At 48.3% G+C, this 63,835-nt stretch overlaps 3 protein-coding genes across 3 annotated transcripts; 1 reads left to right on the top strand and 2 right to left on the bottom strand.

The window, feature by feature from the left end:
* Positions 1-7,304: 7,304 nt before the first annotated feature.
* On the bottom strand, positions 7,305-9,089 carry LOC137440986 (interferon lambda-3-like). Its single transcript, XM_068137773.1, has 5 exons — positions 8,656-9,089; positions 8,306-8,392; positions 7,988-8,131; positions 7,796-7,876; positions 7,305-7,706 (listed from the first exon to the last, which is right to left on the bottom strand). Exons 1-5 carry the CDS (start codon positions 8,815-8,817, stop codon positions 7,611-7,613), a joined length of 570 nt encoding a protein of 189 aa, XP_067993874.1. The 5' UTR covers positions 8,818-9,089; the 3' UTR covers positions 7,305-7,610.
* A 6,224-nt stretch (positions 9,090-15,313) lies between these two features.
* Positions 15,314-20,511, bottom strand: LOC137441126 (putative methyltransferase DDB_G0268948). The gene is made up of 7 exons (XM_068138017.1): positions 20,404-20,511; positions 19,465-19,590; positions 19,017-19,177; positions 18,317-18,530; positions 17,173-17,273; positions 16,293-16,430; positions 15,314-15,727 (listed from the first exon to the last, which is right to left on the bottom strand). The coding sequence occupies exons 2-7, from the start codon at positions 19,573-19,575 to the stop codon at positions 15,637-15,639; spliced, it is 816 nt and encodes a 271-aa protein (XP_067994118.1). The 5' UTR covers positions 19,576-19,590; positions 20,404-20,511; the 3' UTR covers positions 15,314-15,636.
* A 6,312-nt stretch (positions 20,512-26,823) lies between these two features.
* Positions 26,824-43,855, top strand: MREG (melanoregulin). Its single transcript, XM_068138016.1, has 5 exons — positions 26,824-26,956; positions 31,252-31,411; positions 40,511-40,601; positions 42,339-42,502; positions 42,884-43,855. Exons 1-5 carry the CDS (start codon positions 26,865-26,867, stop codon positions 43,016-43,018), a joined length of 642 nt encoding a protein of 213 aa, XP_067994117.1. The 5' UTR covers positions 26,824-26,864; the 3' UTR covers positions 43,019-43,855.
* Positions 43,856-63,835: the final 19,980 nt, after the last annotated feature.

The following is a 63,835-nucleotide window of genomic DNA, read 5'->3' as shown; positions in this document are numbered from 1 at the left end:
AGTCCCTAGGAAAAGCCACTACTGATGCTGCCTGGGTTTGTGAGTGATGGTTGTGGTGCCATGTGGTTTAGTTGACTCCTCTTAAATGTTCTCCAGATGAATTCCCCTTTCTGACCCCAGCTGCTTCTGCACCCTGGCAGGAGTCTGAGAGCCTCCGTGCTTCATCTGCCCTGTGAAGTAACCACCAGAGACACCTCACTAGGGCTGGATTTGGGTGTTACAAAGTCCTCAAGTTGAGTAAATTCCTTCAGGGAATTTTCAAGGCTGTCACAAAATGGCTTGTGTTGTGTCAAGGAGAAAATCTCACTCCCCAGCGCTCTTGGGTTTCCAGGGGACCATAATTTCATTGATGGTGAATGAACGAGCCCTGAAACTAATAAGAGAGAGAGATAAATATGAGATCAAATTGATTTTATTTCACTTTTCCTTGTGAAAAAGTGTGTGCTGGGCACAATGATAGAGTAGATTATGTTATTATATCTAGTGGGATAAGCAAAAATTTCAGTGGTGTCAGGAAGCTGCTGTGCTAAAATTAAATGACTCTTTGGGACATGTATGGCAAACCACACTTAGAACAATTGCTTTGAAGCTTGGTTGATACTTCATGGTCTGTTCTGAAATGCAGGGTGATCCCCTGGTTCAGGTGATCACTCACATCAGATGCGGCCATCACGTGTATGTGTGGCCACTGTTGCTGGCTGCCACCTGTTGCAAGAAGGGGCCGCTACACGATCAATGTGATCAGCGGAATCCAACTTTATTGAGCGTCAGACACATCTTATATACAGTTTACTATAACTATGCCTACTTGGTAACATACTATTGGTTACAGATTACATGTCAACCCCACCTCTTGCAGTTTTAACATCCTACTTCAGCTGGCCACACACGTCTTGTTTGGATATGCCCCCTACTTGTTTTACGACCCTCACGATTACACGACTACAGTGCCCTTGTGACATTTCATGATAATTCAGCTACATCCATCATGTTCTGTGGCATTCCTTATCTTGGCAGGGTGCCAGGCAGTCCTGCAGGTATCCCTTATCTTATCAGAAGGCCAGATGGTCCTGCAGGCCTCTTTCCTTTGCCCATTGTATCACAATTCCCCTGTTTTCTTTAACAACTACAAAAGATTCAGTAAAACGATCAAACTGTTTCATTACACATCTAAATATTATTCGTGCAGCTATAATAATAAGGATAACAATAAACAAAAAGCGCAATGCTTCCTTGGCCAACCCTTTCGCATTTTGATGAAAGGTCATATGTGCTTCTCGGGCCTTTACTGAGGCTGAGACTGGTACAGATAAGGATACCAATTTATCTGCTCGAGCATTTCCTTCTCCCAGGCCAACATCAAACTTATGACTTCTAATATGCAAAATACAATATGATGCTGACCCACATCTTATGGCTTGTTGTAACCTCAACATCAACTCATATAATCTTATTTGTTACATCTTTAATCAGGGCATCCTCTATCCGTTGTACAACCCCTGTAACATACATGGAATCTGACACTATTATTAAGAGGTTGGCTCATCCAATGCTGTAATTCCCACAACACTGCCAACAATTCCAAAGTTTGAAGTGAGTCTTGCGGTTCTACCTCTAACATCACATGTATCCACTGGCTAATGCTCTTATCTTGCCAAGTCACTGCAGCTTTTCGGGAATGCTTCCCTGCGTCTGTAAATACTGTCAGAGCACCCACAATTGGTTGCTCCTTATATTTGGTATACCAATCCACAATTGCTGCGACATCCAGCCTAGGATCTTATCTTGCAAAGGTGCAGTCTTAATGAGAGCACCTTCAAAAATTGTTTGAAAAATGGTATGTTGTGGTTGTAAGGATGGAAAGACCCATTCCAATACTCAGGACTGTACACTCTCCTGACCTCTTTTTTCCCCCGTTTTCTTTAAAGCTTGAGTCAAGGCCCCTGTAAGGTGTTTAGTTTCTGCTAAGGAAATGTACTGGGTCCTATTGATGCTCACCGTTGGCCTAATGCTGTTTCTTTTTATTTCAAATTTCTCCTAGCTAAAACTTCCATAATTCTTACATCCTCTCTAAGTTTTGTTAAATCATATTTAAAATCACATATAAATGAAAATTTGAGAACATAGTATGCTTTAACTATTCTTTCTTATAACATAATACCTGAATTCCCCTCTTTTGTTTTTATAACCTAACATTAAAATGTATTTTGTGCTATAATTGATTTTGACTTTTCCTATAACTATTTAAAATTACAACAAACTGATGAGTTAACATTTAAATCCATATAAACATTTTCTCTAATCATACAATCATTGAACAATTATGATATACAGCCCTAAGTGTTAAACAATTCTTTAAACTAACCATTATTATCAATCTGCAAATGTGTTACTCTCTATTCCAGTTCTTGAACATGCTTATGCATTGAGACTAAGTGATAAAGAAGGAATTTAGATCTTAATAGTTTCGATCTTTGCATTTCACTCCTCTTAATAACAAAAAATACTTGATTATGCCTAAACACATTACAAAAATTAAAACATAAATACAATCCTTAACACTGTTTTACAATCTGCTTTAGGGGTATGTTGCATTTTTATTTTCTCTAGGATGGTCAAAAATCATAAATTGTTTAATAATAGCAAGATTTCTTTAATCTGTAAAGGTAGATCTGGCCAGGCTCTAGCTTCACAGACAGAAAACTTGCAGGCAAACAGCAAGAGCAAAAGAACTTCATTGCTTTGCCCAATAGCATTTTTGCTCATCCTAGTAATACTAATCTCTTATTGGTACCATTATATATATATATATAATCCTTAAAAGCTATTACAAATACAAAATAAGACCAAAAAACTCATTCCATAATATACCTATAACAAACCCTTAACTTATGTTAATACCAAAGATCCTTAAAACCTTAAAAAAACTATGTTAAAATTAATCCATCAAATTGGTGTCTAAAAAGAATAAAATTGTTACATTAACTAAAAAACACTTTCCAAAATTAAAACCTGTTTATACATTCCTTAACTATATTACATGGAGCTCCTGTGAAATGCCTATAGGCACACAATTAAAAAGGTTCGAACCAAAAGAAAATCATACAATATAAACTCATTACAAAGTACTTACACCTTACTGCAATTACTATGTACCAAGTACCTGTAAATACCAAATGCTTACTTATTCATTATGCTTATTAGAAAAACTTAACAAAACTCTAAATAACAAATCTCTGAAAGACATTACAATCAGAAATGACAAAATGAGTACTGTTGCTTTAAATCAGAGCAGAGTAGTGCAACTGAAGCCGCTGCGGGGGAAAGGGGTGGGGGCTGCTGCCGTGACCGCTGCTCCGCTGCCGTCGTGGCCGCTGCTGGGCCGCTGCTACTGTCGGTGCTGTCGGTGTCGGTGGTGCGTCAGCCAGTACCGCCTTGGTTGGAGCCGTCGGTATCCGCGGGGGCCGGCAGGGCTCGCGGGAGGGATGCGGTCATAAGAACGCCGTAATCGCGAGCCTCCAAGCGCTCCATTTTTTCTAAGAGGGGCCGTAAAGCAAAGTCAGCACTGTTTGAATTCCTCGCTGCCGGTGTTGTCTTCCGAATCCGAGCCATCACTGGCGATGTCAGAGGAAGGTGTTGATAAAAGGGGTCGAACACACTGAGCTGCCTTTTTTCGGCTTTTTCCCCGCTGTGTGCAAACGGCAGTGGTGACGGCTGGTAAACGGTGTGGTCACCGCAAGATGTATCGGGGGCGGCCCCGGTCGATCGGTCGATAGTTCTCAAACACATCTTTCAGCTGCAACTCAGATACACCTGGGGCTGCATCTCGTCCTGACAAAGTTGCTCTAACTGCAGCAGCCATTCGCTGTTCCAGTTCATAGGTTTTAACACAGTTCATGCATTCTCGCCACGGCTTTTGCAGCTTGATAGTAACCCAGTCCCACAGTTTGTCAAAAGGCTTATCTCCTAACTTACACCATTCTCCTTCATCTCCCTTCTCGTGTAAATGCTCTGCAACCCTTCTCCAATAATCTCTGTTTCTTTGTCCTAAATCATCGTTAACCTCTTCCCTATTTACTTCCTTTGTCTCCACAACTTCTTCACCCTTCGGCAACTCAGAAGAGTGAAGTGACGGAGGAAATTCCTCCTCTGCATATTCTAACATGGGTACTAACTCCCTTTTAAAATCCAACTTACATCCTCGCTTTTCTAAAAAGCACTTAAATAAATCATACGCCGCCTGCCTATCCATTACTATCTATTATGCGGTAATATACCTGTGCGCACAGTCTACTCAGAGCAGTATCGGCTTACGGCGTCTTCGGTCTTCTGCTGCTTTCTCCGCCTCTCTGTGGGTCGGTAAACACAGCACCAGTACTGCTATCCTGGACCGGAATACTTCTTGCTTTTCACGCTCTCGAACCCTGAATAGTCCTCGTCGGAACGGCACGGCTTCCTTCTTCACCGTGACTCCTTTCGGAGATTTGCAGAACACTCCTTTTTGGGTTCAGGACCCACTCTGTGGGGTCCCTGTTCAAGGCGCCGTTGCCCGCATTCTCCACCATTTGTTGCAAGAAGGGGCCGCTACACGATCAATGTGATCAGCGGAATCCAACTTTATTGAGCATCAGACACATCTTATATACAGTTTACTATAACTATGCCTACTTGGTAACATACTATTGGTTACAGATTACATGTCAACCCCACCTCTTGCAGTTTTAACATCCTACTTCAGCTGGCCACACACGTCTTGTTTGGATAAGCCCCCTACTTGTTTTACGACCCTCACGATTACACGACTACAGTGCCCTGGTGACACTTCGTGATAATTCAGCTACATCCATCATGTTCTGTGGCATTCCTTATCTTGGCAGGGTGCCAGGCAGTCCTGCAGGTATCCCTTATCTTATCAGAAGGCCAGATGGTCCTGCAGGCCTCTTTCCTTTGCCCATTGTATCACAGCCACCCCCTGGTGACCTGTCACCAAAGAACCATCACCCTGACCTGAGGAAATAGAGATTGAATGAAGTTTGGACCTGATCATGGGTCCTTCTTCTCCTCTCCTTGCTGGGTGCCCACATTTCCTAGCTTTTATCTCATCCTGACCTCCAGTTTGGTGGTTAAATCATTCAGAGACCTTCTGAGAGCTCCTGGGAGGGGCAAACCTCCTACACCAGGATGTGAGCATCTGTTGGCAGCACAAATATTGGAAATAATAAAACATAACTTGTTGATAAGAATCCACATTTAAACTAAGAATCCACTGCAACTGGGTGAAGGCCCAGCTGTCCCAGTTTGTGATGGAAGCCAAGAGGAATGACTGGGGCCAGGTGTGGGCTCAGGAATTCCTTTTGTGGCATTTAAGTATTCCAAGCCAAAAGCAACTTCTCCCAGCAGAATTTGATTTTTCACAGCAGAAGATGACTTTTCCTGGCAGAAAACACCAAGTCTGAAAGGTCCATCATGAAAATCTTGTGCAGCTGCAAAGCCTACTTAGTGATGCAGCTGTAGCTCCACCCCCACACTTCACACAACAGCAAACGGAGGTGTGAATACCAGCCCTTTTGGAAACCAACAAGAATTCAACAACAAGGCCCTAGGGACACGTTGATGGGTTTTGTCCTCCTTGCCCTCCCCAGAAGGGATGCCTTTTGGTGAGCTGCACCTGGGCTATGATATACCTTAGTGTACTTTGTCCCGGGTAGTTACACAGGTATATGTGGTTTGACCTTGTTTTGCCTGAAAAACTTTAAATAGAATAGAATTAACCAGGTTGGAAGAGACCTTTGAGATCATCAAGTCCAACCTATCATCCAACACCATCTAATCAACTAACCCATGGCACCAAGCACCCCATCAAGTCTCTTCCTAAACACCTACAGTAAGGATGACACCACCACCTCCCTGGGCAGCCCATTCCAATGGCTAATAACTCTTTCTATGAAGAACTTCTTCCTAAACATCCAGCCTAAACCTCCTCTGGTGCAGCTTGAGACTGTGTCCTCTTGTTCTGGTGCTGGGTGCCTGGGAGAAGGGACCAACCCCCTCCTGGGTACAACCTCCCTTCAGGTAGTTGTAGAGAGCAATAAGGTCTCCCCTGAGCCTCCTCTTCTCCAGGCTAAGCAACCCCAGCTCCCTCAGCCTCTCCTCATAGGGCTTATGCTCCAAACCCCTTCCCAGCTTTGTTGCCCTCCTCCGGACACATTCCAGCAGCTCAACATCTTTCCTAAACTAAGGGGCCCAGAACTGGACACAGGACTCAAGGTGTGGCCTAACCAGTGCTGAGTACAGTGGCAGAATGACCTCCTTGCTCCTGCTGGCCACACTGTTCCTGATCCAGGCCAGGATACCATTTGCCTCCTTGGCCACCTGGGCACACTGCTGGCTTATGTTCAGCCTACTATTGACCAGTAAAATAAAAGGAACAACAGGAGCAGTAAAGATAGTTACAAGTGCATTTTCTGCAGGCTGTAGAGCAATTTCTGCAGTTAAGTCCCTATCACTGGCAATGGCAATCCTGTAGAAGTGTCAAAAAAAGAAGTGTTATTGGTGTGTTTGGTTGCTGAAATGCAAGCAGACCTGCAGCTAACTGGGCTGCTTGTGCATCTAGTGACTGACAACCACAGGAAATTGTGATGTTGTCTGTGCATCCCACTACTCCCTTTGGAGGCAAGCAGACCTACAGCAAACCAGGCTGTTAGTGTGTCTAGTACTGGCCCCACAGCAACCCATCCTAATTGGGATCCCTATGAAGAAATAAGTCCAGCCACCCCTAACCCCTCTGATCACTGAGGACTTGGCTAGAACACCATGGGGTTCATCTCTTATTAAGTTTACCCCCCCAGTTTCACACAAAAGCATCGTGTTAGGCTGTGGGCTCCTCCAGGCTTCATTCCCTGGTTTGCACCACCTAAGACAGATGGCCAGCGGGCTCCTTTCCCTGATCAGGCAGGGACAGCCCTAGCCCTGACAGCATCCCTCTGTCCTTGGGAGGGTGGTCATGGTGCACCCCTAAACAGCTGGAGATGAGCATGAGTGCCTAAGTTCTTCATTTTCAGATCCTCAGAATTCGTCCCCCTCACCCCCACAATGCCTCACTTTTCCAAAGGGACAATGTTACAGCAAAGAGTAGTGAAGACATACGATGGCAGCTGGTCACTTTATGGCATCCCGTTTATTTTTCATATTATACAGCATGTAAAAAAATAGTGCACACAGACAAATGTACATAACAAAATCTGTAATAAATAACAGGATAAAAAATAGATTTCATTTTAAAAAAGAGTGGTTCAAAACCCAGCAAACCAAAGACTTTCCATAAATATAAATAAATAAATAAGAATATAAATATACTCCAGGGTGGGCTTTTCTGTACCTCCCCCTAAGCCATACACCATAAAGCCCAATAATTTAAAAGACTGTGAAGGAGAAACTGCTCCCTGAGCTAAAAAAACCCCAAACCAACCAACCAAAACCAAAACAAAACCCCAGGCTTAAATAGGAAATACAGCCTAGGGGTGCAATAAAAGTAATTCTTCCTGGTCCTCAGGGCACCCCTTGGGTTGGTGAGTGGCCCATGAAGTTCTGGCCATGCTGTGGGCAGGGGCTTAAGTGCACTGGTCCCGGAGAGCTGCACACTGCAAGTCCTTCAGGATGTGGAAGATGTGGAGGATGGCAGAGGCCTCCAGGCAGCCCGTGGTCTCCTGTGGTGAGGAGAAGGGACAGGTTAGCAGCTGGAATGGGGTGCAGCGGCTGATACCCCAAACCCCCTCACCCCACTGGCCTGACTTACTGTTTTCCTGGCTGTCTCCAGCTTTTGCAGCTGGTGCCTCAGTTTCCTGGAGGGCTGATGTGAAGGTGCCTCTGTGGCCATCTGCAAGGAAGACAGCCACATGAGTACTGGCGATGCTCTACAGCGCTGCTGCTGCCAGCACTGGGGCTGCTGAGCCGGCATGGGGCCAGAGGGTTTTGCAGGGACACTCACGCAGTCTCGCAGGTCCTGCCGGGCCTGGGTGAGGAAGGCCAAGGGGCGCTGGCGCGTCCCAGTGAATCTGGTGGGGGCAGGGAGCTCCAGCATGGTGACGGCAAAGTCCAGCTCAGCTTCTACCAGCATCAGTCGGTCAGGTACCTGCAGGTGGGACCATCCTGGTTAGGGACCCAAAGTGCTAAGGCTGCCTGTGGGCTGGAGAAAGGGGCTTTGAAGCCCTGCCCAGGAGTGCAGATGGAGGTAGGACTAGCTGATGGGAGGTGCCAGACAGAAAGGGGGCTGTACCCCTATGTTACAGCATTGCCTCGCTCTTACCGACAGCTCTGCCGCCACTAGTGTCTTTTTCCGATGGAAGAGGTTGGTGTGGCATCTGCGGTCTGACAGCAGCAAGAGGTCTTCCTCCTGCAGGCAGAAACCAAAAGGGATTGAAGTGCTGTCATCTTGACTTTTGGGGATGATCTACAACCCCCAGCAGCCTTGAGGGGTTTGAAACCAGGACAATATTTGGCCCAGCATCCTTGTCCCCAAAATCCCTTGGAAAAAATCCTCCTCATTCCCAAACTGCTGCAGAAAATATCTACTTTGTCACTTGGGGTCTTGAGTGTGGCATCCCATCTGCCTTGCCTCCCACCAGCCCACGGACCCTCATTGCCAGTGGTACTCACAAACTCTTGTTTCATCTTCTGCACAGCCTCCAGCTCGTGGGGCACGGGGGACTGGTACTTGGACAGACTGCAGGTCTTCTTCAGGGCGTCTGAGGGGAAGGCATCCCCGAGACTGGCCCCAAGTAACAGAACAATTAGCAGGATGAAGTTGAGGCACAGCATTTTGCCAGTGACAGCTCAGCAGTGAGCAGGTTATGATATGGCAAGAATCCAGAGGATGAACCAGAGCCAAGTCTTCCAATTCCCTGCTTTGGAGATGCTGGGCGCTGTTGACACAGGTGGCTCTCTCGGTTGCGGGGCTGGTCTTGGACTTCTGCTTCGCTTCCCTTGGTGTGACTGCCTTGCTTCCCCATCTCCCTAGCTTTTTATTCTGCCTGTACCAATTGCACTTTCAGGTTGGCAGGAAAATCCAGAGCCTGGCAGCTCTGGCAACTCTGGAAAGGGGAAAGCGAAAGCGTGTGAGCGAGGGAGGCGCCTCCTGCTGCCTGCTCTGCTGCCGGCCTCGACGGCACGAATGCACCCAGCACCGTGGGAATGCGGGGAGTGCTTGAGCTGCACACACCGCTCCAAAGGAGCTGAACAAGGGACACTGCTGCCACACTGAATGTCACAGAGGTGGTGGGAAGTACAGGGAAACCTGGGCACGACCCAGCCTAGCACCATATGAAATCTGTGAGAGTCCCCAAGGCATGCAGCCCCATGGGGTCACCAGGCTTGGGACAGCCAGGAGAGTTTTAAAGCATCCCAGGTGGCAGCACGAGTTTGTGTCACAACTTCACTGCAGGAAGTGTAGCACAACAGCCATGGCAGGGAAGAGACAAAAGCAGCATCCAGGAGTGGCTACTGCTCAAAGTAAGCTGTGGGCATGAGTTTTACAGGTGTGTGACCCTGCGGGACCAAGTTCACTACAAAAGCAGGAGAAAGGCCGAAAGCAGAAGCACTTCCACAGTATGTTTTTCAGGTGGGACAACAGAGTTGTGCAGCAATGCAGCTGGAGACAAGTGGGGCTGCCACCCCCACAAGCTGCTGAAGTTTTCTTCCTGTTTAGCCTGGAAGTGCAAATATTGTGTACTGACATGTCTTTGCTGGAACTGTGTCCTCATTCAGCAAAATCCATCCTTTCCTTGAGGTAACCTCCTGCAACCTGAAGCCATCATCACTCTACTTGTAGCTTCATGCATTCATCAAGTATTAATTGGAAATTAGAGCAATAACCTGTATCTAAAAAGCAAATACACAACACCACAGCAACAGGCATAAATGCACTGTGTGGTGCCTCAAGTGGAGGAGTGCTGCTCCAGAAGGACCCAGTTATTAATGTTCACATTTGGAAATAGACTGCTGGCTTCAAGGAGTCTGTGCAAACAAGAAAAAGTTCCACAAGGCTGAGGAAAGATAGACCTAGAGGCAGGCAGACCAACATGGACACACTGTGCCAAGTCATGGAGATGGGCTGGGACCACTGAGTGTTTCCCACCCCAACCCCTATTATAGCAAGATCAGCTGGAGTAGGTTGCCCAGGATATCATCTAGTTTTGAATATCTCCAAGAGTGGAGGCTCCACAGTCTCCCTGTGCAATCTGTGCTGGTGTTTGACCACTCTCATGGTAAAAAAGTGTTTTCTTCTGTTCATGTGGATCATGCATTTAGGGTTGTGCCCATTGCCTCCTGTCCCATCAATAGGCACCACTGAGAGCTTCTGAGCCTTCTCTTCTCCAGCCTGAACAATCCCAGATCTTTCAGCCTTTCTTCATATGCTTGATGGTCCAATCCTTTCACCTTCATGGTCCTTTGTTGAACTCTCCAGTATGTCCATCTATCCTTCACACTGGGAAGCCCAGAACTGTATGCAGCACTCCAAGCATGGCCGCATCAGTGCTGAGCAGAGAGAGGGATCACCTCCTTCAAATGCTGGAAATACTCCTACCAATGCAGGAAAGGCATCACAGGATAACAGAGTTGTTTCAGTTCAAAATGACTTCTAAGATCTCAAGTCTAACCACCAGCCTAAGACCACCACGGCCATTAAACCATGTCCCAAAGTGCTATGTCCACAAATCTCAAACCTTCCTGGGCTACCTGTTCCAATGCCTGACCACTCTTTCAGTAAAGAAATTTTCCCCAATATCCAATCTAAATCTCCCCTGGCACAATTTCAGGCCACAGGAGGGGAGGGAGCAGTATGGCTCAGGCAGTGGCTATCTTGGCTTTGACCAAGTCAGATGGACACAGAACCTGGAGAGACCCATGGCAGCAAAATGTGGCACTAAAACATAGCGGGAGTAGAGTTTTCCTTCATGGCAAGTCACGGAGCATATTGCTGGCCCAAGTCCCATTCAGGCTGCTGTGCCTGAGCCCCAGCCAGGGCTCAAGTCCCTTGTCTGCACTCTGAGTGAACAGAACCACAGCAGTGTCATTCCTTCCTCTCCTATTAAAGAAACATATAGCTTTAGAAACATCATTTTTTCATGCAGTGGAACTCATTCATGATCAATAACAGCTACAAAAATAAAGCCCAAGGCAGCATAACTTCGCCTACGATGCCTGAGCTCAGTTGGAAAGGATGTCACCTTAACGAAAAAGCCTGATGGGTGTAAAAATAGACATGGTTCTCATGAGGGAGAGGAGAGAGTGGGGGTCCTGGCCCTGCCTGGAGCTCTTCAGGTCACAGTGAAGGGGCTGATGGTTCTCAGCACCCAGACTGTGATGTCCAGCACCTCCTGTCTGTGATGGCTTTGCCTGCAGAGACAGGGAAGGGTTGGAAGATTGCCTTCGCATGCTGACAGACCCACCATGAGCTGCTGCTTCATGCCCTGGACCCCAGCTGGGGACAGCACTGTGGTTACTCTTGGGTCATGTCAGGTCCCAGAGCAGCGTCATATCCTTGAGGTACCCAGCTTCCCTTTGGCTCCTTTCCCCCGTCACTGTGGCTTTTGTCTCACGGGTATCATTTCTGGTTGGAGAAGGAAAGTGAAACATCATCTCTTCATTCAGGCAGAAGAGTTCTGGAATCACCAAAGGAAAAGCAAAAGCCAAGTGGGGAAGTCAGGGCTGTGAGCACAGCTCACAAACGGCAGCTGTGATGAAGGGCTAAAGATATCCAGGAGGCCTTGCTCAGATATCTGTGCCTTACTCACCACCACCCACAGCCAAGCCCACAGGTGCCTGGCCAAGCAGCAGTTGGGGCTCTTCCCTGAAGGCTCATGGTCTTTCGATCCTGGGCATCAGCACACCAGCAACCTTCTCACATGGTGACACCACTCTTCACCATACTCTAGTCACCAGGCTGGCAGGCAAATCCTGTCTGTATTTGGCACAGCTCCACCAAACTGCACTAGTGCTGGCTCCTGCCATGACAGCAGAAGGTCTCCCAAAGCTGGCATGGGCTGGAGATGCCATGTCATGCCCCATGGGGTCTGCAGGGTGCTGGGAACCCACTTCAGTCAATTCTTCAGCCCCAGCAAGTCCCAGTTCTGACTGCAAACAATGGTCATGCTGGTAAAGCTGTGCAGATGGCACAGTGGAGTCCCCTCCTCAGATTCACATGGCTCAAGAGGCTAGATCAACTCAAACCTGCTCAGAGCAAGAAATTCCAGGCATGCGGGAGATCCCAGGTGCGAGAAGGAAAGTGAAAACAGGCAGGGCTGTGGGCACGTTTGGTGCCAGTGCAGGTGAGGTAATGGCTCTGTGACTCATCGGTGCAGTGTGGCACGAGCATGGAAATGCCTCGGCCACAAGACACGCCGCTGGTGCGGGGAAGAACGAGCCCGCATCACTCCTTCCCGATCCGCTCTGGAGCTGGTGGGCTTATCTGGGAGGAACTGGCACCTACTAAAGTCACTGGTCTTGAAAAAGAAGTTAGAGCCACAAAAGTCAGCTTTAAAAAAAGATAAAAAATCCCTGGGTGATGTGTGGGAGCCCTGTTCACAGCTGGACACTGCTGGGGCACAGGGCATCAGGTGGCTTCTGCTTGGCAGCCATCACCGGGCCTGTCCCCACCAGCCCAGGGTGTCAGTGCCACCAAAGTGCTGCTGGTGCCACTGTGCGCCCCAGAGCTCTTCATCACCTCTTGGCACGCTGCAGCAGCCACCACGCTGTCAGGCTGGTTTGTGCCACCCCAGGCTGCTGACATCATGCCCGAGGCAGTGCTGATGCAATCCATGGTAGCACGACAGCCAGGCACCCACTGTACCCTCCCGGGGGAATGCCCTGAGTGTCCTGCTGATGCTGGGGAGGGAAGGACTGCTAATTGCAACGTTATCTAGTGAGTGGATTTAAAGGGCTTTAAATTTAAAAGCGAGGAAAAGAAGCACTTCTTCCCCATAGCGTTTGTGCCAGCGCGGTAGGGGCACCTACCTGGGAGGGACACCTCCCTGCCCAGGCGTGGCTGTGGGGATGCACCTCACCAGGACAAGCCCTGCCGGCCGAGCAAGGGTTTCCCCGGCCAGGGAAGCCGTATGGGCTTCCCGGGAGTCTATCATCTGGTGCAGTCCCGGGCGGGGAGAGACCTCTAGTGCTCCTTCAGGAGGTGGCAAGCCATCAGCTCCATGCTCACCCAGCAAGGTAGGTCTTTTTGGCCACTGCTTGCCCAAATACAACCTGTTCCTGCTGCAGCTTCTGCACCGAGAGCAGGGCTTGATCCAGCATCACTGCTCAATTAAATCTTCTCCAAAACATGACCACTGACACAAGGCCCAGCCTTGCATCAGCAATGGGTGTTCCTCCCTGTAGCTGTCATCATGGGACCACACCACCTTCCTAGAAGGCAGCAAGCCAAGTCAAAGCCTTTGCTCTGTGTCACAGTACAGGTAAGATCTTGCTCTCTGCCTGTCTCAGTCAGGGCTTTTTCTGGAACTATCTGGCAACATTTATATTTGTCTCCCTTTTTCCAGCTCCCTCCAGGTGCTCTCGAGGGCTGGGGCAGAGGTATCACTTTTGCCTTCCTTCATAATGCACTGATGTGAGACAGAGTGAGGCTGCACCTCTCACCATGGCATCAGGGTTGACTTCTTACCCAGAGCTGGAATTACAGGTAAAGGAGGCTGTGCCTGGTCTTAAAAGCATCCAGAAAGCAAACAGGAGGGAACCTGTACTGGGCTGTGCCCAGCCTTGAACCCCTTGCCTCCATCTGCCCCTCCCAGAAGGTGCAGCCTCTAATCTCCCCTTGGCAGTGCCAGGGAGTGATAGCAGGCTGGAAGCCAGAGGAGCACAAAACTGGCCCCTGCAGCTGCAGGTGCAGAAAGGCTCCCAAGCTGTGCTGAAGACAGTTCACCTTGTGAGGGCCAGAGCTGCAGTGCTAGCACAGCACTGAGCAACCCTGAGGCACAGATCATAGAATCAGTAAGGTTGGAAAAGACCTCAAAGATCATCAAGTCCAACCTGTCACCCAAGACCTCATGACTACTAGACCACGGCATCAAGTGCCATGCCCAATCCCCTCTTGAACACCTTGAGGGATGGTGACTCCACCACCTCCCTGGGCAGCCCATTCCAATGGCTAACAACTCTCTCTGTGAAGAACTTTCTCCTCACCTCGAATCTAAACTTCCCCGGTGCAGCTTGAGACTGTGTCCTCTTGTTCTGGTGCTGGCTGCGTGGGAGAAGAGACCAACCCCCTCCTGGCTACAACCTCCCTTCAGGTAGTTATAGACAGCAAGAAGGTCTCCCCTGAGCCTCCTCTTCTCCAGGCTAAACAATCCCAGCTCCCTCAGCCTCTCCTCATAGGGCTTGTGCTCAAGGCCTCTCCCCAGCCTCGTTGCCCTTCTCTGGACATGTTCAAGTGTCTCGATGTCCTTCTTAAACTGAGGGGCCCAGAACTGGACACAGTACTCAAGGTGCAGCCTAACCAGTGCTGAGTACAAGGGCACAATGACTTCCCTGCTCCTGCTGGCCACACTATTCCTGATGCAGGCCAGGATGCCATTGGCCTTCTTGGCCACCTGGGCACACTGCTGGCTCATGTTCAGCCAGCTGTCAATCAGTACCCCCAGGTCCCTTTCTGTTTGGCAGCTCTCCAGCCACTCTCATCCCAGCCTGTAGTGCTGCATGGGGTTGTTGTGACCAAAGTGCAGCACCCGGCACTTGGACTTGCTGAATGTCATCATGTTGGACTCTGCCCATCTGTCCAGCTGGTCAAGGTCCCTCCGCAGAGCCCTTCTACTCTCTAACAGATCAACATCTGTTCCCAACTTGGTGTCCTCTGCAAATTTACTGATGACTGGCTCAACCCCCTCATCCAGATCATCAATGAAGGTATTAAACAGGATAGGGCCCAGCACTGATCCCTGGGGGACACCACTAGTGACTGGCTGCCAGCTGGATGTGGCACCACTCACCACCACTCTCTGGGCTCAGCCCTCCAGCCAGTTCCTAACCCAGCACAGAGCGCTGCTGTCCCAGCCACAGGCTGACAGATACTGCACATCCACCCGACTCAGGCAGGAATGGAGGCACAGAGTGGGTGAGAAGAGCCTCTTTCCAGCTCAGGACTCCAAAACAGCTCCCAGCTTAGCTGGGCAAACAGCTCTTTCTACCCAAAACCACCTAACACATGAAACAGAAGGCCACTCAGGGCCAAGGTAAGCCCCAAGTGTGAAGCACAGTCATTCCCACAACAGGTGCTCTACAGACTCTCTGAAAAAGAGGGACCACAAGCAACTTTTCTTGCAGCTTTTGTTATTATTATTATGTAAGAAATGCATTGAGTTTCATAGCTATTACTGTGATTCTTCTTGCCACAGCCAGTCTGTCCACCTGTATGAAACTGGACCCTTCCAGACACAGAAGGGCACACCACTCGGCAGACTGGAGCACCAAAGTGGACAAGAACCAAGAGCAGGCATAAGCTTCTGGGTTCCACAGAAAATCAGGCTTCTGATCATCCAAATCATCATCAATCTTCCCAAGGAATATGAGTGATTAAAAGTGGGACAACCCACTTTCTCCTTCCACCCAGCACCAGACCAGCAGAAGTGTTTGTTCTCATTTTCCTTTGTACCCCAGCACACAGACGTGCCTCACACGAAACTCCACTGGGGTTTCAGGAGAATTAACTCCCATTGTTTCCAGCATCCTGAAACAAGAAACAGAGGAAGAGTTTTGCTCTGCCCAGGCAGAACTATCCACAGCCAGAGATGGGGCTCTTCCACCCAAGCACAGACATCTTGATGGCAGAGGCTTCCAACCCGTGCACAAAGGTTGTTCTGGTCAGTGAAGAAATTAGCAGGCACAGAGGCATGTCCCCTTCCCAGCTTTGCAGCAGGCCAGTCTTAGGGGCTAATCCAGACTGGTTAGGATGCCACTGTCAATATTTCTCTTGCTCTCTGCTAATCAAGAGCAAGGCAAAGAAACTCAAGATATCTCTGACATCAGCCTTACATGGATACATCACTGCAAGACCACCACACAGCCATAGGGACTTGAAGTCAACTGACTCAAACTGATGTCAGTCCAGCTTCAGTGCAGTTGAGGATATGGTGTTGAACCTCTAAGTATTTGCCTGTACCTGAGGGGCAGAGGGAGCCCGTCACGGCACAGCTGACATTGAGCTTTGAGAGGTTCTCCACAACCTCACACTTTGTGCATGGTATAAGGCAGGTACTCCGTACCCTGCTTGATTTCCCAAGTAGTTTTCTCACCTCTTTTCAGTCTCCTGGAGGAGGGATTTTGCAGCTTCAGGGTCATTCTTCAGAAAAACTTGATACGGAGAGGCAGACTCCATGTAACCAATCACACCAGCAACTGTCATGGGAATGTTGTCAAAGATATCAGTGATTCTAGGGAAGAAAGGAGCAAGTTAAATCTCCAAGGCAATGGAACAAGGGTAACAGTTTGAGGGAGTGACCAATAAAATACCTGACACCATCAAAGGACCTCAAAGGACCAACAGAAGGGAGCAACATCTGATTGAGACACTTTGTGGGTCAGGAGCTTTAATTTATTCACCACTGGAGAAGCACAGACTGCTAGGTTGTCCCTGGGACCATCTGTGACTCAACCAGCCTTTTTGACACAGGCCTACCTGCTGAGTCCATCCCCTTCTGCAGCTGGGACACCAACAACTCTGCAACACCACCAGCACATCCCTGTTGACTGCAGTGTCAGTGTCTTGGTCTGTGTCTTGCTGGGGAACCAGGCACTTGCTCCCTGGAGTTCTGAGGCAGGTCTCTTCTCTTATTCTATGTTGTCCCTTCATGCATTAAGTGAGCTGCCCAGAAGCTTCAACAGACCATAAACTACCAGCTGAAAAAAAAAATCTAACCTAATTCTACCTTGAGCAGGAAGGCTCCATGCAGCCCTTATGACCACACCTGCTGGCCCAGGATGAAGCAGCATCAAGTCCATCAGGACATGACTCTGCCACAATGCAAAGGAATCTGCTGAAACCCAGCAGCTACCGGCTCTGCCAATCCCATGTCCCTTGAGTCCTCACTATGCCAGTGGCAGAGAAACTCTATGGAGGAACCAAGACACCACCTCTGTCCTCTCCCAGTGCTACACCAAAGTGTTTCTGCTCACCTCTTCTTGTCTGGAAATGGCAAGGCCTCAAAGATCGTTTTGTAGTCTTCTAAGACGTATTTTATCCTACTGTGTGAGTATTTTAAAATTTTGTCCCAGCACTGTAAAAGACAGCAGGTTAGAAAACCAGCACAAAACCAGGATAAGCTCTCAGGTTCCACTTCACTAAGGTCTACTTGACCCTTGATCTGATGCAGTCAAAAGTACACTTTTAAAAATACTCCTTTCATGAAAACACCAAAATCTTCTCAGCATTAGGAATTTAAGGTCCCTATTTCTTATAAAGGGTTCTGTCCTCCTCCCTATTGCGTTCTTACTCATCTAATGGAAAGTCTCCTTTTACTGAGCTGTCAAAGCACTCAGTAAAATTACTGAATGGTTTAGGTTGGGAAGGACATCAGAGATCATCTACTCCAACCCCATTGCCATGGGCAGGGATGCCTCCCTACTAGACTTGGCTGCTGAAGGCCTCATCTGTTCTGGCCTTAAACACCTCCAGGGAGAGGACATGCACAACCACTCTGGGAAACCTATTCCAGAGTCTCCATCATCCTCATTCTGAAGAGTTTCTTCCTAAGGTCTAGTCTAAATCTACTCTCCCTAAGATTAAAACCATTCCCCCTGTTGCTAGACACCCTTATGAAAAGTCCCTCTCCAGCTATTCTGTAGGCTCCCTTCAGGTATTGCAAGGCAGCTATAAGGTGCCACTGGAGTCTTCTCCAGGCAGAAAAACCCCAGCTCCCATAGCCTATCCTCATAGCAGAGATGCTCCAGCCTTTGGTCATCTTTGTAGTCCTCCTCTGGACTCCAGCATTAAAACCTCTCTTTCCAGTTTCTACTTCCCATTCATTTCACTGTAATCAAGAGAAGTCTCTCCGATGCTTCCAGCCAATGTGCTCTGGAGCCCTTCTCAACACACAAGAGCCTGTCCTATTGTCCTACCCCTCCCCTCATCCATCCATCCATCCATCCCTAGCACTACATGGGAGCCACTAAACCCTATCTCAGCCATGTCCCACCCTGCAACAGAGGTCCTCTAGTTGTGCCCCTAAGTGCATTCTTATTTTTTCTGCATGCAAGTACATTTTACCCTGCCCAGACAAGTAAGGGAAACCCTGTGGTTTAGGTTTCATCATCACCTCACCTCCCTGAAGATCTTGGTCAGCTTTTCGGAGTAGTTCCCATAACAAACACTCATATCCACAGTATAGGTGCTGATGGCCACACAACCACCTGGCTTAAGCACTCGGTTTGCTTCTTTCATGAACTTCTCGATATCAAACCAATGTGCAGCTGTAAATGAAGTCAGGATGTCCACCGAAGCATCCTCAAACGGCAGCTCCTCTGCAGGGCACGCCCTGGACCAGATCACAGGATGTTAGGGGTTGGAAGGGACCTCAGGAGATCATTGAGTCCAACCCCCCTGCCAGAGCAGGACCATAGAATCTAGTGCAGGTCACACAAGAATGCATCCAGATAGGTCTTGAAAGTCTCCAGAGAAGGAGACTCCACAACCTCTCTGGGGAGTCTGTTCCAGTGCTCTGTGATCCTCACAGTAAAAAAGTTCCTCCTCATGCTGAGGTGGAACCTTCTGTGCTGGAGATTTGGAGCAGGACACAAAATCAGTAGGCATGTCTTTGGAGTCAGTGATGACCATTTAGGATGCAAGACCATGGCTACTGCAAGTCTAGGATAAAGCTTATTTATACCAGGAACCCTATCAAATGGGTTTTACTTTGGCGCCCACTGGCTTTGACAGGACTTACACTCACAAAACACCACCTCTGCACAAGGGCCCAAAAGCTTGCTGACACAAGGACCCAAAAGATTACCCTGACACTCACAGGTAGGAGATGTTTGGCACGGAGGGTGCATCCTTGGCCTCCTGGATCTGTGCTTCACTGATGTCTGTTCCCACCACTTTCTTGAAGTGCTCCGCAAGGAACTGGGTGCCTTGTCCAGACCCACAGCCAACGTCCACCACCAGCTCAGCAGGGCTTGCTCTCTGCAGGGAGGAGTGGATGCATCTCAGTGGGCAGCCACCCAATTTCTGCGCTTTTACCCCATTCTTTCCTTCACTGCCCACAAACAGTTTCCCCCCAGCGTCCACAGAAGAACAGTGTCGGCATGACACAACCTGCCAAAACGCTCTTCTGTGCCCGTATCTTAAGTGCTACCAACTTCTTCTACCCCATGGCACCAGCCAAGGTAACACTCCCAGCAGGACAAATGCTATTGCCCACAATTACTACTACCTCCTTTGCCCCTACATCCTGGCCATACCCCACTCACCTTCTCCTGCACATAGGTGAGGATGGTTTCCTGCAGCTCTTTGCCCGGTGCAAAACGGTATTTCTGGTAGACAGCTGCATGCCCTCTCCCCTCAAACATCTGAGTTGACATGTTTGCGTGCGTGACCTGGAACCAGGGAGGAGGACATAGGAAGCCAGGTTTGTCTCAAAGGCATCGAACTCCTCCTTTGTGTGTGACCACAGGCACTAAATTCTCCAGTTCCTGGCAGTGGCCCAGGGAGGACTTTGACCATGAGGCTCCAGCAAGGGAGCATGAACCTGCTCTCAAAGCATCCCTCCCACGGTCATGAGCTCATTGCAGAGGCAAACCAGCAGCGTCTGACACGGAAAAGATTTCTAGGTTTTTAAGCCCTTCTCACCACTCCTTTGCTTTCCCCACCCACCTGGGTGGCACAGATCACTGTTGCAGCTGCAACATCTGTGGCTCGGGGGGCAACCAGCAGTGCATCAGGCAAACTAACTGCAGAAATGTTCTGGTTTGGGTTTTTAAAGGAAATCTGTGCTTCAGCATGAGCAGCACAACCACACCAACTCCATCTTGATTTCCGAACCATTCCATATTTTTATTGTCCTTTCCTGCCCCAGGAACGCTCCGAGTCTCTCAGGCCCAGAGCCCAGCTGAGCCCTTCATCCCCGAACTGCAGCGAGCGCGGCCCCACCGCTGGCTCCCTCCGGCAGCCCAGCGCCATGGCCGCCCGCTCTCCCCTCTCGCACCAACACCCGGCTGCCATGAACCCCCGGGTCCCGCACAAGACGAGGCCAAATCCTTCCCGGAAGGCTCCGGCCACACATTGTGTCTGGAGTGCCCGAGCAGGCGCTGTCTTTGGCCTCCACCGGGTGCTCCGGGTGCTCCGAGGAGCTCCTCCCAGCAGCGAGCCCTAGTCCGCCGCTCGCGAGTACCCTCGCCCCCGCCTCTTACCGCCTGCACCGCCCGCTCCGAGAGGCTGCGAAACACCACCGACTCCCGGAACCTCCCCGCTCGGATCTGCAGCCGCTGCCGGCCCCCGGGCAAGGAGAAAGGAGCACCGCCCCTGGCACCGCCCGCCCCGGCAGCGGGGCTGGCCTGCGCGGAGCGGGCGGCCGGAGGGGAAGTGTCGCGTAACGTTGGGTGGCCGGAGAAAGGTGCGAAGTGCCAGGCGGCTTCCAGAGCCTCTACCCCACTGAGGTCCTGGAGCCCGAGAGCCGAGCCTGTGCCTTTGCACAGTTTCCGTGGTTGTTAATTACGGGGAGGTCTCAAAATGCCCACGAAACAGGGGTGGGTTGTGTGCTCAGCAGCCCTGCACGCCTCGGGAACGGGGAGTGACGGACGGCCAGCAGACGCTGCAACGTTTACCTGAACGCGGTTTACCTGCTGAAGGTATCGAAAGCCATACTTAAGAAGTCTGCCTGACCTAGAAGCCCCCTCCTGTTGTCTATCAGAATGAGAGCCTATATAACCCCCGAGGTATAAGACCACAGAGCATTGGTATTTCAGGACTATGCAAAGTCCTTGCCCTGATTTAGGGCAGGATTTTACCCCTTGGCACACTAGGAGTGATGCCAACTACATCCAGATGAAGCCAGCAGACCCACGTTTCCTTTGAAGCACATCTACTTCAGTCTAGACTTTCAACTGTAGTTGTGAACCTTTGCCCAGCCTTTAGCCCCCTCCTAATTTGAAGATAAATCAGTGGAACTTCTCTAGGGGCTGGACATAGAGACCACCTTGAAGCTGTTTGCTGAATTGGGGCCTGAATTGAAATTACCAGGCTTGTGTCCTAAATATCTCATTTGAGTCACCTGCTGCTGAGCTGTATCAGGTGCACACCTGCACCAAGAGGAGAAAGAGCACAAGCACCAAAGGCCCCCATAATTTCATAACTCACAGTGTCATGCAGTATCTGGCAGGAGTCCAGCCTCCTGGAGGTTTAGGTATCCTAATTTGGTCCATGCTTTGGTGAGAGCATGACTGCAGGCAGGAAGGGATGATGTCCTGAGGTGCCCATTCTTTTTCTCAGTGTAATTACCTGACATGCAAGGGAAACTGCACTGCCGGATGAAAACAAAACATCTGACATCACCTTAGCCAGGTGTTTTGATATTTCTGAAGATTTCCTCCCCCTTCCCACCCTGTTCTGGTGTCCATGGGAAGAGCTGCTGTGGTTTCTCCAGACAACAAGTATCACCCTTGGCCTCTCTCTGTAGTGTTCACACTGTCCCCAGCGACAACTTGTGGCAGAGAAATCTTTCCTAATTTCACTTTGTAGAACTTCTTTCTCTGCAGCTATACAACATGTTACAAAACTCATAAACACCTTCTAACTAATGGTATCTATTTCTTAAATGAAAAGCAAATTCTCATTTATTTTCTCCATGCCTGTATTTTAAGTGCAGCCACTCTGGGCCCTGTGTTTTTTTACCTAGGCAGATTTATAGATCATAATGAGTTTCCTCTTTTCTCTAACGATGTGTCATTCACCCTCCTTCCACATTCCTTCTCTGCAATGAAGTCAGTGTCTCCCTCACCTTCAGCTTACCCCACTCCCGTGCCAGTCTGTCCCCATAGGATTCTGCCGTTAGGGCTCAGATACTGTCAGACAAACTGAGCGGCACCTTTCAGAGCATCTACCACTTTCTAAGGCTCCAAGTACTGAAGCACTTCCAAAATGCCTTGCTCAGAGGGTTCAGTTCTCCACCTTTTCTGTGGATAATCCCATATGTGGAAAACACTCCAGGTCACTTTCCACACCTACCTAGAGGAATTTGAGGAAAACCTCCATGTCTGGCCCACTGCATCCTCACTAGAGAATGTTATTGTGGTTGCTACTAGGTGTGCATGGAAAGGGACACCACTGAACCACATTTTGCTAAAGTCAAGGTGCCAAGAAGATGTGTGGTACCTGAGCAAGTTTGGGACACTCACAGTTTACTCATTCCCCTCCTTTCCTTGGGCTGAACAGCTCTTACAAGCAGTTGCATAGGGGTAATGCTGCAGGACTTGACCTCTCACAGATGAAGTGACTCCTGAATCCCCTTTCCCTGGTACTGGGAAAGGGACCGTCCTCTATTGGCCCTGTATTTAAACAGAGACCTTAAAACTGCAGCGGTTCTGTAGCCTACAGCCATGGACTTGCTGCTTGTCCTTCGGCAGCACCACTGCATCCTGCCCCTGTGAGGAAGACAAAGAGCCTTCACATCTGGACGAAGCAGTGATGTGACATGCAGCCCTCTTTGTAGAGATTTTGAATGCTGGGCAATTCCCAAGAGGAACTGGGACGTGTAGGGTCCCAGCTCACACATTGGCACCATCCTTACTGCTTGTAATGAGCTCCAAGGCATTATCCTGGGAGAATAAATCCAGACCCAGTATGTTTATCAAGGAATGTGCTGTGCCCACACTGCAGCGAGCTTTGATGATGTCTGGAGCTCTGTTGCACCTGACATTGCTCTGACTCCTCAACACAACCTGTGGAAGGTGCTGAGGTCCATCCTACACAGCACTGGCCTGATGGCACTGAACCCTGCAAATGGATTGCCTGGGGCATGGGGCTAAAGAGGAGGTAAATCACCCTGTTGTGGTGCTACATTTAATTTCCAAATGTAATTGTTTTATATTTCATTGCAGGTTTGGTTGACTGGGCAGCATTTTGCCATGCTGGAGGGAGGATGCCCAGAGAGTGGGCAGAAAGGGTGAAGAGTTGCCACTGGGAGGGCTGGGTGGCCTGGGGCCAGTCACCAGGATACTGATCCAGAATGGATCTGGTACCATCCTCCTACCTACCCAAGCACTTTTGAGTGTAGGAGACATGAGGCTCCAACCTTGAAAGTATTCAAAACTGGGTTGGACCTGGCCACGAGCAACATAGTCTAGTAGGAGGTGTCCTTGCCCTTAGTAGGGCAGGTAGAAGTACATGATCTTTAAAGTCCCTTCCAACCCAAACCATTCTATGGTAACTACTGCCAGGAGTCAAAAGAGTCCAGCAGGCTCTTGCTCACTAGCAATAAAGATACATGGAGTAAATCTGTCTACCTTGGAGTCCCACTCCACCAAGAATGTAATAAGACCTCAATGCCCAAGGGAGAATGAGCAAAATAGTCAAGGCACAATGCTCCCTGAAGCATATCTTTTGTCTCTGTCACCTGGGTTATTTACACTGCAAGAAGCTGGTGCTATTTCTCTTACCTTGTGAAGGAAATTATTTAGTTTTAAGACCCCAGTAAGGCTTCAGCTCTCAAGAGACTTCCCTCTGTTTATTTGTTCTCTAATGGAAAAGGAACAAGATTTATTATCACAACAAGGAATAAAGGAACTGGAAACCACGTGGTATTTCTGCAAGGCTCTTCTTAAACCTAGAGGGCTCAGACTTTAAATTAATGAAGGACATAATTCTCTTGGCTTACAAGCAGTGGAGCATGGGATAAAATCTCCTTGTAAGGAAGGGAGTTAGCCAGAAATCAAGGATGTCTCAGCTGATTGCAAGGCTCTGTGTGCTCTAACTGTACCTTGAGGTCTCAACTGGGGTTGGGATCGTCCTTGCCCCTGGAATCTGCAACCCATCCAAAATCAGCATTCATGTAGAAAGAGGGCACAGATGAGAGAGGGACACAGTGGATCAACCACTGAGGGAGAGGGGAGGGAGAGGGGAATCTCTGCAGCAGTATTTATTTTGGGGAGCACGCATCCATGCCCATAAGTGTCATGGCCAATTGCTGGATCCTTTCAATAGCAGCTGGCACGTTGCCTGGCTGTTCTCGTGCTCAAGCACACAAAAGACTGGAGAAAAATAGCTTGCAGGGGCAAGCTAAAGGCCAGAAGAGGAAATCTGCGGAAGAGAGCGCCCTTGACTTTGAAATCCTGCCTCCACCCTTAGCTCATCCTGCCATAAATCCTTGTGAATGACTGAAGCACAGTACAGGGGGGAGCTGAATGCCCTGTCTAAGAGCAAAGCTCCAGTACTGGGAGCTTCCAGAAACACTAAGAAACAAGTCCCCCTCTCATCATTTCACCTTTTAATTAAGGAAGATAGGAAGAGTGATTGTGGGGCAGATGAATGAAGTGAAATTTAGAAATCACCTGAGAATCCATGGCAGAACATGCCGAGATCTCCCATTTCCCACACAGAGACTGGAGGCTCCCCCACACTTCCTGACTCCTGTAACATCTTTATTTGCTGAAGAAAGCAGCACCAACAGCTTGTCCTTGTCTCTAATACCTTTGTAACTGTAGAGACATTGATCTTTCATTACCTGATAGCCTTAAACAGACCCAAATGTCCCAACTCACCTTGTTGGCACTGCAGTCCACCTCTGCAGTCCTCTATGCCAAGTGGGTTCCCAGAGCAGCCCATGAGAAGGTACCAGATGGTGATTTTGGTGTTTGCAGGTGGAGCTGTTTCTCAGCAGGATCTCAACAGGCCCATCAGCTTTGTGGTGCTGTTGGCTTTTGCTTTCAAAATTTGCCACCATATGCAGCTCCCAATGCAGCAGCTTTGAGATGGGACTGGAGCTGGGCAGGAGAAGCCCACCCATGTTTTGACTGTAGAGTTTCTCTTCTCCTTACCAGAAATGATTATTTTTAGACACTTGGGAGCAAACAAGATCTCAGAGAGACACAGAAGACTCTTGGTCTCCAGGTTTTGGGTTTGGTTTTTTTGAGAGTGTCAAATGTGAAGACCAGGATTAGACATTTTAGACAGTCCTGCAAAAGCTGGGAAGCACCATGCACCTCTACCTCCAGCTTCAGCCTCTGCGTTTCAGGTGCCCAGAGGTTTTCTGCTTCCAGTCTCTTCAGGTGGACACAGAAATGGAGAAGGGAGGTGAGTCCCTAGGAAAAGCCACTACTGATGCTGCCTGGGTTTGTGAGTGATGGTTGTGGTGCCATGTGGTTTAGTTGACTCCTCTTAAATGTTCTCCAGATGAATTCCCCTTTCTGACCCCAGCTGCTTCTGCACCCTGGCAGGAGTCTGAGAGCCTCCGTGCTTCATCTGCCCTGTGAAGTAACCACCAGAGACACCTCACTAGGGCTGGATTTGGGTGTTACAAAGTCCTCAAGTTGAGTAAATTCCTTCAGGGAATTTTCAAGGCTGTCACAAAATGGCTTGTGTTGTGTCAAGGAGAAAATCTCACTCCCCAGGGCTCTTGGGTTTCCAGGGGACCATAATTTCACTGATGGTGAATGAACGAGCCCTGAAACTTTTCCTTGTGAAAAAGTGTGTGCTGGGCACAATGATAGAGTAGATTATGTTATTATATCTAGTGGGATAAGCAAAAATTTCAGTGGTGTCAGGAAGCTGCTGTGCTAAAATTAAATGACTCTTTGGGACATGTATGGCCAACCACACTTAGAACAATTGCTTTGAAGCTTGGTTGATACTTGATGACCTGTTCTGAAATGTAGTCAAACCTATGGTGATTAAATAGGATCCAGGCCCATTTTAATTCGGTGTTTAAGATTTTTTCCTTCTTTCTTGGAGTCTAAGCTTGGCATATAATGGGAATATTCAATACAAGAAAAGGAGAAATAAAGGGGAAGGGAGTGTCCTTTTAGGCTCTTCCCTCTTTACTCCAAAAACCCCTGCACCAGGAGATGGTTGAGTCCCTCACCTCCTGCCTATTTCCCATTGCAGTGCCCAGGATCACAGCCCTGTGTCTCTAAAGCCAAGTGGGAACAAGCCTAGAAGTGTAATGGTGGGGAAGACTGGGAAGGAGGAATTTCTGGTTTCTGGCCATGCTGTGATGGTCAGTGGTGGCCTGTGTCAGATGTGCATTCCCAGCTTCTGGCTCTGTGCCGCATCTGAAACGGGCATTGAGGAGGGTGCAGGAGGATAGAAGGATGCAGAAGGGTGTGGCAGTGGGTAGGGGTATGCAACAAGGTGCAGGAGGATGCAGGGGTGCGCAGTGGGGTGCAGGAGGATGTGGGAAGATGTGTGAAAGTACAAGAGGATGTGGGAGAGTGTAGGAGGGTGTGCGAGGATGCGAGAGGGTGCAGGAGGGCTCAGGAGGGTCCAGCACGCAATAGGAGGGAGCAGGAGGGCTCGGGGTGATACAGCAGAGAGCAGGATGGTGCAGGAGGGTCGAGGAAGATGCAGCAGTGAGCAGAAGATGTGGCAGAGAGCAGGAGGGCTCAGGAGGGTGCAGGCGAGTGCAGGTGGTCTTAGGAAGACGCAGGAAGATGCAGGCAGGAGCAGACGCTCCCCACGTGGAGACGCCGCGGCAGCGGCGGCCGGGCCAGGACGACGGGGCGGTGGGGGAGGCGCGGCAGTCGGCAGTGCCACTCTCCGCCGGCAGCGGCGCTGCGGGACCGGGGCCAGGACCGGGGCCGGGGCTAGGGCTGGGGCGGGCCGATCTTGGGGCGGGCCGAGCCCATCCTGGGCCGCCCAGCGCGCCTCTCCAGCGGCGCTGATGGGGCTGGGGTCCTGGCTGCGATCGCTGGGTGGATGCTGCGGATGCTGCCGAGGGGAGGCGGCGCCGGCCGAGAAGGAGCCTTTGATCAGGTGAGAGCCCCCCCGGCCCCTTCCTTAACTCGCGGTCCTCTTGGAGGGATGGGGCTGTGCCCCCCCTCGCCTTGCGCAGGTGGAAGGATGTCCTGGTCCACAGCCACCTATGTGCCCCCCATCGTCCCCACTCCGGCAGCGGCCGGGCCCCTTCCCGCAGGTTGGCTGGCACAAGCCCAGCCCCGTTTTCCCCCAACCCATTCTCCAGTGCTTTTACTGGAACCTCCGCGGGGCCATCTCTCCGCTGCTAGAGCCGGAGAGGCTCGAACGGCGTTGTGCCGGCAGTAACAAGCTGCCGGGTCGGCTCGGGGGTTTCTGACACCGGGCATGCAGGGAAGGTTGCTGCCGGCCATGGGCGGGGGTTTGTGGCTGAGCTGCGGCAATCAAACCCAGAGCGGCATCCCTGCCGTGTTCCCATGCCCCCCTTGCCATAGGAACCGTCCAGCTTTTGTCTTTCCAGGGTGGGATTTCAATAGAGGAGGCCGAGGCGCTGAACAAAAAGGGGATCCCCGCATCACTAGGCAGGGGGCCAGATCCCACCATCTGCACAGAGCTCCGCTCCGGGGTCGAGGATGCTGGAAAGGAGAGAGCAAGGCACTGCTGGAACCAGCTTTATGTGAAAGCAGCGTGTCTGCCGATGCTTGCAGAGCAGATCTTTCTCTCCCGCTGTCGGTTGTATCCGTCTTGTGGACGGAGCCTGGGGTCGGGGGTGGAGAGTGTGTGTTTGTGTATGAAAAGATGAAGCTCCGAGTTGTGGAGCTGGGAGCTGTGCGAGCATGTAAGGAGGTTTGGCGTGTTGCAAAACATCCATGTGTGGGGTTTGTGGCACCTCTTCTTCCTTCCTCAGCTGCCAGCCAGGGTCCTGGCTGCCTCAGATGTCTGCAGTGGGTACCCCAGCCCTGGGACAGTGCAGGGACTATGCCTTCTCTGGGACACCAGTGGGACAGAGGCATTTCAAGGAGGAGGGTGGGATGCTCCCAGTGTGGCCTACATAATTCGTAGCGGAGCCAGCAACAGGGTTTGAAATGTCCTGGTTTCATGCTGTTAAAGGAGTTATCTAAATATCAACCAGATAATCCTGAGCACGGGGCCTTCTGCTCAGGAAATTGGCATTAACCTAACACAAGCCAAGTTCATGTGTGGAGAGGCTCCTTGCTGGTCAGGGCAGCTGTCCCTCACTGGGCACCTTTCTTTAGTAATGTGCCTTCTGCTGGCGAGCCAATTAATGCTGGCTGTAAGCAGGAAAGCCTGTATAAATGCTGGGCATTCAGAAGGCACCTGCTCTTGCACAAGTGTGCCAGTGTAATTGAGCTACCAGCCTAATCGCTGGCTTGTCCCTCTACAGGAGACATTAGGGTTTCATTTCATAGGGGGGATCTTGCAGAAGCACACTGGCTTGTACTTTCATTTTTATTGCAGTGCTGTTTCAAATGAGTGACTTGCTTGAGATTTCAGATCTTTTAGCAGAGTTTCAGCTTTTGGAAGCTAGTGTCACTAGCAAAATGTTGACTTGATATGACTTTTCACCTTATTTTCCCCAAGAGGAGTGGTTGCAGCCTCATAAACTCAATGTGTCAAAGAAGAGAGCAGTGCGGAGGAGGTGATGTGTGTATAAATAGGTCCGTAAGTTACCCAAGTGTGTACGAGGCTGGCTGTAACCCGTGACAAGGGCAGTGAGAGCAGCCAGTGTTGCACATGGAGGTGGAGATGAGCACAGCTGTAGGCACAGTGCTAGTGTGGAGCTGGGATAAGAAACCCTGGTCAAAGCCAGGAGGCCAGGCTGCTGCAGCAGCACAGCATCCAGGCTGCCTGGCTGTCTCTCCATGCACAAAGGTGGGATCTGGCTTGGATGGTGAGAATGTGGGCTCTGAGTCCTAGAGCAAGTATAATCTGGACCCAATGTGTCCTGGAACAGAAACTTGTCAATGAAGCATTAGCTCACTGTTTCCTGGACAAAGCCCAGAGTGTGAAATGGTCTGAGTCCCTTCTGGTCTGATGGAGGCTCCTGTAACCTGGAAAGCAGGCTGCCATTCAGGCGTTCCATTTTCCCCCTCCCGTTTCTTCATTTTAAATGTTGCTTGGAACCTCCAGCATGCTGTGGAGGTGCTCACTGTTGGCAGATCTCTCCATGCTTGCATGGGTTTGCTAGCTTCTGGGCATTGCCTGCTGGTTGCTCCATGCCATGATCTGGAAAGTGATGCATTGGGAAGTGTTTTGCAAGCTGCGAGGGAGTGGCTTGTATAAGTTAAGGCATGTTAATGTTATTGCAAATACTGTTTTTCCAAATAAGTCAGATGTTAAGGAAACCAGCAAGCCACTGAGTGGGAAGAAGCCTCTGGAAGACATGTTGGAACCAAACTCATGCTAATGAAACAGCTGGCTCCTGAATGATCCCTTCTAGGCTGGGATCCTGCCTGCTCCACCTTTGAAAGGTGGTTTGAGTGAATCCATGCTGGCTCCAGTGTAGGACTGTCAGAGTTATGCCATCCACACCCTCCAAGTTACGTTTGTTTGTTTAGTGAGAGATTATAAGAGATTATCTTTTCCCTTACTACCTGTTGCTCAGGTTTTGGTTTGTTGACAGGTCTAATAAACCTTCCTGCAGGAATGCTGATGTGACTTTTTTTTTTTTTTCTTTCAATTTTACCTATTCTCCTCTTAGCATTTTTTAATGGCTTGACATCATGGCTAAAGTGCCCACAGGGTTATCTGAAGTTTCCCTGTATGCTAAAGGAATGGGGTTTGGGTAGCAAATAGAATAAGCAATGGGTTGCTCTAACAAGGAGTGCCCAGTGATTGCCATGGGATGGCTGATGAGACTGTAGGGTAAGGCTGAAAATACTTCTCTGTTTGTGTTGTTCTGCTCAAGTGTCTGGACATCTTGATTACAAACATTACAGAAATCCTCTGCTAAGAGTTCTCCTGGCAGAACTGAATAACCCTATACAAAAAATACACTCATCCCAGTAGCACCATAAAACCATAAACCACCGAAGGGTGTAGAGCAAAGCTTCTTGCCTCAGCAGGGACAGCCTTTCCAGAAGATGATGCTCTGCTTTGCTGACCACTAAACAAATCAAGCCTGGAATTCACAAGCAGGCTGAGGATGTTTCCATTCCCAAATAATGATGGGGCTAAATGTTCTTTCTGTGCTTTGGCACAGGTCCTTGTGCAGCTCAGTGCATTGTTGTCCCTCTCAAGTAGGAGCTGCTGCAGCCAGGGGCACCTGTGAAGATTGCCTGCAAGATGCATTAGGGTTTGGACTGCTGAGGGGGGAAGAGAGCTGCAGGGTCACACAGAAACATGCTCATGGAGTTGGGACCCCTGGAAAGCATCCAGTCCAACCCTCGCTTGAGCAGGGTCAGCTGGAGCAGGCTGCCCAGGACCCTGTCCAGTCAGGTTTGGAGTGTTTTCAAGGATGGAAATTCCACAACCTCTCTAGGCAGCCTCTACCAATGTTTAGCCACCCTTCTGATGATTAAACAGAATTTCCTGTATTTCAGTGGGTGTCCTCTCATAAAACACCACTGAGGAGGGTCTGGCTCCATCTTCTTTGCTCCCTCTCATCAGGGAGCCATCTCTTCCTCTGGCTAACCAGACCCAGCTCTCTCAGCAGAGGTGGCACATGTTTTGTGTGAAATAAAACTGTCCAGTGGCACTGCCTTTGGTGACAAGATGGGTAGAAACTGCTCCTTTAGTCAAGAGGCAATAAAGAGGTGTTCATAGGCCTCTCCTTGCCTGCTGCCCTACTCACAAAGTCTCTATGGGGACAGACCATGCTGCTGGGATCTTGGCACAACTGCAGGGTTAGCTGGGCAGGGATAAAATACCCTCTAGAGCTGCTGGGATTTCTGAGTCTTAGTTAATTAGAACTGTTCCCATGTAAAGTTCAGAGAGGCTGGGAGGGCTTGTCCAGGGTTTAGGTTGAGAAGGTGCGACGGGAAGCAGGGCAGGGGGCTGCAGGAGCAATGAAGAGATGCCACCTTTCACCCTGGCAGATAGATGCTCACAGTGCCTTCATCCTAGCTGCTCAGTAGACAGTGTCTTTAGTGAATTTGTGTGTCTGACAGTCTTTTGTAGCAGCTCTGCCTGGTTTCAGCCATGGCTTGTGTGATCAGGATGTTTGCCAAGGTAAAAAACATTTGACAGTCTTCCTATTCCCTACTTTTCCTCCCCTCTCCCAGGCAGGCCATTGGGCTGTGAGAGAGGATGTCACAGCTTCCCTTGGGAAGGTAAAAGGAGGCAGCATGATGCTGCAGTAGCTAACACTGCCTTGTCTCTCCCCCTGTCTGCAGTAACAACAACCCCTACGCCTCATTTGGAGCCACGCTGGCACGGGATGAGGAGCAGAACCTGTGGAGCACCCCACACGATGTGACGCACACGGAGGCGGACGACGATCGGGTGCTGTACAACATGATCGTGGTCAGGAACCAGCTGGACAAGGACTCAGAGGTGAGGCGGCGCCGCTCCTCCTGCTCAGTTTCACCATCCACCGAGGCTTGGTGCTTTGGGGTGCCTTTATTTAAGCGCTCATTAAGCTGCTGCAAGGGCCTCAAAGTCCCCCAGGGTGGCTCCTGTGGTAGCTTTAGGCTATGCCTTTAAAAATTTTTGCACAGATCCTTAACAGAAAGTAGTAAAACTGTAAATTAATCACTGTTGGGTGTAAAAAAGAAAATAAAGATAATTCTAAACAATCCCACTGGAGAGATAGTGACCATAGGATTTAGTTCACAAAACAATTTCTCTCTCTTCTTGCTTCTTCGCTCTGGGAGAGATACTAACTTGCTTCTGCTTGACCTTGGCTGCATTGTTTTGGCTGAGTCTAAGTCCCTCTGCTCCTTTCTCTTGTCCCTTTTATGTACAGAGGAGTAAGGGGGAAGCAGAGAGGGAGAAGCTAGTAGTTTCCCCTGGTCTTTGACCAGAGGGATCCTTGTGCTGTTTATTAATTGTAAATACATGTAAATATTGTAAATACTGTATATTTTGTACTGTATATTTTGCACATACTTATTGCATTTCATTATAGAGTGTAGTTTTGCTTGTCAATACAGCTTTCATTTGCTTCCAATGGAGCTGGTTTGGCAAGTTTAATGTTGGGGGGGGGGGAAATTTTCAACCCACCACACTCCTGTAGACATCAGGTCTTCCTATCTTCTCTCATGCCCTCTGTATCTACTCTGTCACCTTTCATCCAGTATCTGGTGTGGATGCATCTGTATCATCTCATCCCTTGGGGATGTCTCTGGCAGCTGAGTCAGGAGAGCCACCCTGCATGCTTGCAGGCATTTCTACCACCACCTACAAACTTGTAGTGGTAGCACTGGGAGCCTCAGCTTGATTTCCTGGCTTTACTGGCTGTTTTGTTTGGGTTTTTTTGTGTGTCTGGTTTGGTGTTTCTGTGATGGGACTGGCATTAGCCCTGCCTGCAGTGGTGTTTGCCTGGCAGTGGCAGCACCTGGAGCTGAGCTGCTGCTCCAGTGGCGTGTCAAGTTAGATACTCCTCTAATGGGTTATGTGGCAATTACTGAGGAGCAGAGAGCTGGCACAGCTCTCATGGCATGAGGGAAAATCGTCACTGTTACATAAAGGCTGTTCTGCAGCCCTGGTTTCCTTCAGTGCAAAGGAGATTTCAGCAGCCTGATTAGGAGCAGGCTGTAGCAAACAGTGACACAGTTTTTTTGCCTCTCTGATCGCTTTTAAGGCTTTGAAATGTTTGCAGGAAAGCCTAGAGGCTTCACATTTAATTTCAGCATGATCCTACTGCAAGGCTGCAACTCTTCCTGCAGTGATAGTCCCCTCAACCCAAAAGCTAGTTCGTCTTTCCCAAGAAGTCCAGAGGTACAGCTGAGAGCAAAACCACAGTTTTTAAAACCTAAAATGATGTAATGTATACTGTTGGCCAGAGTCCCCATGGAATGTTTTGGGATTTTTTTGGTGAGAACTAGATTAATTGTGGTGTTTAAAATAGATGGGTTTGTAACAATGCATGTAGAAGTGCAGGGATCTTTTTCTCTCTCCACCGCTGTTTTGTTTACTTTGTCATTGCTTGTCTTAGAGAAGACAGGAAGCTTCAATCAGTTCAAAACTGGCTGAAGGAATAAAGGACAAGTCTGTTTAGGAGGCTTCACCAGTCCTGAGCTGTTGTAGAGCTGGGTGTATTTCAGGGCAGCACTGATTCCAGCCTGCAAACATGTGAGTGGACTATTAGCTCGATGTAGGGCTCATTATGAGGCAGGCCTCATAAAGGGTGTTACTAGTTATGAAACACTACCATAAGTGGATAGGCTGCTAAAAAGACATTTCCCTGGGCAAAGGAAAGTTGTGACAGTCTTGCTCAGCTTGTGGGTGAGCAGGAAAGCACTCCTGCACCTCCCAGTCCCAAACTCAACACACCTGCTTCTCCTAAATCCAGCACTTTTGCCCTGTTTGCAGCATGTCTGGAGGGGGTTTAGTGGGTCTGAACAGTTGCTGTGCCTGTGAGTGCGAAAGGAAACTACAAAGGGCATGAGTCTTCCTCTCCACAACAAACATAAGAACATGTGTCCTGTTTTTTCATGCAGTGCAACTAATAAAAGAGCATGAGGAGTACACCATCAGGCTGACTTTGAAGAAAGCCAACACACAATACACTTGATTTGAATTATGGCACAGTGCCCTTTGCATCTAGTGATGGCCAACCTGTCTGCAGTCTCTATTTTTTTAGGGAGACTGCAATTTCCAGTTGCACCTTTTTCTGGACAGCAGGACAGGGAGGGACTTGGCTGGCAAGGCCAACATTCCTGCATTTAGCCCTGGGTGCTGAGATCTCTCCTTATTCCAGTGAGTATTTCAAAACAGGCCAGATTGTGCTGCCCTCCCTTCCTTATGAGACTGAGAGGGAGAAGAAAAAACCCCAATTGCAAAACAGCACTGGGCTGCAAAAGCCATAATCTGCTTTGGGAGCTGCTCTGCTCCCAAAGTCCCTGGGGAGAGCATGTGGATGCTGCAGGACAGCGAACTGAGGAGCAGTTTCGTGTTTGCGCAGTACACAAGCATGACAAAACCACAGGTTCTTTTTTCCCTCTCGGTTAAAATCAGACTGAAAGGACAGCTGCTCCCTGTATTTCTGCTCCTTCAGTGAACAAAGGCATTTCAGTGTTCCATGCACTTACTCTATGCTTTGCCATTCCCTACCTTTATCATAGCAGTTTCCTGCCACACAAGACTTTGGAAGGATCCCAAAAAGCAGGTTGCTCTCTATCATGTGTGCTTTATCTGTATGGCACAAGCTCAGCCCCAAACCAATATCGTGTTTTTCTTAATCTGCCCAAGACACTTCTGCTTTCCTGGGAACCTTCTCTTTTAAAATGGTTGTTCACATAGTGACAAAGTGCTGTGATCTAGGATGGGAGAAGCAGTGGGCCAGGATGCAGTGGTGACATCAACGCAGAGCTGGAGGCCAGTGAGCATGATCCAGGATGGCTCTTTCCTGGCCAGGACACCTCTGTATTGTGGATTGCTGAAATAGATAAACCAAACTATGTGTGTAAAGGGCCAGGCACTCTGACACCAAGTGCACCCTGAAGCTCAGTCAAGTTTCTGTGTGTTAGATCATTTGTGATGGGGCTGCCAGCAACTGACAACATTGGTGTTCTCCTTCAGGGCCAGTTCCTCACCCCTGCCATGGGGCTGGACCAACACCCAATCTATGCAGACTTGTTTCTTCTTCCTGCCTCTTCCCAACAGCCCTGCTCCAGGAAATTTGGCAGCTCCAGCCCAAACTCAGTCTGACCTTAGTTTGGTAAGGATGGCATGGCTGCTCCACCCTGCTCCTCACTGATCTAGGGCAGCAAGCTCTTCAAAGCAAGCACCATGATGTCCTGGGTGGGGTTTCAACGCCCACTTGTTCAATGCCATGTGCTGGGAGTGACAGCTCATGGGGCCATGAACTGAGGTGGAGCCTGCTGGAGAACCTAACTGTTGGCAAACCCACTGTGCAATAGGTAGATGAGGCAGGGTTTGCTGGAGCCTCCTAAAATCATATGGACTGAGGAAGCTGCCACTTGGCGTTTCTCTCTGCTTGAGGCCAATGAGTGTAATTTGCTTGGATGCACTTTCAGAAGCAAAGTGTGGCTGAGGGTGTGCACTGAGAAAACCAGAAAAGCTGTTGCTGAAGGGCTGACTTAAGGGGCTAGTAAAAGTGATGCAGCCTTTGGAGATCAAAGCTGTCAGCAAAACTTTTGAAGGTTGGCAGTCAACATTTCAAACATTGAGAAAACATTTGTTTCCAACTGCTGCTCTGCAGTGTCATTGAACTTGGAGTGTAAAGTAAAAATCTGGGGTTGAAATGAGGACCCCTAGGAAAACAGGATGTTATTTGAAGCTGCCTAGGTACAGTCCAAATCACTGTTTCAGCATGTACCCTGCCAGTGCAGAGGAATGTGTTTTATGGGGAAGGTAGACTACTGTGTCTCCACTGCCAACAGCAAGAGCTCGGCTTATTTGGCTTATGTGCATGGTGTTGCAGATACCTGTCTCCATGAGGACCAGTTTGTGGTGGCCCTGGTGCCTCTGTGTCCTCTGATGGAGTGCATGGAGTTACCCAGCAGTGGCAGAAAGTCTGAGCTGTTGCACCAATACTGGCTTTAGAGAAGGAGCCAGGTTTAGGGCAGCTATGCTGTGGGTCTCAGAGCAGGAAGTACAGGAAGGGTTTTTTTATGACAAAGGGAAAAACACTGTTTTTATGGCTTATTGTAAATGCAGTGTTTCCTTCTTTTTTTGGCTTATTCCCTGGGGGGAGGTTGGATCATAAACCCCACTAGCAAAGACAATTCCTCAGCCTGTGTCTCTGCTGGGGGCCTGGCTAGCAGAGCTGCATAGGCATGATCCTCTCAGCAAGCCCATTAATGAACTGACAAGGCCTATTTTTCTGCTTCCTCCTCTCCTACAGGATTATTCTTTTTTTAACAGGTCCCAGATAAGGTCAGTATTGTGACATGCTGTTGCTGGGGCACAGAGAGGTGACAGGATTTGCCCAGGCTTGGGGATGCTGGTCAGGGAACCCAAACGGACCCTCTTAACGGCTGCATGCCTCTCTTAAAACCAGATCCAGTTTAAACATGCTCTAAACTGAGATGTGGGTTGATGGTTCAATAGATGAGCATGGACCTAGAGTTTGTATTTATTCAATTACTTCCAGTGGAGCTAGTTGCAGAGACAGAGGTGGGAACATCCCTGGCTGTGGCATGGTACTCACCTGGACTGGTATGTTGCAGTATGTCCCTGACAACTCTGTTCTGACTGAATTTCCAAAATAATTCTTGACCAGAAGGGTGACACCAATTGCTTTCAAGAGAATAAAGGAGAAGGCTTTGGTAGAGGATTGCTCTGGCAACATAAGGACACCTACTTACTAAACAGGGCATTTCCATATGAGCAGGGATGGAAAGTTGGGCAGTGCTTGCCTGCTCTCCTGGCACATTCTATCCTGGAGCTCTCACTTATGTACCAACCTGGCTTCCATTTCTTGTCCAGTGTTTCCTCACTTCCATTCAGCGTTTGCAGAGTTAGTACATCACACTGCAGAGTCTGGGGAAGTTTTCTGGGTAAATGAAGGGCTGAGAGCTCAGAGGAGGGAGGCAATGGGGCTTCCCTACTGCTTCCAGGATAGTCTTCACTCATGTACAAAGGGTTTTCCCCCGGTGTGTGTTTTCCCCTGCTATGTAGGTTTAACAGGGCAAAAATGGTTGCAAAAACACAGGGACAGGATCTGCAACCTGCTTTGGTTTCCTGTTGTTGGTTCAGATTTTGGGAAAAGAGTATTTTTTGTGAAGGATTGACTTTGGATGTATTGCTGGGCTGTCCCATACCCATAGGAACTCCGAGGGGGTAATTTCACAGGTTTGTGTGCAAGAAGCCTCCTCATCACTCCAGGTGCAGGAAACAGGACAGAGAAATGCAATGTGAAGCCAGGTTTTGGGAGAGAGCTGCTTGTCCAGCACCTGCTTACAGGCTCAGACACCTCACTGCAAGCAGGTCTGGTAGAGAACCAGCCTGGGATGAAGCACTGGGGGCAGCCTGCTCCAGGGCTGCCCAAGGACCTGTGTGCTCTGTCCTGCATTTTGCCAGTGCCCTGGTAAGCTGCAGCCATCCCTGTCCCAGCTGAGGGAGTGGGGGTTTGGCATGGAGCCCTGGCTGCCTGCCCTGGGGCTGCCCAGCAGTGGATGCTGAGTAGCCTCAGCCTCGTGATGCTGCCCAGCCCCTACCAAATGCTCTTTCCACATGGTCACATCTTGGTGACTCATGGGACGTGCATGGGGAACACCCTCCCCAATGTCTCTGAAGTTGTCCATTCTTATGTGCCAGCAGAACAAGCTTTGCTATTCCTTTGCTGTGTAGTTAAAGGGAGATGGTTTATAAATTAGTTTTGGGGGTGGAAAGATGCTCTTAAATTTATTTCCTCATTAAAGCAGCACAGAGGACAGCCCTCTGCTCACAACATTTAGGATGTCTCTGCTACAAGGAATCACCTGGGACAACTCAGGCTGGTGGAGAGCAGGGCATGAGTTCCTTCAAGAGCTCAGCCTGCCTCTGAGGCCAACTTCATTCTGATAAAGTCTGCTGTCTCCAGTTGGTTTTCAATGACTGGCACCATCTGCAGCACACTACTCCCAGCTTTCTTTACAGAAATTTAAACACACCCAGCTCTGTGCTCAGGCAAAAGAAATCCCACCAAAACAAAAGGTGTAGCCCTAGGTACTACTGTTACACATATTTTTCTGTTCCAAAGCTGCTTCCTTACATACTCCCCAAACTCTTCATCAACAGAATACTGGTCCCCTGGGACCGTATTCGCTTTTATAATGCAGCTCAGTAACTCTGATGTACAAGAAAGCTGTAACCTAGATTCCCTTCAAACAAAAATAGACAAGGGAAAACCATGCTGCTCTTAATCCAGAGAAAATCGGAGAACATCTTCCCTGCATGTTTAGCTTAGTGAGGAGTCTGGCTTGCTACCATGGGGGTAAATCCCTGCAGCCCTGAAAGCTGCTGCCTGGTGTCAGCAGACCTCATTTTGAGAAGAGGAGCATCTTTTCCATCTCCTCCCCCAGCTAATTCAGCAGTGTGAAGCAGGCCTGTAATCACAGTGGCTGTGTCCATCGATCGATGTTCTGCCTTAAAGCACTTGTTTATCTCTGCAGGAGACACATCTTATTTCCCCACCACATGTCTATGCTAATTTGTTCTTTCTGCTTGCACCACGAGGTCACAAGTGGGCTGAGACATTTCTGAGGATCCCTGCTTGCAGTGACCAAGGCTCTGTGCAGCCTTTTAGTATCTTTTTAAAAACTGTCAAGTTTGCAATAAAGTTCCACTAAGTTTTAATACAATAAATCCCTTCCTTTCTTTTTCACTGAGAGGAGGTCAGTTCCTATCTATGAGCATGCATCATGAGAGAGGGCTATGGAGGCATTTTGATAGGAGGCTGCTGTCCTACGTGAGCAGTAAAGCTGTTCTCAAGTACCACTGCAGTCAAGAGAAATGTGCCTCTGATCAGCAAAACTAGCTCGTTTTGAGCAGCAACACAAAGCTAAAAACAAAGGTGATTGATTTTGCTCTCTGAGGGGACAAGTGGTGCAGACTAGAGTGTCTGTAGGCAGAGTGGTGTTTCTTCCCCTGCTCTCCTGACCTGAATTCACCAGTGTCTTAACCCACCAGCTGCTTCTTCCAAAGCATAATCTCCAAGGGCTTCCTGCAGCTATCGCTGGACTAGAAAACAGATCCATTATTTAATTCTCTGCAGTTGTGGTGTGCCAACCAGGTTCAGGGGAAAAAAACACTGAGAAATCTCCAGCTTTTTATGGAATCAGTTCAAGTCTGAAGGGACCAGGTATCAGACAAACCGTGGCATTTCTAACACAGAACCTGCCTTTGTGGGTATTGTTTAACCTCTTTGAACCCAGTTCTTCACATAGGAAAATCCCAGGGAGACAGCACAGATTAACACCCATTTATTCTACAAGAGTAATCTGGTGCTGAGAAATTAGATTAATTAAGGCCATTAGTGCAGGGAAATGAACTGATTGATGGTATATGGAAGTTCTGTGAATGCTTCTGTACATGCATCCTGTGCAGTGTGTTCAGTGATTAAACTCAGCTGGGAAAAGTGCACCTGTTTTCGTGCAGAATGCATACATTTCCCCAGGAATTCTTACTTGTACAGATGTGCTTAATTGTGCTGCTGTGACTGTGATGAATAACCTCAAAACCTTCCCTTGCAGACAGTGTCCCATTATAAAGCTTGAGGTCAAGTGCAGGAGTTTAAGCTGTGTAGTTAAGTGAGGCATTAATGGCAGCAACCGACAGCCACTAATAGTTACTATGTCAAATGACTCCAGCTCAGCCCTCAACCTTCCACGTGCATCCCACTTCTTTGCTCTGTAAAGTAGGGCATGTTACTCTTCAAAAAGTTGATGATTCTTGTTTTCTAGTGCTTTTGAAAGCCTACTTGCTCCAGTTAAATGCCAAAGAGAGGGCTGAGTAGTTTGGAGAAGCCATTGTGTGCGTGACCCTACTGAAAGCAGTAACTATTTTTCTGGGTTTTGGTTTCCAGTGGGCTGTCATCAGCTGTAAGAAAATGTGTCATGCCAGGTTAACTGCAAGGATATGAAAAGAAGGTGTTGCAATAGTTTGTAGAAGCTAATCATTAATATGTGATTGTGATTTCTCAAACTGTAAAGGCCAAATAAGGCATTGCCACAACCTCAGGTTTTGATACTACCTGGGGTGTCAAGGTTTGATGGATCAAAGGGTTTTGGATCAAAGATACTGAAGTCTCTCAGATGAGCTACATGTAGAAGTTCATATTGTTCTTTCATCTAGGACATGACTACTACGTGAAAGGCGGTTGTAGTGAGGTGGTTGTCAGTCTCTTCTTCCTAATAGCAAGTGATAGGATGAGAGAAAATAACCTTGAGTCGTACTAGAGGAGGTGTAGGTTAGATATTCAAAGAAACTTCTTCACTGAAAGGGATGGATATCAGACACTAGAAAAGGCTCCCCAGGGAGGTGACTGAATCACCATCCTTGAGGGTGTTTAATAGACACAAAGAGGCTAAGGGGCATGGATTAGCACCTGACTTGGTAGAGTTAGATAATGATTGGACTTGAGGATCTTAAAGCTCTTTTCCAGCCACAACGATTCGGTGATTCTGTAATTTCCAGCACAGCACTGGAATTACATTCTTTGCTTATGACTGAGGAAACTACTTTGGTCATCAGCAATGCCTAAGCTAAATTCTGTAATCTCATTTCAAGGCAACTGGATGTCTGTTTTGTGCGTGCAGAGAAGATATAGAGGTACTGTACCAAACATCAAGATAAAATGTTCTATGGTGGTCAGTATAATTTCTTCCAGGGGCAGCAGCAGTCTGGCCATTGACCTTTCCACTGCAGTCCCAACATCAACAGTCCAACTCTGCCTCTGTTTCTGAAAACTGAAATTCCTAGAAAAGCAGCAGAAACCTCCCTGCATGCAAATGACTGTGTGTCTTTTATCCCTGTGCTTTGCAGGAATGGCAAAAGCTCAACTATGATATTTATACCTTACGGCAGACCCGGAAAGAAGTGAGAAGCAGGTGGAAACACATTTTGGAGGATTTAGGTAAGCCAGAGAACAGAAGGATGTCATTTGTGTTGTGCCAAATAAGAGGTCCCACAACGGTTGAAGATGGAAACAGCTTCACAAAATCATACTGATAGAGGAGAGAGGGAGGAAAATATAACAAGGCTGCTCAGCAGTGCCATCAGGAAGCCCCCATGGCAGCTGAGAGCTTCTGGGAGGCTTTCCAGGGCTCACGCATGGCTGAGAGGAGATAGTGCCACCGTGTCTGTAGGCACATCACAAAACTCACAAACCATGACCAGCAGGAAAGCCTTTCAAGCCCATGCATGCACACTCATCCATTTCAAGCTTCCTTGTGCAACCTTGGCAGGAATACCTGGGAGTTCAGCCTGGTTTTTTCTAAACGAGATAAGCAGGAAAAAATGAATATTCCTTTCAGATTTGAATGCAGATACATCTGTTCTCCTTCCTTAGCCCATGCCAGCTGATCAGAGCTAAACCACCCACTCTGTTTGCTTCTAAGTGAACTTGAAATATTTTTTCACCAAATGAAATTGCTCAACAGTGGCCCTCCTACTCCTGCTATTTCCTAGCCTGTAAACAGTGAACTGCACCCACCAGGCCTGTGTGCTCAGCTGCTGCTCCTCTGGAGAAGGCAGTGATTGGTGTACCCTGCTTTTCCCCATGGCACTGCACACAGCATGTGACACTCGGGCCAAGGAGACGTGTGGTATCAGCATGTCAGCTCGGTGACTCGCACAGGCTCTGGAGGTGGTTGGCAGCTAACGATAGGAGGTTGTGCGAGTCGAGTGCACTTGTTGGGCCGTTCAAGGATATTCTCACTGGGAGCAAAAGAGATGAGTATCTCAGCTGCTCCTGTCTTACCTGCCCTTCTGGCATCTGGATGGGAGGAACATTATAAATTCATAACTAGGTATCAGTATTCATCTTCACCCAGGTGCTCCTGCAGCCTGTGCACATCAAACACAGGAGGCATCACTTGACATCTTTACATCTGTTACCGCATGTTGACAAATGCTCTTCCACATCTCTCTCACGTCTGCAGTGGCTCTGGAGCTGTTTTGCAAAGGATGGGGGAGCTCAAGGCTAGGGCTCACTTGGCCTTAGCAGTCGTGATGTACAATCAGATACCTTTCCTTATCTAGACCTGTGCTTTGATCATAAGTCCACCACTATCTCCATATGTGTTTTCAGGTGAGATGTGACAGCTCCAGCTCCATGGACCTGAACAGAGTTAATGGTAGCCATTACACATAAAGATCCCTGCATTCATTCTCCTCCCTGTTTCCTTCCCTGGACACCCTTCCCATAAGAGGTGCTGACTACTACAGGAATCCATGCAGCCTTTATTGCCACAGGTTTTTTATCACTGTCACCTCCTAACAACATGTAGGTGTAATCACTGGGCTGCTCAGGAATCCCAACTAGCCCTGAAAGCTCTGGCAGTGTCAGGAACGTGCAGGAGCTGAGTCAACGCCCTGGGTGTGGATATTCATACATCTTCTCTGGAAAACTAGTGCTGCACTAGAAACTTGCTCAGAATGGATTTATGTTTTTTTTCCCCTCCACTAGCAAGCTCATACCTGCCCCAAGTGCAGATGTGGAGCATACCTCAAAGAAACACTAGTTTGAGCAAATAGGGAACACAGCAGTCCAAAACAGAGAGGGAATAAGGAGCCATGCAAAAGACTGAAGGATTCAGAGATGATCCTGCACAGCTGTTTGACTCAATTCTGTAACACATCTCCCTCCCAGGTTTCCAGAAGGAAGCAGACTCCCTCTTGTCAGTGACCAAACTCAGCATCATTAGTGACTCTCAGAACATGGGCAAGGCCCGGGACATCCTGTTAAGGTTGTCTGAGGAGACAAACATCTTCCCAACCAGCTGGGAGCTTTCTGAGCGCTACCTCTTTGTGGTGGTGAGTAGCTCTGAGCATGCCTTCCTCCCCACTGCCCTGTATCTGCAAGTGAGCTCACATGACGGGGAGCAGATACAGGTGAACTGCACCAGAAGACACTCACATGATGGTATCCTGGGCATCCCTGTGAATTGTTACACTTGTAACCTGACTGTTCAGCTTCCTTGGAAAGGTTAGTGCTGTAGCACTACAAATTTGCCCCGTCCTCACCAGCTTCCTTTAAGCCTGTGTAACTAAGTGCTCTTGCAGTCTGTTAATGAAGTGGGAAAAGATTAGACCTAATGCTTGACTTAATCTGAAAGCTGCTATGGAGGGAAGACCCTCACTGGGGAGCTGCCCAAAGCAGCCTGTAGTGACTGTAAAACGCTGTTGCTTTGGCAGGATCGGCTCATAGCTCTGGATGCTGCAGATGAGTTCTTCAAGATGGCCAGCACGGTGTATCCAAAGAGACCCAGCGGGGAAAGAACGGACGATAGCCAGAAGACCCCACAGCATCTCTCTGTTGTGGTACCCTGAAGAAAGTGCCTTGCTGGTGCAAGATGGACTTCATATTTCCCTCCTCTGCTAAAGGGTTTGCACGAGTAGTGCTGCTCCTTGTTTTCGTGCAGAGAAGTGAGTGGGCCAGCTGGAGCAGTGCAAGGAGGTCAGCCAGCCATGTCCCACAAGGAGGGCACTGGAAAGTGGATGCTGGCCCTGAAGTGCTCCCAAGCAGAAGGGAGCAAGGACTGCTGTAGCATAGCCCAGGTGGTAGACCTCTAGCTGAGTAGTGTGTGCACTAGGCATGTGGGGAACCCAACTTCAAGGCGTTCCTACCAGTAGCTGCAAAAGTTGAGCTGTCCCTAGCTACAAGCACTGTGAAGAGATCTGTGTTTCCACCTTCTGCTGGTATCTGCCACTGTCCCGTCCCTCCACCCCACTAGCTAGAAGGATGAGCAAGGAAGGAAAAATACCTCAGCTGTCTACAACTCCCTGATGTTTCTCTGTGCACTGGTCCTCTTCCTCATCCCTTGCCCTGGCAGCCCCACTGGGCAGGTCCTGGGGAATCCTGCAAAGAGGCCAGAACACTGCGTAGCTGGGAGGGGAGTTAGCGCTGGGCAGCAAAGCCTTGGCTCAGCGCTGCATTTAGGTGCTGTGTTCTCTGCTATTAGTGGTCTGGAGGCATTTGTGTCAAGGAGTGCTCAGCCTGACATCTTAAATGGAGGTAGGTTTTAGGAGGGTGCCAAGGTCAGAACTGCTGAGAATTTGGCTCCTGTGATACCCTCAGATTGGTTGCCCAACATCTTAATTAATTTCTGGAAGCTTTGATCTCAGCTGCATAAAGAAACTCCACTATAAAGCTGCATGTACTGTCAATATGTGCTGTCCCTGCTGTTAATGAGGATTTGTAATGGACATCCTTTATATCTCGGGGCTGTGTCTGATAATGAGCAATAATTTTAAAACACTGGATTTAATAGTTTAAAAACAAGTGGAAATTCTTCACTGGTTAACCCACATGCTGCTAAGTGGCCAGTTGAAAGTGCTGGTTACACAGGACCTCCCAAAACAGCAAAACAGAGCTTTTATTTGTCTATACTTGCAGTGTTTGAAAGAGATAGATATATATATATTTATGAATTGTTTCTGTTTATCAGTCTTCCTGGGAAACATTTCTGTCAGTTCAGGACCTCAGTGAAAACTGAGTTTAATAAACAAACCACACTGCAAACCCAACGGTTCTTACTCTCTCTGTAACCCTGGTCAGGCAGCAGCATTTAGCTTGACTGATGATAGCAAAAGGGTTGAGGTGTTTGTAGAGCATATGCCTCTGTGACCTGATCTCCACACACTTACAGTTGCTCGTTGACCTGAAATAGGGTTGTTTGCCAGCCTAAGGCCTAAGACCAAAGTCTCTGTAGGAGATGATGGGGATTTAATTTCATTTAATTTCAGTGAGATTTGGAGCTAAGTGCCCAGTTCCCATTGATTTTAATTTATTTATTTTTAATAGTAGAAGCTCAGCGGCACTTTGGAAAACCTCTCATGTTTTTATAGAAAATAAACCTCAGTGCACGCAACTCCAGGGTCTGAGTTGAAAAAAAATCTGTTGCAGAAACAGAAAGATCTGGTGGTCTGAGGAACACCATGCCAAAGGACACAACACCACCCAAAAGTCAGCCCGTGGGATATTACCACTTTAGAGTACCATATGTTACATAGAGCCACCTGATGAGTCCTAAAATCTCACAGGCGAGGAGATACAAAATCATACAGAATCACCAAGGTTGGAGGAGACCTCAAAGATCATCAAGTCCAACCTGTCACCACAGACCTCATGACTAAACCATGGCACCAAGTGCCACGTCCAATCCCCTTTTGAACACCTCCAGGGATGGTAACTCCATCACCTCTCTCGGCAGCCCATTCCAATGGCTAACGACTCTCTCAGTGAAGAACTTTCTCCTCACCTCGAGCCTAAACTTCCCCTGGCACAGCTTGAGACTGTGTCCTCTTGTTCCGGTGCTGTTTTCTTGGGAGAAGAGACCAACCCCCTCCTGGCTACAACCTCCCTTCAGGTAGTTGTAGACCTAAAGGGTGGTTGTACCTTGCGAGCTGTGGTGCTGCTTGTTCTGGTGACAGAGTTCAATGTTAAAAACGTTTGCAGAACCATTCTTGCTGATACCTGCAGCTGTGAAACTGGTTCTGATCTCAACAAAACACATTTTGGACAGGAACTGCCTAAAAGGGACCATAACCCTTAATCCAGAGCCAAGGTTTTATGAGGAAGGGCAGCTGTTTAGTCTGGAAAAGAGGACTGGGAGGACATTTTACTGTTTGCAAATATCTGAAGGGTGGATGTCAAGAGGAAGGGGACAGTCTTTTATCAGTGATACCCTGTGAAAAGATGAGGGGCAATGGACACAAACTGGAACAAAGGAAGCTCCACCTCAACGTGAGGAAAAACTTCTTTATGGTGAGGGTGACAGAGCACTGGAACAGGCTGCCCAGAGAGGTTGTGAAGTCCCCTGTGGATGCACTCCTGGGTGACCTGCCTTAGGTGCTCCTGCTTTGGCAGGAGGGTTGGGCCGTGATTCTGTGATTCTAATTAGGATCTCTGAATGAGGGCTTTGCACAGGGGAAATGCTGAGTTTCTAAGCAGGGCCACAGGGTGGAGCAGGAATTAACACAGAAGCAGACTGGAGCAGAGCTGCTCACTCCTGCGCATCAGGGACTTGTGCATCAAAAGAGGTCTGTCAGTCCCAGCACTCAGTGGTGATGTGGTAACCTGCAAATGTTGCAAACCAGCCTTGGGATAAATACAAGGATGCAGAACTTCCAAAATCTGCAACTTGAAAAATGACAGAAGTCCGAGCTCAAGTTTGTAACTGTTCATCTTAGTAGGAAATGCCCTCTCTTTCATGCACCTGAGGTAGCAGACTGAAATCCCATATTGCAGTCAACAAAATGCAGAGAGCAATTGGCCTTTTCTAACCTGCACAGAGCTTACCAGGGTGATGCACCTCTAAAACTTTTATTTTGATCAGATTTGGGCTTTCTCTTCTGCCAGGAGAAGAAAACTCAACTATGCTTGTCTCCAAGCAAGCCTATGACTGTATCTTAGGAACCAGCAGTAGAGGAACCCACCTGAAGCCCAAGAGAAAGCACACACTATAGGGTTCAGCTACCAGAGAGTTGCTTATTGATAGTGGCCTGCCAGAGGTGTTTAAAAGAGTTATTTAGGCTCAAGCAGCAGAAAAATTACTCATATCTATCCAGCAGAGATGTTGGGACTCTCCTGTTTAATGGCAAGAACAAAGATGAGAAAAGAAGTGCAAACACATCTCCCAAAGAAGTCCATTCCAGATTTTGGGCAAATTAAAATCATTGACACTGACAAGGGAAAGGCTCTGGGCAGCACGTGCATTTTGGGTGTCAAATTGAGAGGATGAGATTAAACCAAGAAGGTGTTCAGGTGGCAAAAACAAGTCAGACACACAGTGTAGCATCCCCCCCTAGAGATGTTGCAGCACAAACTCGGTCTCATAGACCTCTGGGTGGACAGGCTTCCCCACCAAATAGATCAGGGCACCTCATTAGGCAGCAAATTCCTCTCCATCAAGACAGATACAATAAAGATTTCATTAAATGTATAAATCTTGAACAGCATCCTAGTCAGAGGGTACCTGGTGATTTTCTTGTTTGATGCACCATGCAGACCTACAGCTGCCATTCAGATGGGCTTGAGACTCCCCTAGGATTTGTATCACCTCAACACTTGTACAGATATCCTTGACATCTTACAGATCTCAGGTGCCACTAGAGCACAAATCTTATGTGGAGTGGCTGAGTGAATTGAGATTGTTGATCCTGGAGAAAAGGAGACTCAAAAGGAGACCTTACTGCTCTCTACAAGCGATTAAGAGGTTGTAGCAAGATAGGGGTTGGTCTGTTCTCTCAACTAACGAACAATAGGAGAAGAGGAAATGGCCTCAAGTTGCACCAGGAGAGGTTTAAAATGGCTGTTAGGAAAAAAAAAATTCACTGAAAGGGTTGTCTAACTTTGGAACAGGCTGCCCAGGGAAGTGGTGGAGTCACCATCCCTGGAGGGATGTGGTGCTGAGGGACATAGTTTGGTGGTGATTTGGCAGTGCTGGGCTGTTAGACCTCATGATCTTAAAGATCTCTTCAAACGAAAATGATTCCATGACTGAGACTCTGGATAGCCACATGTGGGGAGCCAAATCCTGCCCAGAGCCAGCAAAGCCTGCCAGCAGCTGCCTGGGAAGTTGTAAAACAGCCCAGTGAACACCAGGTGCCACTGTTCCCTTAGCCGTGCTGCAACACGCTGAGGGAAATCATCTTTCCAGCGCAAGGAAAGTATTTCCAACCTTTTCCTGCATGCATCCAGTCTCTCAACCTTTCAAGAATTTGCTTTCTGTTAAAGGTTGGGGTTTAGATGTCTCCTTCTCTGGAGTCATTGAAGCCCCACCTGTACACCACCCTTTGCAATCTGCTCTAGGTGAACCTGCTCTGGCAGGGGACTTGGACTAGATGATCTCCAGAGGTCAGTTTCAAAACCTGTCATTCTGTGTGATTTAATAATTGCTCTGATGCTCTCCAGGAGACAGTAGTGAGCCCATCTCTCTTTCAAAGGCTTGCAGGGCTGTGGCCAGGGCCTCTGTTGCTGCTTGGAAATGGCACTTGGCATGTGGCTGGCTACTGTAGGAATTAGCATGTTCATTAAGAATGTTTATTTTTCTAAATACAGCATGACTTTGGCACCCCCCTTCCTTCACCAGGAAAGGAAAAAATGTCAAACATTCATTACAATGAGTGATTTGAGAGGGTTTAAAGTACCTCTGGGTTCACCTGGCTTTTGGATACAAAATCAAGTTGAGGGTAAAAAAAAAGTGTTTAACTAATTAGGTTGGAAGGGACCCTCAAGGGTCATCTCATCCAACCTCCCTGCAATGAGCAAGGACATTTAACTAGATCAGGTTGCTCAGGGCCCCGTTGAGTTTGGCCTTGAATGTCTCCATCTTCGGGGCCTCCACCCCATCTTTGGGCAACCTGTTCCAGTGTTTCACTGTGAAGAGTTTCTTGCTAAAGTCTGTTTCAACAGAAAGGAAGGAAACAAAAATGAAGGAAAGTAACGGAGGGGAGGAGGGGGGAGAAAGGGGCAGCACATTTTATTTCTGTTCATAAGCCACAGACATGCACCACTTGAGTTTCCTTTTCCTACACCACAGCAGAAGCAGACACAGCAAACAGTTCATGTGTTAAGTTGAAACAGATAATCACTGGGCACTGATTTACACTAACTGATGGTCTAAGCTTCCTTTTCCACCAGCACCTGTGTGGTTATTTCAGACATTGCCTATATCAACCAGGCTGCAGAGCAAATGTGGAAAAACACTTGTGCGTCATCTTTGGCCAATGTGTTGATTTAACAGTGGCTGAGCAAAATGTTTTCATTTCTTTGGGCCATGGGGAACAATACTGTAGAATTCCCTAAGTTAAAGTTAGGAATTAGGTATGAAACATTTGCTGCCTGTAGTAGAGACTAGCTAAAACCAATAGAACATTTTACAGACCATTTTTGCTGTGCATTTGCACACATGCTTTCTTCTCTTTATTCCAAATTTTCTTAGGATGGACATCATGAATTTGGCAAGGTGAGAGAGGAAAAAGAAATCTTGCTGAAAATTCGGCTGTGAGCTGTAAGACAGGCAGAAGGTGGCAGTAGAGGTTTTTGCTAAAGGCTAGGGAAGCAGTAGGCAAAAAGAGATGGGAAGCAGTGGCCTGAAAGGAGTCAGACTTTCCATTTTACTTGCTGTGGATGTAAATCGAAGTGTAAGTTCTGATAAATAATGAGAATGGACATGGGAAAGAAAACTGTCATCTTTGAAATTTCAGCTATAGGAAAAATTACCATTTCAAACCACTCGGTTTCAATCATTTCTAATGTTAGAAATTCCAACACTTACATACTCTTCCTGGAGGGAAAGCTTGTACTTTTCTAATCTAATGAGGCTCAGGAATGTTTGGTACTGATGACTGATGATCAGTAACGTTTGTTACCATGACTAACCACGAAATAGATCTCCAAAAGCATTTCTCTTGAAGACAAACAACGATTTTTGCATGAGGAGTCCTCGTTAGGCAAGTTATGGATTATCAGAAACATTTACCTTGTGGGCACATCCAGGGAGGAGCTGCCCTTGCACAAGGGAGGCCATGGAGAAATCTGCTCAGTGACTGCTCTTAAATGCCCTAGGAAAAGACTTCTGTAGCCAAAGGCTTGTCTGTTTTTCCTGTCAGTTGGTCTAACCAAATGTACCACCTCTCCCCACAAGCCTGATCCCTCTAAGAACAGTCATTTTTCAAAATGATAGCAAATTCAAGGGAGTATTTTGTCTTATTTGGATCAGGAAAGGAAGATGCCCTGTAGGCACCCTTGATGTGATAGGATCCCGGCAACATTAAAATAAGCAGATTTAGTCAAGCTAGGAAAGAGCCAAAGAAGTAGAGCCATATCAAAGCAAAGGCAAGAGGGCAGCAAATGGAAGCAAATGGGCACAGCCCAGTCAGTGCCCAAGAAAAGGGAAGAGTATTTGGAGGGTGGTGAAGACTGTGTAACTGTACACTGTCAGTGCCAAAGTACATTGCAATGGCACAGTAGAGTGCATCATCTGGGTAGCACCAGCAGGATGAAATGTGTCTGAATATGCCTGAATACCCATCTTTAAAACCCATCATCATTTTTTGGCTCAGTAGCTGATCGGGACCGCTCGTCCGGAACCGCTCCGCTTAAGCTGTGAGTTTCTCGGGGTTTTTCTTTTGCTTTTGCTTTTGCTTTCCTTTCGGGGCTTCGCGGGTCGGGAGGACTGCTAGTAGGGGGAGGAGCCGGCAGGATCGTGCTCACGAGAGCCTGCACGGGTCACGGGAGCCTGACGTCAGCCGCGGCAGTTTTAAAAGCCGCCCGGGCTGTGCGCGCGGCGCCATTTTGGCTCAGTAGCTAGGCTAGCAGCCGGGTGACAAAAAAAAAAAAAAAAAAAAAAAAAAAAAAAAAAAATATCCCAAACAGAAAACCCGAACCTTAAACATTGCATCATGGTCGTCACTCGGACGAAGGGTAAAAAAGCAGCATCTGCCCAGACAGAGCTGTTTCACCAACATGCTGGAGTCCAGGCTGTCAGCTGCAGAGAGTGCTTCAGCCTGGCACTTGGAATAGAGGGGGAGGGAGAGGACAGCTGTGTCCGGTGTGAGCAGGTGAATTTTCTCCTCAGCATGGTGGCAGAGCTGAAGGATGAAGTGGCCGAGCTGAAGGAGGAGGTAGCTAGGCTAAGGACCATAAGGGAAAGCGAAAGGGAGTTAGACTTGCGGGAGAAGGCTCTGCAGATCTCCCCTGCTGAGGGAAGGGTTTCTGGAGGCAGAGAGGGATGGATACGGGTCCCTGCCAGGGGTGGCAAGAGAAATCCACCCCGACCCTCTCCTCCTCCTCCTCTGCCCTTGCATAATAAGTATGAGGCCCTGCAGGCTGAGGGCAGTAAGGATGAGAGGGCTGAGGCTGAAGAGCAGCCATCCAGAGGGGAGCCTAAGGCCAAGCGGACCCCACCAGCTGTAACAGCCAGCTCTGGGGGGAAGCCTAAGCCCAAGCGGTCCCCACCGGCTATAACGACTAGCTCCACAAAGAAAGGGAGAAGGGTTATAGTTGTTGGGGACTCTCTCCTGGGGGGTACTGAGGGACCCATATGTCGTCCCGACCCATCCCACAGGGAGGTCTGCTCCCTACCAGGGGCAGGGGTTAGGGACATTGCGAAGAGATTCCCTGAATTAATCCAGCCCACTGACTATTACCCTCTGATGGTAATACAGGCTGGGAGTGATGAGATTGACAGGAAGGGCACTAGGACAATTAAGAAGGAATTCAGGGCCCTTGGACAATTGATTGATGGGGCAGGAGCTCAAGTGGTGTTCTGCTCAATTCCTTCAGTGTCAGGGGTGTACACTGAGAGGAATGGGAGAACCCACACCATCAACAATTGGCTCAGGGGATGGTGCCAGCGGCAGAACTTTGGGTTCTATGACCACGGGGCAACTTTCACTGCACCTGACCTGCTGGGTCCTGATGGGGTGCATCTATCTAGAAGGGGTAAAAGAGTCCTGGCACTGGAGTTGGCAGGGCTCATTAGGAGGGCTTTAAACTAGGTCTGAAGGGGGTGGGTGAGGCAATCGGTCCCTCTGCAGAGGTAAGAGTAGGGCGCAAGGTAGGGTCAGTTGAGAAGTCAGGAACCCAGCTGCGATGCATGTACACCAATGCACGCAGCCTGGGCAACAAGCAAGAGGAGTTGGAGGTCCTAATCCATCAGGGCGACTATGATGTAGTCGCCATCTCAGAAACTTGGTGGGACAGCACCCACGATTGGAGTGCTACAATGGGGGGTTACAGGCTCTTTAGGAGGGACAGGCGAGGGAGAAGAGGAGGAGGGGTGGCTCTGTATATTAGAGAGTCAATCTCTGCCACACAACTTGTGGTGGAAGATGAGGTAGTTGAGAGCCTGTGGGTCAAAATCAGAGGACAACCTAACAAGTCTGACATCCTGATTGGAATCTGTTACAGACCACCCAACCAGGATGAGGCGGCTGATGAGTTGTTCTACAAGCAACTGGAGGCTGTCTCAAGATCATCTGATCTTGTCCTTGTTGGTGACTTCAACCTCCCAGATATCTGCTGGGAACTTAATTCAGCAGGGAGGAGGCAGTCCAGAAGATTCCTGGAGCGAATGGAGGACTGCTTCCTGACACAGCTGTTAAGCGAGCCTACCAGGGGACAGGCTCTGCTTGACCTGCTGTTCTGCAATAGGGAAGGGCTGGTGGGAGATGTGATCGTGGGAGGCTGCCTAGGGTGCAGTGACCACGAGATAGTGAAGTTTTCAATATGCAGGGAGATTGGGAGGAGCACCAACAGAACCTCCACCTTGGACTTCCGAAGGGCGAACTTCAGCCTATTTAAAAAACTTGTCTGCAAAGTCCCCTGGGTACCAGCCCTCATGAACCAAGGGGTTCAGGAGGGTTGGACCTACTTCAAACAGGAGCTCTTGAAGGCACAGGAATTGGCGGTTCCCATGTGCCGGAAGGCAAGCCGGCGGGGAAGGCGACCAGCCTGGATGAGCAAGCAGCTCCTGGAGGATTTAAGGGGGAAGAGGAGGCTGTATCACCTTTGGAAGGAGGGGAAGGCTTCTCGAGGTATGTTCAAGGAAGCTGTTAGATTATGTAGGAATAAAATTAGGGAGGCTAAGGCCCAGCTGGAACTGAAGCTGGCCACCTCAGTCAAAGATAATAAAAAGCATTTTTATAAATATATTAACAATAAGAAGAAGGGCAGGAAGAACCTGAACTCCCTAGTGGACCTGGAGGGGAACACAGTTACTGAGGATGAGGATAAAGCTGAGGTCCTGAACACCTTCTTTACCTCAATGTTTAACAGCAAGGCAGGAGTTCAGGACGAGTGGTCTCCGGAGCTGGGCGTTGGGGTCGGGGAGCAGAGTAATACCCTGGAAATCCATGAGGAGTTAGTTCGGGACCTGCTGAGCCACTTGGATATCCACAAGTCCATGGGACCAGATGGGATCCATCCTAGGGTGCTGAGAGAGCTGGCGGATGTGCTAGCTAGGCCACTCTCCATCATTTTCCTCCAGTCCTGGCTCACTGGTGAGGTCCCAGATGACTGGAAACTGGCCAACGTGGTCCCCATCCACAAGAAGGGTCGGATGGAGGAACCTGGAAACTACAGGCCAGTCAGCCTGACCTCAGTGCCAGGGAAAGTGATGGAGCAGATTATCCTGGCAGCAATAACTGCGCACCTGAAGGATGGCCAAGGGCTCAGGTCCAGCCAACATGGATTCAGGAAGGGCAGATCCTGCCTCTCCAACCTGATCTCTTTCTATGATCAGGTGACCCGCCTGGTGGATGTGGGGAGGCCTGTGGATGTGGTCTACCTAGACTTCAGCAAGGCCTTTGACACCGTCCCCCACAGCAAACTGCTGACTAAGCTGTCAGCCTGTGGATTGGACCACTACACTCGGTGCTGGGTTAGGAACTGGCTGGAGGGCCGGGCCCAGAGAGTGGTCGTGAACGGTGCCACATCCAGCTGGAGGCCAGTCACCAGTGGTGTCCCCCAGGGATCAGTGCTGGGCCCTGTCCTCTTCAACATATTCGTTGATGATCTGGATGAAGGGGTAGAGTCAGTCATCAGCAAGTTTGCAGATGACACAAAGTTAGGGGCAGATGTTAGTCAATTAGAGGGTAGAAAGGCTCTGCAGAGGGACCTCGACCGACTGGAAAGATGGGCAGAGTCCAATGGGATGGCTTTCAACAAGTCCAAGTGCCGAGTGCTGCACTTTGGCTATGGCAATCCCATGCAGAGCTATAGGCTGGGGTCGGAGTGGCTGGAGAGCTCCCAGACAGAGAGGGACCTGGGTGTGCTGATCGACAGCCACCTGAATATGAGCCAGCAGTGTGCTCAGGTGGCCAGGAGGGCCAATAGCATCCTGGCCTGCATTAGGAATAGTGTGGCCAGCAGGAGCAGGGAGGTCATAGTGCCCCTGTACTCTGCTCTGGTTAGGCCGCACCTTGAGTACTGTGTCCAGTTCTGGGCTCCTCAGTTTAAGAAGGACATTGAGACACTTGAGCGTGTCCAGAGAAGGGCAACAAGGCTGGTGAGAGGCCTTGAACACAAGCCCTATGAGGAGAGGCTGAGGGAGCTGGGATTGTTTAGCCTGGAGAAGAGGAGGCTCAGGGGTGACCTTATTGCCCTCTACAACTACCTGAAGGGTGGTTGTAGCCAGGAGGGAGTTGGCCTCTTCTCCCAGGCAACCAGCACCAGAACAAGGGGACACAGTCTCAAGCTGCGCCAGGGGAGGTTCAGACTCGAGGTGAGGAGGAAGTTCTTCACCGAGCGAGTCATTCGGCATTGGAATGGGTTACCCAGGGAGGTGGTTGAGTCATCGACCCTGGAGGCGTTCAAGGGGAGATTGGACGTGGCACTTGGTGCCATGGTCTAGTCATGGGGTCTGCGGTGTCAGGTTGGACTCGATGATCCTCGAGGTCCTTTCCAACCTGGGTGATACTGTGATACTGTGATACTGTGATTTGATGATAGCTCACCAGCAGATCAAAAAGAAGAGATATTTATGAAACCATGTGTTATGAGAAAGTTTATCCTTTCAAGAGTGGCAATTTTATATCTGTTAAGCTGCTGGGTTTCTTTCCATTGGCTTGAATGGGGTTTGAGTCAGACTTTGGAGACACAAACATCAGGGCAAGTCCAGACACCACTGAAGTCGAAAACAAAACTTCTGCCAGCTGCCCATCTAATCCTCTTCTGCATTAAAGTCTCAAAAATTAAAAAAGGTGTAGTTTCTTAAAAAGATTTCCACAAATGGTAACAGGATCTACCTGTACATGCCTCAAAGAAGAAAGTAAAGCCCATGGCCAAAGGATCACAGGTAAAATTCAGGTCAGATGAGGCCTCAAAAGATCATCTCAGACAGCCTCCTTCTTGCTTGAAGTAATCTCTTCTCTTTTGAAAATGGCATGAGCAATTTGTATGGAAGGCATTATTGGCACACACCGTATTTCACCCACCAAAAATGTAGTGGTTGGTACAAGGAAATAGATCAAACACTGGTGTGGGTTTTTTTTCTTACATTACAAAAGTGAAACGGAAGATTTGTGAAACTCATCTGGAGGGCATGTTTGAAATTAATGAATCCCTCTATAAAATATTCATTTGATACCTCTAACTTAAGTGGCCAGGACTAGCTTTAAACACACATTTCCATTCTTCCTTAGGTGAAAGAGCCAGATAGAGGAGTGATGGGAGCCCATAGCCCTGCAGGGTGATTTACCCCACCTGGTACTTGCCCGGTGGGCTGATACAGTTAGCAGAGAGACAGCAGTTCCCAGTGAGCCATTTGAGAATAAAGGGGGAGGGCAGGAGGAAAGTGAATGGTGTTATCTTGGTGATAGGGAGTTGGCCTAAGATTTGGAAATGCTGTTTCCATTCCCAGACCTGCCCCATCTCTGTCTACCCTTCAGGTCATCCAAGTGCAGGAGGGGGAGATCCTACTAGGGCTGATGGCAAAACAGGCTTCCTGTACTGGAGGTATTGTCAAGGTCTTCATACTTCTGCATCTGCCCCCAAACAAAGCTTTGTCTCTCTAAAACTTCCACAAGGCTCTTATCCAAAAGATTCTGCTATAATAATTTCAAGATGTTCTGCTTCAGTTCTGACTCTTATTTTTAATGCTCTCCAGCTTTTTAGTATAATCCAAATAAAGTATTGTTTCTATCCAGAAAATAAGTCTTCAAATTGAGATCACAGCAGTGACTTTTAAAGTGGTGCTAAACCAGGGCTGGTTGGTTGTGGTTTAGTTTTGTTGGTTTGTCTGGTTGGTTTTTTAATTCTGGGGAATACCTACTCCCAGAAATAGTTTCAGCTTTAGTAAATCAGCATTTCCAGACAGAAAAATCGGTTAGTTTAGTTTAGTTTTAAATCCTAACCCTGCCTACTACTTGACTCTTGGTTGTGAACTGCTTTGAGATTTAGTAACAAAGTGCAGTGCATAGCAGTCAGTAGTATTGTGATTATTTTTCAAGTAAAAATTATGTTCCAAAACATAAGGGAAAGGCATCTTTGAATCATTTTGACTATGTTTAAGTGAGATCACCAAGACAGACTATAGGTCTGCAAAGGACACGTGCAGGCATGCCTAGGAATTTGGCTTGCCTGCAGTTTATCTGTTCCAATTAAAGGCAGATGCAGCCTTTTGTTTCCATGGGTGTTTATGAACTGGCAGATTTGCTGAGCAGGGAGACAGTTAACATACAGCACCTGGTCCTGAACTAATCAGACACACTATTTTGCAGTGTTCTTTGGCTTTAACTTGCCCAAATGCATGAAGATTTTCAATTTCCTTTCCTACTTTCTTGGACAAGATGCAGCACAGAAACTACTCAGGTTTGGGTTATCATGTAGTTAGCAGTTTGTGTCACTTCTCTGAAGCCTATGACAAGAAAGGGGAATTAACAGTATGTGCAACATGTCAAAGCAGATCATACTCCAATTTTGCTTTGCAGAAGAGGAGCTTCCCTGAAGTATGTGCCAACATACTGGGAATGGAAAATGGTTTGGAAAGCCAAATAGGTACTTAAATATCCAGGGAGTCACATTGGATCTGACCAACACCATTCCCATGCTGAGATGCTTGCTGATATCCTACCAATACAGGTAATAAGTGATACAACAAGAGGGAATGGCCTCAAGCTGTGAAATAGTAGGTTTAGACTGACATTAGGAAAAAAATGTTCACAGAAAGAGTGATCAGGCATTGGAATGTGCTGCCCAGGGAGGTGGTTGGGTCACCAACCCTGGATGTGTTTAAAGGTCTTTTGTATGTGGTGCTTGGGGATATGGTTTAGAGGTGAACCTTGTATCGGTTGGAGTTGGTGATCCTGAGGGTCTTTTCCAACCTGAATGTTTCTGCGATTCTGTGATGAGCACATCAGATTCCTGGTGAAGCTGCAGGCATGTCTCCACTGGGATAGCTCTGATGAAGCTGCAAGCAGGCGTCCACCAGGACAGCCTTGATGAAATGAGCACACCTATGTACCTGGCTCATTGCATCCAAGGGAAAAGCAACACCAGAGTCAACCCCCCTACAGCTCTGATGTGTCCCATAAGCTCAATTCAGCTTGGATATTCTTCAGAGCTAAAACATAGTCACAAACACTGCACCCTCTCTATATGACTGGCTCCTCATCCAGGAGCGGTGCACAGAAGGCTCAGTTTCAAAAGGCTGTATAGGCAATCAGATCAGCTGCACAGATCTGCTGCCCCCATTTGCAAGCCAACACAAGCCCAGCTAGACAGACAAGCTGGTTTTGCTCCTAAACTCATATAAATACAACTTGCTAAGGTTAATTTCTCTTTAAATTATGTATACATGTCATTGAATGTTTCAAGAACTTGAACAGCAAGGAACATTTCACACTGCTGAGGAGCATCTTTCTTCCCTCCCAAGCCTTTATTTTTCTTAACAGTGACAATTTATGTTGGTAGTTGTAAATACTTGGGCTCATTTTCCAGCCCATCACCAGTTTTTCATCTTCTTTCCTTATGTCTGATTATTCTTCATTTGTGTTAGGTTTGCCATTACATGTTTGCTACCTTTGAGCCTTCTCTTTCACACCTCTCCATTTCCTCATTCTTATTATTGTAAACCTCCACATTTTAAAAGTTAATGAGGTGGTAGAGGGCTGGTGGGGAACAGGACTGCCCAACACCAGCGATTACCAAGCTTCCCCTATATTTACAGCAAGATGTAAGCATGAGACTGCGAAATGAAAGGCGGCAAACCTACAGCTACACTGTGAAATATGTGGTACAGACATAAATGCTGGCCTGGGACTGAGTCTCCCACCCACTGCACTAAGAAAAAAGCTTGCTAGAGATAACAAAACTTTCCTTTTTCAATGAGTCATAGAATCATAGAATTGTTAGGGTTGGAAGGGACCTCAAGGATCATCTAGTTCCAACCTCCCTGCCATGGGCAGGGACTCCTCACACTGCATCAGGCTGTTCAGAGCCACATCCAGCCTGGCCTTAAAATCCTCCAGGGATGAGGCTTCTACCACCTCCCTGGGCAACCTGTGCCAGTGTCTCACCATTCTCATGGGGAGGAATTTCTTCCTAACATGCAATCTGAATCAACTCATTTCTACTTTTGTTCCATTCCCCCTAGTCCTATCATCACATGACACCCTAAAAAGCCCCTCACCAGCTTTCTTGTAGGGACTTAAGATACTGGAAGGCTACAATAAAGTCTCCTTGGAACCTTCTCTTCTCCAGACTGAATCATACAAATGCAGCCATTCGCTTCAGTGGAGAGAGCTTGAGGCTTAAATCTGTGAGGGCTGGTAGGCACTAGGTCAAAGTATGTTTGAGCACTGAAGAAGGATCATCCAGAAGCCTCATCCATTCCAATCAGCTTTTTGTTCCTGTGTTTGCAGCTTCTGTTGGAGATGACATTCTCCCTGTTCACCCTCCACCTTCTTTTGTGTTAAAGACTAGCATTTGGTGAACTAGTATTGGATATAAAGGTAGCCTTCAAGTGGGGAAAAATGAAAATGAGCAAGCTGGAGAGGGATGGCAATCATCCTGATGTTGTGAACAACTTAACATTGAGTTTTTCCTTGCTAAGCTACAACTATGAGACTAGGCCAGCAGGGCAATCTCCTCCAAACACACTAAAGAACATAATACATCCATCCAATTTTACATGAAAAGGAAATTTTTCCACACAGGGAGCAGTGAATTGTGGGTAAAGAAGAGGTCAGCATGGATGTCATGACTTAGGTGTAAACACACCTGATGGAAGCAGTTTATCTTTGTGCTGTAAGCGCAAGCTATTTTTTCACTTGGATTCCTATCTCATACCCCTCCTAGGTTCAGCTGGATGTCAGCCTGCATCCCCCAGGCCAGTGGAGCATCATCATTCACAGCAGGCAGCACCCTTGAGATGTTTCTGTAGCTTCAAAGATGGGTGAGGAGCAATAGGGTGTGAAGAAACCCAAGCCAGGCTGCCACCTCACCAGACTCCTTCCTATGCTACAGTGAAGATGGATGTTGCTCAGGGCACAGCCCCCTTTCCATGGCTTTAATGAGCTCTCTTGGATGAGATCAACTCCCCAACTGATGCACAAGTGGAGGGGTCTGTGCCCTGGAGGACACTGACATAAATCACCACAGCTCTGACGATTCCAGGTGTCTCAGGACTTGGCCTCACACACTATATTTGCACAATTCCTTCCGTTCCTGACTACCTATGATTGATTTGTGTCTCTTGAAGATGCAGAACTGATTTCATCCTGACACAGGACAGTGGCTCCCTCTGAGACCTGGTGACCTGTTGCTTGGGTTAATATGTGATATATGACAGCAAGGAGCAAAGGGCATTTGCTCTGACTCTTAAGTCTCCAGCAAACAAGGGGACGGAAGCAAACACGCTTTCCCCCTAACTATTAATTTTTCAGTTTTAATTTACTGCACTCATTACATCCTTTTAAAGTAATCTTCTAAGAAAAGGCAGATGTGGTGTTTTCACAAGCTGCAGGTACATTTTGCTTGCTTTGCACTGCACAGGTCAGCACCTCCCTTAGCCAGAGTATGTGGGGCTGGAGAACATCAGTGGGCACAGCCAATTTCTGCCATTTCAGTTGATGCTTTTATTTAGCCTTTTTTAGGACCACATGCTTGTTCCAAGAGGGAAGAAGGATCCCTTGCAGGGCAGGGGTGAGCATTTAGGCAATGGAGTTTGATGGGAGAGCTGAAAAAATCCAGGACCCTACTTTTGCCCACCCTGGAGCACAGCATTCTCTCGCCAAAAGACTTTGGGAAGAGGCAGCAGCAGGAGTCTCTCTCCTTCTACTCCAACAGGCACTAGCCCCTCCTGAGCTGATATTCTCTATGAAAGACCCTATAAAAAAAATTAAATGCAAGCTATCTGTTCCTATTTGTATTTTTTCTGCATACTCTCTTGAAGCATGTTTTAATTCTCCGTGTTCCCCAACCTCATTTCAGCTGGTGGTGCTGGAAGGTATTTGAAGTTACAGCCATACTCCCACAGGTCACCATGAAAGAAATTAGGGAAAAGAGGGGGAAAAAAAAATAAAAGGAAAAAACCCAGAAAGAAAGCCTGAGTCTGTCTGATGCACAGCAATGCTTATATTTCAATTACAGAGAGCGAGGGGCCAGACTCAACAGAGTCTGAGACAGGGAAAGGAAGAATTATGTTGGAAAACCAGACACCGAAGCCATAAAAGAGAGACTGCCTGTAAATGGCTAATCCAGTTAACAAAGCAAGCAGGTGGCAACCATGCGTCCATCCCAGTTGAGTGCCAGCACAGCAGGCCATGCTGACTTACACTGGCTGAGGGTCTGACCTGCAGCTGTGCTGCTCCTGCAGGATGGGGACGATTCCTGGACCCAAGTATAATAGTATTAAAACACCAACATATTGTCGCCAGCCCCCCCCCAAAAAAATCCCCAAACCAATAAGGAATTGCTCAACCCTATCTCCTCCATCTTAAAGCTTGTTCAGACCAGGCAGCTTCCCAGTTCCTCAACACCATCTTTGCACTCGTTCCTTCCTCGAGATGTTGGTAGCAGGGAATTTCTGTCTGACCCACTGGAGCTTGGTGCTTGCCTCCTGCAAGAAGCATTTATGGCAGGCCTGATCCTGCTGCTGCCAAACCTTGCACACACTCTCACACACAATCCTGAGCCATCCTGAATCCCAGCAGGAAGGACAAAAGAGCTCTCTGTGCTTTCACACCGAGCACAGCGCCACGCTGATAAGAGGGCTCTCCTGCCCCCTATCCCAGGCTGGCCTGGGCAAAGCTCCTGTCACAAATACAGAGCTTTCGTGGGATTTCATGAATGAGGCTGGGCAGGGATTTGTGCGACAGAGGTGACACGGTGCAGCTGCCTCCCCTGGGGAGGCTGAAGGCAAGATAAACAGCCCAGTTGGCTCCTTGAGGCCACTTCTCTGATTACCCAATATTTTCCTGAGATGTCTCATAAATCCCCTTGCCATTTGGGCCCCAGGCAGCCATGGGGGCTGTGAACGTGCATCCAAGCAACTCACCCTGTTTCTGGGCTAACAAGGGACTGTTTGAAAGAGACTCTGAGCAGGATGACGTCAAGCCAGAAACCTCTCTGAGGATGTTGCAAGCCAGGCTTTGAAGGCAAGGTTTGTTTAGGGACATCAGGTTTCAGCTGGATCTGCTGATACTGGACATGCCAATAAGAAATCCCAATTACCAGGCAAAATTGAGTAAGAGACTTTCAGGCTGTGTGTCTTTAGCTGAGCAGCACATAAACATCCTGCCCTCTCCTTGGCAGGAGGGAAGGAGAAACCACTCTGCTTTTTGTGCTCTGTCTGAATTATATCAGAGCTCCCAGACTTCCCCAACAAGCACAGCCCTCAGCACTTCTTCCTTCCCTAGGTACGCAGCAAAATCAAACTGTCATAACAGAAAACTGGCAGAGGCTCAGAATAAACGGTGTGTGTTAAAGAGGGCTTTGCCATACCCCTCCACAAGGCTCTGCATGCAAAGACCCTCTTCAGCAACATCAGAAGCCTCATCCTCATCAACTCAAATCCATGAACAGAAGCTTTGTCTCTAAAGGAGTAGCCACTCAAGATCTTCTGCATCTTTCTTTAGAAAACCCCAGAATGATTTGATTAGGTCATATCAAAAGTCCCAAGTCATGGTAGTTATATCAAATAGCTTGGTGCTCTTAGGACCTGTAGTGGATGCAGCCAGTCTTTTATCTTCCAAATTGCTAGATCTGTATTTTATGTCAATAATCTCTCAATTGCTAGTCATTACATAGAACAAGAGAACAGACCTGTTTGGATAACTCTTTGCTTTGTCACTTTTTGCTTGCATACTCTATTCTTGTTTCCCTTTCCAAGAGTTTGTGATAGGGCTTATTTTACAGCCTGCACCTGGACACGCAAAAGATGTCAAGAAATCAAGTAGAGCTGGAAACAATCCATGCCACCTTACCCGCTATAAGCCAAGACCAGAGCCTCTAATTGCTGTGAGCTTCCTTTGCCCACCAGTTTATCACCAGCCTGCAAAAATGAAAGCAGAGCTGCTGCACCCAGCTCTCTGTGTGAGCACTGTCAGCTGCTGATGGCCTCTCCAAACAGTTTCACTCGAAGCTATCCATCTGCAGTCATATTCCACCAACTCGCTCTTCAGGATTTTGCTGACCTTATAAAGCATGACTTGGCTTTGTTTAAAGAAACAAAACTGCTTGCCTACAGGATACTTCGATCCTAAACAGTATTTTGAAGTAATGGGGCTGGGAAGAGGCTAAGAGAAGGTGAGTCATGACACCACCTTCCATGGTGATTTGTTTTGTCAGACAGCATACTGATTTTCTTGCTCAGTGTCAAATATTTGCTGTCTGTCTGAGTATAAAGGGTATTTCACAGCAAACCCAAATGTCTGTCTTTACAGTGGTGCATCCTTCAGCTGCTGGCTATTCTCTCACACATGTGTACATGCACTCAGGAGGCAAACATAAAGCCAAGGTAAAAGAGCAATAAACAAAGTTGCACACAAAGCAAAAGAGATGCCCCTAAAATGACATTAAACTTCCAGGAAACAGCAAGTTTTCAGAGCCCAAATCACCCTTGGTGAGAGCAAGCCCAGCTCCATTAAATTCAGCAGACACTGTTACACTTCACTGAAGTAGGTCTTTTAGGGTTTATTTGAGGTTAACTGCCCAAATCCCTGGCTTACAGACCTCTTTATGTCCAAGATAACAAATGTAAAGGCAAACAGGAGCTAAGAAGCCATGCTAGGGCTGGTTCCCTGCCCTCTGGCTCTCTGTGTTTGCTGACAGCGCAACTATGCAAAGCATTTGGCTCACTTTGTGGCTGTCCTGCTTCTATTGCGGTGCTTCCCAATACAGCCCTCTACTCTGTTTGCTCTTTGGGGACCTTGCATAACAGTCAGGTAGGAATACCAACATGAAGTAAACAGATCCTATCTGCACTTTTCCTTGATTATTGGCAACAAAAGTCAATTATAAACAGGGCCTGGGACCCCAGGCACAAAAGTCAGGCTCTGTCGGCACCTGGAGGATGCTGCAGCACATGAATTCCAGCACTGGTCAAAATGGGACAAAATCCTGCACATCTCATGAGCCAAGAGTGCTGTTCCCTGGTGCTCTGCCAAACCAAGACTCTCTGGGGCTGGTGGAGTTGAAGGTTAGGACTATGACACCCCCCCTGAGTGCTCCCATGTGGGCAGGGGTAAGCTGGAGTGCAGCAGCATGGTCATTGTCTGCCTAGAAAGTGGGTGGACAAATGCATCATGCCTTGAATAAGAAGCAGCTGCTTGTATCACAGCTGTCTGCATTTGGGCAACACAGCCTATCTTAATCTTTAAATGGAGTTGACAGTACTGAGTAGCACCATTTGAGGCAGCTCCTGAATGCAGGGAGATGTCCTAGGCCCAGGGCATAAAATGGTGTTTTTTTTTTTCATCTCCACTATACACCAAGGGGGAAAAAAAAAAAACCTAACAAACCAAAACCAACCAAAAAACCCCAAACCAACCAAAAAACCCCAAACCAACCAAAAGCCACCCAAACCAGACACACACTCCTTTTGTTTTTTGTATTTTTTCACATTTGTCTTTCAGTAAGTATGATGCTTCTAACAGCTATAAGACAACATTTAAAAATGCACAAGTCCAGGAGTAAAGCTATGGAGTAACCTAAGTTATTAGCCCAGCAACAGGGAAAAGAGCTCACTCTGCCTTGTGGGTGGTGGGATTTGTTTCTTTGTTTTTCTCTCCCCTCAAAGCACACTCTATCCAAGTCAGCCTTACACTGTAGGAGGCAAGAGCTGTTGGGTTCAGAGCTGCCACACAGGATGTGTGCTCCCAGAGAAAGGACACTGGGACAACTGGCCACGCCTCTGCTGCACCATGGTGGAATTTTCCACCACTACTCAGCTCCTTGCAAACTAACTACAGAGGCAGATCAGTAGTAAGAATGTGTCTTGGTGGCTGGTACCCCCCGTGGTATCTCTGTATCATGCTGCTTTCTCATCTACAAGCAAGTCTGTCTTCGCTATGCAAGTCTCACATTTAAGCTTATGTTAGAAGTGTCTGTGTGATCCAGACTTTAGATCTATTAAGCACAGTATCAGACATCAAAACAGTCTTTCTTTAATGGACAACTCAACAATGGATAGGTAAGGT

This window comes from Melanerpes formicivorus, unplaced genomic scaffold, assembly GCF_026170545.1.
Source record: "Melanerpes formicivorus ecotype bairdi unplaced genomic scaffold, bMelFor1.0.p_v2 SCAF_5, whole genome shotgun sequence".
In the NCBI taxonomy this organism is placed as follows: Eukaryota; Metazoa; Chordata; class Aves; order Piciformes; family Picidae; genus Melanerpes; species Melanerpes formicivorus.
The sequence above is the reverse complement of the archived record's forward strand: the minus strand, read 5'-3'. Positions and strand labels throughout refer to the sequence as shown.

Bases quoted from the DNA above. Each gene is read 5' to 3' on its own strand.
- MREG (XM_068138016.1), top strand. From the start codon at position 26,865: ATGGGGCTGGGGTCCTGGCTGCGATCGCTGGGTGGATGCTGCGGATGC. The intron at 31,412-40,510 runs GTGAGGCGGCGC...TGTGCTTTGCAG, and splicing joins AGCTGGACAAGGACTCAGAG to GAATGGCAAAAGCTCAACTA. The intron at 42,503-42,883 runs GTGAGTAGCTCT...TTGCTTTGGCAG, and splicing joins AGCGCTACCTCTTTGTGGTG to GATCGGCTCATAGCTCTGGA.
- LOC137441126 (XM_068138017.1), bottom strand. From the start codon at position 19,575: ATGTCAACTCAGATGTTTGAGGGGAGAGGGCATGCAGCTGTCTACCAG. The intron at 19,178-19,464 runs GTGAGTGGGGTA...TCCTCCCTGCAG, and splicing joins TCACCTATGTGCAGGAGAAG to AGAGCAAGCCCTGCTGAGCT. The intron at 16,431-17,172 runs GTGAGCAGAAAC...TTTCTTCCCTAG, and splicing joins CCATTTCCAGACAAGAAGAG to AATCACTGATATCTTTGACA.
- LOC137440986 (XM_068137773.1), bottom strand. From the start codon at position 8,817: ATGCTGTGCCTCAACTTCATCCTGCTAATTGTTCTGTTACTTGGGGCC. The intron at 8,132-8,305 runs GTAAGAGCGAGG...TCCCACCTGCAG, and splicing joins TAGTGGCGGCAGAGCTGTCG to GTACCTGACCGACTGATGCT. The intron at 7,877-7,987 runs GTGAGTGTCCCT...TCTTCCTTGCAG, and splicing joins GGCAGGACCTGCGAGACTGC to ATGGCCACAGAGGCACCTTC.